Source organism: Chrysemys picta, chromosome 4 (assembly GCF_011386835.1).
Source record: "Chrysemys picta bellii isolate R12L10 chromosome 4, ASM1138683v2, whole genome shotgun sequence".
NCBI classification, from domain to species: Eukaryota; Metazoa; Chordata; order Testudines; family Emydidae; genus Chrysemys; species Chrysemys picta.
The window spans coordinates 32,445,448-32,517,536 of NC_088794.1; the positions used below are offsets into that span (position 1 = coordinate 32,445,448).

Consider the following 72,089-nt stretch of genomic DNA (forward strand, 5'->3'; position numbering starts at 1 on the left):
CCCAATTCCTATCCCTAGCACCTTTTAATCAGAGTTAGCACATTATTAATAGGGTTACATAGGGAAGAGGTTTCTTTTGTGGTACATGCTCCATAGAAACAGAACATCTGTCTCCAAGGACCATTAAATAAGCTGATGTACTTTTAAAACAAATTTAAAATACTCTTAGAGATGTGGACAAATTGGAGGGCATCTAAAGGAGAGCAACAAAAATGAAAGTTTTGAAAATGTGGCCTATGAGGAAAGGTTTAAAAAAAAACTTAACATATTTAGTCTCGAGAAAAGACTGAATGAGGACCCGATTGTCTTCAACTATATTAAGGGTGGTTATAAAAAAGAACAGCAACCAATTGTTCTCCATGGCCACTGAAAGGAGGACAAGCAGCAAATCAGCAGCAAGGGAGATTTAAGTTAGGTGGTAGGAAAAGCTAACGATAAGGATAGTTAAGTACTAGAATAGGCTTCCAGGGCAGGTTGCGGAATCCCCATCATTGGCGCTTTTGAAGAACAGATTAGACAAACACCTGGTTTAGGTATACTTCATCCTGTAACTGTAAAATGATCCTAAGCATGTTACCTAAGTACACCATATTCCAAGGGGAGTGGAGACATAACATTCAGTAACCCTTTCATGCAAAACTCAAAACCTCACACAAAGCTCAAGAGTTCAGGTGACAAAAGCACCAGTCAACACCCTAAAACTGTTTTTATGAAAATGCAGGTCACTGCAGTTACAACTGCTTCTGCACTGGCACTTTTCAGGAAGTCTCCCACTTGTACCCACATTTCTGGTGAACTCCACCAGTGCAAGCACTAAGAGTAGCTGCTAGGGTCTTTGTTTTGTTTAAGTCTGATCACATCAAGTCTAGATGAACTGTGATCAAGAATGCCAGCAGCAAGTCTGCATTAGAGTTTCCACCAATGCTAATATAATATTTCCTTGTTTATGTTGGTAATTTCTAGATCTAGGATTCTCTAAATCATTCAGTGACTTTGTTCTCCTAACTGCTGTGAACCAGAGCTGTTCAAAAAAAAAAAAAAAAAAAAAAAAAAAAAAGTGAGTTTTTCCTTTCTGGGCATGGACTTCAATGGGAACAGTAAACATCTGAAAATCCTACATGAGTACCTCCAATATAAATTCATTAGAAAGGGGTACACACCTTGTATAAGAAGAGCGAATTTCCTCTCCTAGAAGCTATTTTTTGGCAGAGAATTCTGTAGCATTCAGTGAACAACTAACATGCTGGAGTTAACTGTCCCACTCTCTGAAAAGTTAGCAATTCTTAGGTCTCACTCTGCATTTAGGTGGATGTGCGAAGCAATCCTAATAGATGCCGCTGATGTACCTGTGCAAAGCACATTTCAGGTGCAGTGTAGGTATAGCATAGCTGTATCTCTGAAGGTTAGTTGGCATCTATGAAGTGTGGCAGGGACTCTGTGTGGCAGGGACTCTGTGTAACATGCATTGCACAGCAATTAGAACAGTATTCCACTGACTGGCAAACTGCCTCAATCCCATGTTCTAATTAAGAGTCCCATGCTGCAAATGTTACTTACAAACCCAGTAGTGCTGTCAAAGTGAGCCCTTAATCTATTTCTTAATGAGTTTGATTCTTTGGACCATGTACTGTAAGTATCTGAAGTTAAAAATTACAATTGCATTCTCCCAAAAGGACCTTTGCTTTTCCCTTCAGCAAAGTTCCTAGATTTGTTACTACTTGATCATTCTGCTACATTTAGAATTTAATGCTTATGCCTCAATTTGTTTCACGTAATGTTTCTGCAGAAATGTTAGTTTTCCCCACTGTGTAACATCTCCCCCTCTCATTCCTTGCTTTTTAGCTGCCTTTATGATTAACTTTTGTGACTAGTTAAAAAGTTAAGCTAGCTAACTTGAGTGGTACCTATTTTCTACTGAGGTTTGCAGATACATATTATATTAAGTTTGGGAGCATCATGTTCAGCTTGTATATAGAAGGGATGCCACAGAATGGACTGATTCACTAGACAATTTAAGCCAGTCTGCCTTCACGGGCAGGTTGGTATCAAGGTAAGGCCTTCAAGGTGAAATGTGATCTTAGATGATTTGGGACTGGCTATCAGCACTCATTCTTCATTGCTAAGATATGAATACGATTTCTAAGGAGTAATGTCAGCTTCAAAAACCACAACCACTGGATTAAAGGTGTTATACATTCAAAATATTTGCAAACTGGCCCTCTAAAGAATCAGAAATGGCAATTTGAACAAGTCATGCTATATAGCAAACACTGCACACTCCCTCAAATGTTTTATACACCATCTTCCACACAAGCCTATAAGGGAATACTTAAAAAAAATTTATTGTAATATAATACAGTATGTCTTAGCAGAAAGCACAAAAACAAATAAAACAATGGCCAAAGTAAAACAAGTTCCCAAAAATCTAAAGAGTTCTCCAGAGAACATTTACACATATGCTGTAGATTTCACAGATATATACACGTTTCAACATCATGTTACTGTTTCCCACATCACTCAACTTTACTGGATTGCTGGAACAAGATTGAAGTCAGAGGTTTAACAAGTAAAAAAAGCAACTTAGAAGCCAATATGCCTCAGCTGGTCAAAAATGTGTCTCCCTCCCATCACGCTCTGAGGGAAAGGGGATTATCTTCTGATTTCCCCCATTCCCTCCACCCCAACACACCTTCCTTACAGACCTGTAATGTGGTAACACCCCTCTGTTCAAGGAGAAGGGCTGGCTTCAGCGGGGGGTATTGTTAATGCCAATCCAGTCATCAGGGTTGCTAGAGTAATTCAAGGCACTCATTCCAGTGCTGCCAGAGTTTTATACAGCACATTGCAATACTGCTAGATAGCCAGGCTGACCAATAAAGCATGTTCTTGGTGAAAGATGTGAAATGACTAGATTAGTCATCCCAAATCTCTTCATAATTTCCAGTTTAAGATTCATCTGTATTTCATTCTACAAAGACATGTACATGACGACAACTACATTCATCTATAATTTAGATAACACTTGACAGCAAATTGCTTTAATGTGTCCTTTAACCATTTTGCTGTATGTAGCAGCAGCTTTCTTGAAACAATGTTCAGGGGACACAATGAGGCTAATACAATTAACTCACAGTAAGGCCTTTCAGCCAGCTTCACAGTATAACAGTTGTCCTCAGACAATTGATCTTCCCATTGACCAGTAGTGTCTACAATGTATTACCAACTACAAGTGTTCTCGGCACAACGTTCACCAGTATGTCAATAAAACCCCTAAAAACAAAAAATTAAGTACCAACAGTAACACTGTTTGCTCTGGATGCATGTGGTATTCCACACTTAACTGTAAGCTTCCCCATAATATAAAATACCCTTTAGATTAAAAGGATTTCAAGATATTGCACTGCTGTATTATACTTTTGCCTCCCAATCTCATTCCAAAGATTTCTTATGAAACTGTAAACAAATAAACCAAGTGATTTTTGTACAGTCTTCACAAATTGTATATCTGCATTCCAAAAAAACTGGAATCCACTGAAACCTTCATTACAGATACAGTAGCCTAAGCACAGTGGAAGTTCTGTCCAGCTGCTTTCTTTGTACAGTAAGATTGTCCATTCTTCCAACATTCACACTTTAAGTTTCCTCTTCTGGTCAAAGTATGCATCAAATCTTGACAGCGCATAGTCCTAAATAAAATGAGGTAAATAATCAATTTCCTGAGAAACAGTGACAGTTGTGTGCTGCCATGATGTACATTCATTCTTGTCTGCAGTTTGGGAGACTATATAATATGAATATAGATAGAAATATTTCGATATTATCCTCCTCGCTTCACCTTCAAGAGTATTTGGGGACAAAGGAAGAGACTTTTTAAACAAGTTAAAGTGTCACGTTAAAGTCTAATTTCAGGTTTAGTAGCATTTCTGCATCCTATCTAACCCTTGGCTATTAGTTTCATGTCAGTTAAGTTTGTCTAGCAACAAAGCAGGGCTTATAGCCAATGCTATAGCACTATTCAAGTGTACTAAACCTTTATCAGCAGTTTCTCCCTGTAAAGTAACTAAACAGTAATATCTTTACCATTCTTAGTCCCAGAGAGGAAGCCTTACTAGAGAATTTGAGAAGAAAGCTATGGAAAGATTTGTTTTTCCTCCAAAACAAAACTAGTATTAAAACTAAAATCCACTGTTCATGTGTTAGTCAGGTACTGTGGAAGGCAGATGCTGCAACCCTTTCAACTACAGGAGAATACGTCTGGAAGTGTGAAAGAATCATCTCACTGGCGAAAAATAATTCCACTTCTGTTCACTACTGGACAGAGTATTAGCAGCAGTTATTTATATTACCACTTGTAGTATCATTTGACTTAGGCATGGTAACTGTACAGGAGGATGGACAATTATACTCAGAAGAAAACTAAATGTGGGGGGGGGGGGGGGGAGAGAAGAGAGGCAGGTAAATTTCTTTTAAGAAAGCAACACTGACTAAGATTACTAAATTACTCTTAATGTGCATTAAGGTTTACTTTTAAATTAAATGAAAGGTTAAGATTTTACTCTTTCAAAAAACATACCATGTATCCAAACTCTATGGATGAAATCTTCGCTTGTATAATGGACCACAGGCCCCAGAAGAAGTGTGATGCCAGGGCAAACCTGCAAATTACAAAACAAAATGCTTGCTGAAAGACTTCTAGTGTCCCACATTAACTGCATTATCTAGCCCACCTACAGTCAAAATCAAGAGTGCCAATTTTATTATTATAACTTGCTATCTTTTAGAGGAGCTCATATATATTATATCTGAGCATCCCAGAATAGAGTTCCTTCTTGGTCCAAGCAGTCATGATATGACATCAGTATCCCACTCACTAACCCCCCCAAGAAGCTTGGAAAAGTGTACCTTTATCTTAAGGTAGTTTTTCATAGCACAGGTTAGTTATTTGTACAATGCCATTAGCAACTTCTACAGCCTATTTGCATTGAGCCATAACAGTTTTGACATGAAACAAGGACTCATTTACAACCATTAGGGGGTTTGTTCTCATTTACCCTAGAAAAGCTATTTAAGGCAAATCCTAACTAGAAATTTCTCAGTGATGAAAGAATGTGAATCCTATAAAGACATCAAAATGCAAGTGTTAAGCAGGTGGACTGTACACAGAATGCCAACACTGCACTATCACTACAGTAAATATAAATAGTTACCTATTGACTTCCATCAACATATCTTCTTCTGTTTTGGACTTGTCTTCATTACTTAGATTTTCAAATCCATTTTGGAATGCAGTCAGGTAACTGGAGATAAAATGAAGCTAAAGACAATAGTGATCATGAGAACACATCAGACAAGTCTTAGACACAAGAATGGTTAATATCAGCATGCTAAATCTTTATAAAGACCCTAAGAAGTTTAGCTTTTTCCAAGGTTGAAAATTTGAGTATTGACCATTCTGGTTCATTTCAAAACCGGAGCACCAAAAGTATGCCACTGAGTAACAGATTAGAAATTCAGTATATAAAGACTGTATCCCATTAGTTTTACAGATACCATTTTGCTTCTGGTCTTAACCCAGTTACTGAAACCAGTGGAACATCAGGACTACCTTTGTATGTACATGCGGGACCATAGTAAGTGTTCTGAAAAGCTGAAAAAGCTATTGGCAGCAATGGAAGTTGATCAGGGCTTTTTATTTTTTAAAGCATTGTACACTAACATCACACTAAGTTTATGAAAGAATGACTACTACATCCAGTGACACAGTGAAAGGAATTTTGGTGGACAGGATGTATAGTAACAATCAAACTGGTAATTAGGAAGGACAGATCAGATTTGAATTTGCGGGCACTGACATTTGAGTGTAACTCTACTTTCATGTACCTACCTGTTGCATCTTTGTGGGATACTTCAAAAAACTGGCTTTGAAGAATGGGTATTTTTCATAAGTGTAGTCATACATCCATTCACAGAAGTGATTTGCAATGTCAAATCCTCTGAAAATTAACAGTTCAATAGTTAGGGCAGATTTCAAGTTTCCAGAAGATTTACATATTTGCTCTTGTTTAAATCAATACAGTCCTGAAATTTTAATCTTATAAAGCATGATGAGAACATTGGCATAAAGTACTTTAAGTTCTACAAATAGGAGATCAGAATTGTCAGTAAAAACAAGTTTATTGATGAAAACACAAAAAGCAAATAGCACACTATGCATCAACTAGCCTTTTGTCTTAAAGCTTGCAGTAAAACCAATGTCCTTATTGTCCATGCAGGAGAACTTGCTACTGCTGTTCGTGTGGAGTACATTAGCAATACTAGAATCTGTGACCTTAACTCAAAAACCAAGGGTCCAATAGATTGAAGAATTGAGAACTATCTGCCAACATTTTTTATGGAATGCAGGAGGTAATTTAGATCACAAGTCATTTATTAATACTGTAAAAACCCACTTCTATAGAAGTGGCTAATACTCCACTGGCATTTTGAGTTCAATTAAGTTTGTTGTGATAAGGTTTAATGGAGTAGTACACTTTTGCCAAGTTGAAAAGTATGCTCTATGGTATTACTAAGACTAAATCTGAAAGATGCTGAATGAAGAGGGCATTTTTGAATAGTCCTGTAACATACCAATAGATAATCCTTGCACATATGTCAGGAGGAAAGGAATTAGACAAAAGGATTGAGAGAAAGGAAAGCAATGTGGGGAGTTACAGTTGCATCAAGTAGCAAGAGCCCTTATGTTTACAGAAATTGCTAAATTAGTTAATTCCACAGATTTTCATGTACAGGAAGTGGAAGCTTGTGCTGCACTTGGATACATTCAGAACACCAGTAACTCAACCATTTTTCTTAAATACAGTAGGTGGCTGTAGGTGAGAAAGTTCTTTGAAGTTGCCTCAGAACAGAGTAACAAAATGGTTCATCTTCCTATGATGGAACAAGGTTGCTGCAAGAACTGATTTCAGAAGAAAGCAGCAAACTACAATGCTAGGAAAAGGTTTTGGTAAAAATAGCCAGGACAGTGGAAGTAATGATTAAGATAAAAGATGGCTTGTGTTCACAAGTCATCTCTTTCGCAGAATTTAAGGTATGCAGTAAAGATTTCAGACACATTACTTAGATGTTACACTAATGACCACATCTTTCTGATTAATAGAGAGATCTCTTGCATTTTCTAAAGAGATTTTATTCACTTTTCTGCTCCATTTATGGAAAACACACCCAATCATGTCTAGGAGGCAAGCTATCACAAGCCAAATATTATGTGAACTGAACTGCAGCAGTCTGGCTTTTCAGACTTCTGCAGATGAATTTGATTTCAGATACACTGATTTAGGCACCTGCGAGCCTGCCAATTTGGCCTGTGCTCAGAGCTTTTGGCACTTGCAGTTTTGGTGAATTAAAGGCAGGCCACAGAATGTAATGCAGAGAAATACAACTCATTGGAAGAGATTAGATTTAGAAAAGTCTTATTAGCATTTCCTTTTACTGTAGTTTATTTAAAGACGTGCCAACCATGCCACACAGGAAAATCTTGCTATGTTTGGAACAATTTACCTGTAATTATAGCTGCTGTATTCAAAGTCAATAAGCATTAGCTTTTGTTTTTCAGAATCCTCTCTGCCTTCCAATAGCAAGACGTTACCTGAAGAGTTTTGAGAAAACACAAAGATGTAGTGAGCAGAAGCACTGGATTTGTTTGGATAAAAATTCAAACAATACTTCTATTATAAAAAAAGTTTTCAAAAAGCTTTGGTCAAGGATCCTGGTGTTCCTTTTGACAAAACAGGAAAGGAACACGTGAAGGCATTGGGATACCTATATTTAATTTGTAACAAGCTTGTCAAACCCCTACCCTTCCCCCAACTCAACCCATCATCATAATCCAAGGTGTCAGAGTTCACAGGATTGAGTAGATATATAGCCCAAAACAGCATTAGTAGAAATCAAGCAAGAAATAATCAAAGGCTGCTCTTAGCACTACAGTATTAACCTAGTTGCCAAAGTAGTGCCATCCTACCTTCTTGGCAGTCATTGTGGCAAAAGACAACTGGTGATGAAGTAGCTTCAAGCATAGATCTGAAAAACCAAGAGCAAAGGGCCAATAAAGAGCTAATTATGACAAAAAAGTTTCCAGACTCAGCTAAATGTCAAACTTGTTTTTTGTTGCATGAACTCCAGGTTTCACAGCATTCCTGACAAAAAACTACATTTTAATGCTGTGTGTAGGCTGAGAATTTAAGTGCACAGAAATCAGGATACTCAGAGGTAGGGCTCTACTACAACCAATTCAGCACACTATTACTGGATGCACCACTATCTGTTTGTAAGCATTACAAACAAGGGTCAGTTGTGGAGGCTGTGGGAACCATATCAGTTTGACCTGTAAATGTCAGTGGTAATTCATAAGTTAATGTAAAATAGTGGCAAAGAAGCTAAAATCTTACCTTAGGCTTTTCATTTCCTGGGGAAGATTGTAACTGAGGATTTTGTTCAATTTTCTAATCCGGGATTCTCTGGTAAATTTAATCCTCAATACTTGGTTTAGATACCTACCCAAAAAATAAAGTTAATTGTAAAACAGTGTACCAAGTTTGAGTACAATTAATATTCCAAGGCTAGAATGCCAATTCTACTATAGTTGAGACCTTTAGGTTTTTCCTTTAGTTTATATATATATATAATATAATTTTAAGATTATATATATATATATATATATATATATATATATGGTTTCAAAATCAAGATGCACCAAATTGAAACTTCTGGAAAAAAGTTAAATCTTCTTGACACCCCCAGGTAAAGCTGTGTAGAGACAGCAAGCCTCCATCCTTACAAAATACCTGCCAGTTTACAGAAGAGACCCTCTAGAACAGCAAGACTTCTACCCATTAAGATTGTCATTGGCTGCTGTCTCCCCCCCGTTTTATAAAATTTACAATAAAAGGTGAGAAGACTTACTTTTCCATTGTCCCAAAAAGCCATTTAGGTTCTTTATTAAATGGCATTTTCATACCATGAAACCTGGCCATTTTCTCAGCTATTTCTGCAGATATATCTGGTAAGCCTAGTTCTTCAGTGTCTAACTTTCTGCTCTGTAACAAAATAAAGCACACTTGAAAGAGCTGATAAGGACAGAGAAACATGAATATCATCACTCAATAGCTTTGAAGTAACAATCAAAGTTTAAATGGTTTCATGAAGGTTCAGCACAATTATGTTTGGGAAGAAGTTTAAGTTAGCTGGACCATCTATTAAGTATTCATTCGGTAGCCTCTGATCTTCTGTCCTATAAGGTCAATGGGTCAAGTCCCACCCGAAGTCTTATAACCTTGGACAAGAGTCCCGGGGATACATTAAGGGGGTCATTGAAGAGAACAAAAACAAGTCTGTGTGCCATTCTTTTGATTCTTAACGGAATGGCTGCTCTCAAGCTCGTTTCACTCCATATTTATTATGGCCCAACATAAAACTACAGCTGGAAAAGAAATTTTTAGAGAGACATCTTCCCTCCCCACAGAGAGATTATAATTAGAGTCAGGAAGTCTAGTTATAGCAACAAATTAAGGCTAACAATTACAAGTACCAAATATTTCATTCCCACGTCTCTGCTTTTGTATACAGTCTAAAGACACACTGGTCATGTTCAATTACAACATCTTACGGCTACTAGCCTGTTGACTAATCATGAATGTGACTCACTGGAATGAATTCCTCTAATCGGCCTTGTGGAAAGATTCCATACAGCTTCGGGCCAAGATTTCTCTCTGCAAGAATGGCAAACATAACACTCTCCAGTACCATGGCTTCTGCACCCTGCATAAAATTAAGGTAACAGAAGTTTACACACGAGTTAAGTTTATTATGTTTAAGAGCAAAGCTCCCAAAGTGAAAGTTTGTTTAGGATTAGTTTTTAAATAAATTCTGAGACTAGCGGATATAGGTTTTTTTTTTTTTTTAAAGTGACTAAAGAAAAAAAGGTTGCTCAATACAAGAAGTTTTAATATGAAAGCCATGCAGCATTACAGCTTCAGGAGGAAATTTTAGTGAGTGAAATTATGAGAGGCCCATTGGTGCCTATTGGCAAAGTGTTCACTGTTCTTTACAAGCCACTCCTGTCAAACTTGAACTCACCACACCCTGAATACCACTTTCATGGGTATTTATCCATTAAGGATAGCATGAGGTCTCTACTGAAAGCTTATGACTTATCAATGGTCAATCATTGCACAATGTGTACATGGTTAATATTTAAGGAACAATGTAATTATATTGAGAATAAGACTCACTCATGTGTATTGTAATGTTTCTTCGAGATGTGGGTGCAGATGTATATTTCACTCAGGTATGAGTACACCCAGTGCACCAAAGCGAAGCCAGAGAACTTTGTCTAGCAGTACTTGTAGGGAGCAGTGAACATACCCTTGTTAAAGCCCCTCCCATGGCTATATAAGGGCAGCACTACCCCGGCCTCCCTCAGCTTCTTTGCATGAAAGTCCCAGGCTGGAGATTCCAGTACAGAGGGCAAGGAGAACAGGTCATGGAATACATATCTGCAATATCTCAAAGAACAGTTACAATACAGGTAACAGTCTTCTTTGGGTGTTTGCAGATGTGTATTCCACTCAGGTGACTCACATGCAGTACTCATAGGAGGTGGGGCTTGGAATTTATTTAAATAGAGACTGCAAAACTGCCTTCCCAAAGTTTGCATCAGGCCTTAATGCCGTGGTTATAGCATAATGTCTAACAAAGGTATGCATGGAAGACCATGTTGTAGTCCTGCAAATTTTCACTGTAGAGACACTGCTAAAAAACACAATGGATGAGCGCTCAAGTAACATCCAATGAGCCCACAATGACTGTGGGAGTGTCATATGAGCCACTCCATAGCCTGTGGTAACACAAGCAGTTATCTACTTGGAAACTCAGACTACTGAACAGAAGAAAGGCTGACCAGTCTCCAAGTGATATGAAGAGCCAAGGTGATGAACAAAATTTTGTCCTCTCAATAGAAGGCTAAGCACCACCTCCCATCTAAGATATGGAGACTTTTCTCCTCTGTCCTTGAATGTGGTTTGGTTAAGTAAATTAAGTAAACTTGAGGTGAAACATCACTAGGGGGAGAAGAAGGGGAGAACTTAGGGTGTGGCCCTAAAGCCACCATGTCCTTGCACTGATCACATGGAGGATCTGCCATCAAGACTAGCAATTCTTGCAGATGTTATAGCTACCAGGAAGGCAATCTTCTGGGAGAGAAGAGCCTATGATTGTGTTGCTATCTGCTCAAATGGCAGGCTCAGTGCTGCTAGCACCGTATTAAGGTCCCACAACAGCACCATTTCTTTCATTGGTGGAAAAAGGTGGACAATACCCTTCAGAAACCTCACTATTATAGGGCTTAAGAATATCAACTTTCCTTGGATGGGAGAATGAACATAACATAAGAAAGGCCGTACGGGGTCAGACCAAAGGTCCATCTAGCCCAGTATCCTGTCTACCGACAGTGGCCAATGCCAGGTGCCCCAGAGGGAGTGAACCTAACAGGCAATGATCAAGTGATCTCTCTCCTGCCATCCATCTCCATCCTCTGACAGACAGAGGCTAGGGACACCATTCCTTACCTGTCCTGGCTAATAGCCATTAATGGACTTAACCACCATGAATTTATCCAGTTCTCTTTTAAACTCTGTTATAGTCCTAGCCTTCACAACCTCCTCAGGTAAGGAGTTCCACAAGTTGACTGTGCGCTAATGGAAAGCTAAGATCACAGCTAAGCGAACCTTCAGGGAGCCAAGAGATTTCAAATACACTAACTCTTCACCTAATGTTGTAGTTATGTTCCTGAAAAATGCAACTTTAAGTGAAATGATACTAGGCGAATCCAATTTCCCCATAAGAATTAACGTAAATGGGGGGTGGGGAGGTGTTAGGTTCCAGGGAATTTTTTTTTTGCAAGACAAAAGACATTATATACACATTTTAAACAAGCAATTTAATACTACGCTGGGGGAAGTAGTGTGCATGTGCTGTGTGTTTACAAACATACAGTACATTACTATAGTTGGGAAGTTAGGAAGTGTCCCAGCCTTACCCTACACAGGCACAGCCCACTGGCACTGGAGATGAGGCAGGCAAGGAGGCTGAAGGTGCTGTAGACTAGGAGAAGCACATTGCGCAGCAGCGGCAGCTTCCCCTACTCTGCAAGCATCTGGGGTGGGGGGGGGGCTCAACCCTCAGCCTGCCCACTCCCCCCTTCCCCCAAGCCCTCATCCTTGACCTGCCTCTTCTCCCTCCCCCCCCACCTTCTCCCCCTTTATTTCCCATGCTGCGTCCTTGCTCCTCCCCCCTCCCTTCTAAACACCGCAAGACAGCTGATTGCTGCTGGCAGGAGAGGGAGCCTGCATGCCGAGTCCTCGCTCTCCCCCCCCCGCACCCCAAAGCGCTGCAACCCAGCTGATTGCTGCGGGCGGGGGGAGGAGGAAGGCGCTGATCCATGGGGGTCTGCCGGCAGGCGGTGCGGGGGGGGGGGGAGGGGGGAGAAAGGAGGTGTAGGGAGGCTGCCAGCTGTGGAGAAAGCAGGCAGCCAAACAACGCAAGAGTGGAGCATTGCGCAATTTTAAATGAGCATGTTCCCCAGTTGATCAGCAACGTACCAATGAAACAATGTTAAACGGGACAACTTAAAGTGAGGAGTTACTGTACAGCAAATAGTCCAAAAAGTCTTGAATCTGAGCTGAATTTGTCTTGACACTGCCCAAATAGAAAAAAACCTTTCCATGTAGGGAAATTCTGCTTAGTAGTAGAAAACCAACCCCTTGTGAGCAGTCTCTTCTCATCTAGCCTTGCAGCACCCAGTGTCAGGTGCAGACAGTCCAATACCAGATGAACAACTTGGCCATGAAGTTCAGACAGCAAGTCTTGAAGCAGAGACTCTGGAGATTGAGGATATGCCATTCCTCTCCTCAAGTCTAAGGGTGGAGATCAAGAAGTACCAGGAATAAAATCCTTTTCCAAATGAGGAATCTCCTCTATAGCCCCCAAAGCAGACAGGGATGGACCTGCTGTAGCAGCAGTGATTCATGAGAGAGGTTCCTGAAAAGGGACAGCCAAAGAACAATCTGCGCTCTCAAACTCTAACATTGTCTAAGGAGCTGGTACGATGGAGGTTCCCAGTGCTGACAGGCCTTACATAGCCGCCCCATCAGATGCTGCTTAAGTCTCAAGTCCCTTGCAACCTGCCTTCTCTTTTTGAAAGATTTGAAGATGGAGCACCTTTATTTAATGTGCCACTCTCAAGCACAGTGAACAACCTGCGTGTGGATCAGTGTTAGGAATAACCACCCCACATGATAGACAGTTTGACTCCTGGTGAAGGCATTCTACTAGTAACACCACTAATTAACCAGGATACAATCAATATGCTCAAGCTTTATAAACTATTTACAAGAAAGCCTCAGAAGACAAATAAAACCAACATCAAGAAAATGCCACATTGAACACTCCAACTCTGGCCATGGGTAATGAGAAGGAACAGAGGAGGATTGGAGCAGCACCATCTTTATATAGCCACGGTAGAGGCTATGAGGAAAGGACATGAGCATCACTGTTATAGCTACTGCTAGGCAAAGTTCTCTGGCTTTGGTGTGCTGGGCATGCACAGATCTGTCTCGTATACATGTCTGCAACCGCTTGAAGGACTGTTACTACAAGACCATAAGGCAAACTCAGTCAACAAAGAATCAGATCTGAGATCCCCATTCAAGTGAGAGGGAGGAGATGTCCTCTTTTCCCTGGTTAGTCAATAATGTAATGCAAAGTTCCATTGTTTATCCTTGCCTTATCCCCATACAGCCAATGGAAAATCAAAGACAACTGCAAACCACTGAGACCACTTGTGGTGAAAAGAAACATTTATGGCAGGCAGCAGATTCCCCTGGCTATGAATAAAGTTTCACTAGAACAGTGTAAGGAAAGGTGTCCTGTACCCATTCACTGTAGAGCCATCTTGCTGAGCGTGGGTGTTTCATTAAAGAATGGATCCTGGTTCCTGTGAAGTCTAACTCAACAGTCTAAACTTTTGGGAGAAACCTTTCCTATCTAATAAAGAAGGTTAACTAAGGACCTAGTTTGCATTTTGTTTTGTATTGTAATGACTTGTTTCCATCATACTCTAAGAAGAGATGGAGATTTCCCTAAAAACAAAATAAAACAAAAGGTTTATTTATTAAGTGCTCACAAGTGCTTTACATCATACAGGAACCCATGATACAAGATAACTAGCAAACTGGGGTATGCTTTTCCTTTGGGAACAGATCTGGGATTTTTGTGAGTAGCCAGCACCAGGGGTTGGATATCACAAGAATATGCTTGAAGGGTACTCGGGGACTGGGTGTACCTCTTGTTAACCTTCAAGGCAAAGATAGGGTTGGCATAGCCTGGAGGAGAATGCTTGAGTGGCTGATAGCTAGTTAGGTCCTCAACCACACCCGCCTACCACAGGTAAGACTCCCTTTAACTGTAGGTAGGGATAACAAGGTCACTCACATTCCTGGATACCCTGAGAACCACAAAGTATTTATGGTAAGCAAGTCATTGCCAAGGCTAGGTTACACAAAACTGATGTACATTAAATCCAATCAATTTTGGTTTTCCAACACCTCCATCTACAATTATTCTACTTGTGACAACCTTGCAGACCATGTATGAACAGGAGGATGGTAAATTGAACTGGTGCTATAAATACTAGTGAATATCAGCATTAAGGTATCCTAACACTGTAGATCAATCTCATGCAATACAAAGTCATAATACTATCTACACTTAACTACGGTGCTCAGCATTTAAAATAGAAGTGCACTAGTCCAAACAGCCATAGACAAAAAGGTGAAAATTTTACTTTGAGAAACTACATTTAGTCACCCAAAGTGGAATACTCAGTGTATCCTTAATTGGCACACTTCAGACCAGTTTTCCCTGCACCTTTGCAAATTTATTTGGTCATTCTTTATCAGCAACAGACCTAGTTATTTTTAGGAATAAGGTAATAAAAACCCTTTGCAAAACAAAGGTGGGAAGAAAAAAAAAATCAATGTCTTATAAAACCCTAATGCAAATAGATTTATATTAAGACTCTGGCTCCATCTCTAGGATACAATAAACCAAAACGCATATCTAATCTATAGATTTGATATGCAAGTACTACATTTGAAAAAACATTAAAAACTTCTACAAAAGCCACCTCTCCTTGGAAACATCCCAGCAGCAGCATGACATGAACACAGTCAACTCCAGTATTTTTATATGGATGGAAGGGAATTAGAAATCAGCCATGATCTGTCTAGATCTTTCTGTACATTGCCCAACACTCAAGGTCAACATCACAGAAGTTGAGCTGCCACCATGTGCAAGATTAGCTCTATAAAGATGTACAAACCATAAAAGTAGAAGACCACTTTGGATCTGCCTGTTATGGCAGTTATTTGTACTACATTAAATCCCAAAGGGCTGATCAGGATACTGATGAAGTTGTACAAACATAGGAAGACAGCCTCTGCTCAGAAGAGTTTACACAACATAGGGAATGAGGACAAATTTTCATACTGTGCTCTTCATAACTTTTGGCATTAGACAGGTTGAAAAAAGTGGTTTCAGAGAGTGGCGTGCAGAATGCCTTTTCCTTGCAAGTGTTTTAACAGGGGCAAATACACTCTGGAGTCTGCCTCTTCCCTTGCTCCTGCATCCAGCAGCTCTCTTTTGGATTTGTTGGGCTCCTGGCTCATGTCTTCTCCATACTTCTTTAGTTTTTCAGAGCTTTGACTTCACAATGCTTTCCCTGGCCTCACTGTATTTGTACTGTCATTTGTGCTACAGCCGTATTGACTCAGGCTCTAGCCCTCACAGCTGAAAGAAAAATCCATGAGCACATGAACCAAGTAGGGATACACTGGTGTCTGCTCAACTACACTGACAGTCAAACTAGGGGTCAGGATAACCTCCAATATGTCTAAGGCTTGTAGGCGGTGTATGGGCATCTTAAATCTCTTAAGGTTCTCTTCCCCTCCTGCAGCCTTCAGGTGGTCCAAAGGAGATGCTCCCCTGATTTCCCCTGCTGCCAAATCCTTTGCTCTCAAAGACCCTTCCCCAACATATCAAATGTTTGCAGAAACAGTGGGAACTGACTGATCTTCCTCTGCAAAATTACTCCTAACCTGAATGTTAGAATGGCCCCCCATCAGAAATATACCATCAACACTGGATTCTTAGTAAGCAACTTAAATCTAGGTTTGGGAGGTCTTTTGAGGGACTCTTACTTTGAAATGTATGTACATGGCAATCAGATACTATAGTGAGTAACCTTTAGAATGAAGGTATTCTTGTCAGGGAAGCTTTTGTACTAGTTTTAAGGTGTTCTGGTGAAAGCCTTCTTGCAAATCTCTAATATTCTACAGTGCAAGATAGGAAGGACAGAAAGACAGGTATATCCACAAGTATTTAGCATATTGAGTTAAAATACAAGGAAAGATTTCAAAATACTTCCAATGGCAAAGCTGATGAGTAGGGCATGTGCAGCACATAATGGTTGTGCCCCTTTCTTTCATGCAGTGCTTCTCCATCTTAGTTTCCTGAGGCAGAATTAATGCATTTAACAAACACACACGCTCCATAGTTTCACATGCCCTTGCTGAGGCTTTGCCAAGCACCAAAATTCAAGTTAGTATAGACATTCAACAAGGTAAGTTTTAGCAGAGGCACCAGATTTTTAACAAATAGCCTATTTATGACTATGCACCCTGGGGCATCTAAGTTTTAAAGCTTCAAGTAAACTGATGCTGTAGATCCAAAATGAATGACATCTGGATAGTCACACTTGCATATTTCTAGGTGGTGAAGCAGCACACTCCTCTGAAGGTACTTGGATAATATGGTGATGTGGCCAGGCAAGTACCCAATTAGATATTTGCTTAGACAAAGCTGAAGAGACTGCTCATCTAATTCTACATCTCTGAAGATATTTGACTGGATTTCTACTAATCCACCCCCTTTCCTTGGACTTAGGTCTGTCAAATATTCCTTGGGCATTAGATATTTTGACTGTTTCATCCTAAGGAAAGCTGGGAGGGAAATGTGCACATTGTTTTATTGCTGGACTAAAAATTACATTAAGAACAGGGACTAGCCTGCTTTAGAACAAATTATAGGACAAGTTCTGGAAGACTGCATTAGAGATAGGATAACTGTTAAGCTAGGTCAGTGTTGTTCTTCTATGGACCTTCAAAAACAGGGTGGCTGATGAACCTTTCCTGCTTCTCTACCTTTCATACACTAATCCACGTGTATTCAGAATTCGTGAATAAAAGGCACACTTGAAAATCTGGTCACATTACCATACAGATTGATATTTACAAAGCCTTACTATTTATCTATACTGAAATTTTTCCAGGTCTAATGTTGCAGTTTAAACCTAGAGGCAAGCTTATCTCAAATCTGATTAAGTGGCCCTTTAGAAACTGCCATATTACTAGGTTAATGATTTACCCAAATGCCTTTGAAAAAAAGATTCTGTATTGTATTTTAGGCAGTATAACATGACCTGTTAATTTTTAGCCTGCAGACATGAAAATGGCCCTACTGGGTCAGGCCAAAGGTCCATCTAGCCCAGTATCCAGTGGCCAGTGCCAGGTGCCCCAAGACACAAGAGGAATGTCCTGAAGCCAATTCTGTGGCCTTTATGGCAGAAGACTAAATCCACAATCATATCAAATACCCAGAATAGACATTTTGTCAGAGCACACAAATGTAGAGGGTAGAAATTCTGGAGTCCTCTATACAGTGCTGCATGGATTGCATCAGAGCTGTTGACACTTATCTTCTACCTTGGTCTTTTATGTGGAGCCACCAAAGCAGGTGCCTAAATGCAAAAAGATAACCAACCACCAGAAGATATGCCAAGTGCTGGAGGCAAAATACTTAAGAATTTAGAAGTTTCAAATGGAATGATTAGAAGGCAAGGGGATATGAAAAAAGGTGTTGGTATTTTTACATTAGAGCAGAGTTTACGAGTTTCCTTTCCTCTCCAACCACGGTCAAGAAGAAAGTGACTGAGGGTAGCAGAAGGGTATTGAACCAGGTGCTCTGCAGGCCACTGTGCATGTTCTACTGCTCTTTACTCAGGACAAAGGACTGCCTAGGGAGTTCTATCAGTCTGGTACCAAGGAGTTAAGAACTAGGAATGAGAATCCTGCACAAATGGTATTTTATATAAGAGTAAATTCCATTTTAAACATTATAGAGGATTAGCTTATATGCAAGAAATATTTTGACAACTCCAAGACAATGTGTAGGACTTAAGTGTTATTCCAGTCACAAGTCTCCTTGGCATGCAGACAGAAAATTGAGTCCAAGTTCTGGATTTTAACCAAACGCACTGGAGGGATGAAGGAAAAGATTGGGAAAGGCAGCAAATAGCTGAACTACCTCCATTTTTGTAGATCAGTGGCTCAGAAAAAGGGAGACAATTCCAAGAGCAACAGTGGTCACACATACCCATGTTGAGACAGGCTATTAGACTGTCTGGAATGATGAGCACACAGGAGACAGAAATGTGCTCCTATTTTCACCTCTATAGAATGCAAAACTAACCAGAGGTATTACTTACCTGCAAGTCATTTTCCTTCTGAGCCTGTCCTGATCCTCCTTTATTACAGGACCTCTATGAATGAGAAAAATTAAATAGTGAGAAGATGAAAGCCAACATAATTAGCAACCACCAGAATAGAGGGAGTAAATAAAACCAGCTACAGTTAACTATTTAACTCTCCACTGACTTAATCAGTAATATCTACAACACTAGTCTCCAACATCTGACCACACCGCTCTTATCTCACTACATACAGTAGTTCACGCCAAAGCTTTCAAAAGGATGTGCCATTGAGATCAAGCCACTCCCATAATATACTGGAAGCCAAGTATTTTCCAATATTTCAGACAGAATTTTGATTGGTTATTGAAAGTTTAGAAGAATCTTTTTAAATGTTAAGTTCTTATTGAAATGTTCATTTTACTTTGGAAACTTTACTTACAGGAGGGATGTTTAACAGTGAAGACATTTAGGCCAGACCTACAATACAAACGTACACTGGTATAACTATATCGCTCAGAGCTTCGAAAAATCCACACCCGAGTAACGCAGTTATACTGACCTAACCCCTGCTGTAGACAGTGCTAGGTCAACGGGAGTGCCTCTCACATCAACATAACTACTGCCTCTTGCAGAGCTGGATTAACTATAAGAAAAAGCTCTCCTGTCAGCATAGTAACATCTTCACTAAAACGATACAGCGGCACATGTATAGTTGTACTGCTGCAGCCTTTAAAATATGGTCCTACCCTTAGATACATCATAGCCAGATTAAATACAAGTCTGAAGAGAGAAGTACTGGCAGAGTGACACTAGAAAGCTTGCAGAGTACCTGTTTTGCTATATCTAGATAACCAGATTACCTTTTAGCTTTCAGGAATACTAAACTTGATAAAGTTTAATCACTAAGCTCTACTATATGTGTACGCTATTTGTTACACGTACTGTAGGTTCTTGTAAATCTAGGACTTAAATTTTCCAACAAATTGTGTGCATATATGTGGAGGGTGTCCTCCACATATATGCACAAAATTTGTTCGAAAATAAGATGCCTTGATGAAATTGAATACAAAGCAAACAATTAACCAGTTCCATGCGTAATGCATGGTGCTATGTTTGTTAATAGCCATCATAAAGCAATTTCAAAACATTAACAAGTCATGCCCTCAGCAGCTGAACCCTCAGTGGCACATGCTTTTAATAAATTTGTACATTTAAAATGCAAATGGGAATAAAAACCGTAGTCTCTTAAGGGTTTGAAGGCAAAGCAACAAGTAAGCAAATATTTGCTTAGTTCTATTCAGCATTTTGTGTGGCTGCTATTGATGTTGCAATTCTGCTGCAACGTTGCTGTTTGGGTATTTAAACCACACTAAGTGTGAAGGCCCATAAAGGAAGCCTCCATCTCATGATCGGAATAGAAACATTTGATTCATGGAACCGTGAGTATACCATTCTGTTTCAAAGCTCTAACAACATAGCCATACCAAGGGTGGAAGTGTGGACTGAACAAAATACAAGTTAAGCATCACCATCTGTCTTAAGTACCACACAGCAAACTAATGATTTACACAAACTATACAGCTACAGTATTTATTTCAAAAGTTACAGCAAGGATGTAGTTGATATAATCAAGGATCTGTCAGAAAGTACTTCCTATTCCACTAAGGTACTAAGCTCCTAGCAGACAACAATATGAAGGCTACTAAATTAGTATATATTCCTTCCAATGAAATTAATTAGTCTTAAACACCCACTGAGCCTAATGTGTAATTAAGCAATAATGTTAGGCCTTGTACAAGAGGACTCCTCTGAAAAGTGTGTCCTATGTCAATACCACTATTGCATCTTACTGAATATTCCTGGAACAGCCAAAGGGTTACTCACCATCCAGGAGTCTTTCCTGCTTCATGATGCTCCTAGAATGGTTCAGTTTATCAGAAGTTAAGTGGATTAGATGGCTTTTTCCAAGACCTGAATAAGTATCACTTTCAATTTATTTGGTTCATACTAGTATCAAGAGACTGGTCAGTACTCTTGTATGAGTATTCTTCAGATGGGTGCCTGAGAATCTTAATGGCATCTACTGTACTATATCTTTAGGAGAAAGTAATGATGGCTGTGTACTGCAGATTCATCAGAAAATGAGACTTCTGCAGCATTCTTTCTTTTTGGTTACCTCAGCACAGAATGTTAGAAGTGTCCAAGCAAGGCAGAAGATGAAATGTGGAAAAGTTATTAAATTAATGGTTTGCAATTATGAAAAGAGGGTTAGAGTTGAGTAGTACACAGATGGCTATCCATCTAGTCATGGTGCAAATTAGATAAAGCTCCTGTTATAGTCTGTCAAGGAGGCTCTTTAACTAGTGAATACTTGTGGACTGAGCTTTTTGTGAGAAGTTTCTTTAAGGCTTAGATATTGGAGGTTAAGAAAAAAAAATCTCATTTTAGTTGAGATAATCAGGAAGTCACCTGTAAAAATGTTTGAGGCACACAACTATTTTCTTGCACCACCAGTCAGAACAGACAGTGCATATAATTCTCCTACTCTTGACCAAACAGCCACCAAGAACGCAGTTTTCCCACAACAGAGCTCACTTCACAAGTGATCAGAAGCTCAAGAAGTGCAACTCTAGTTTTTAGAAGAGCCAATGCTATTGATCTTATGTTTGCTTTAAGAGCAATGAAGAGATTTTTAGAAGTGATGAACTATTTGAAGTAGAGAACCAGGATTGGCTCCCAAGATTTCTGTAGGGAAATATTTTGTTAACTGTAAAACATATAAAATGGATTTCAGAACATGTATAAGGTGGTCGTGGGCCATTTCTTAAAGTAAGACTACAGAGTAGTGTTCTTGCAGAAAGGAGTTTGCTTATAAAGCAGATTAAAAGTAAACCTAATAAATTCAAGGTTACTAGGTGCCAGTGAGGACAACTATTTAATACTAAGATGCAGGGGGGAGGGGAGGTGGGGTGGTAGAAAAGTTGCTGCAAGTCTTTAGAGCTAGTAGCCAAAGGTGATTTCTCCCCACCCGCCCAAAACCGACCCTTGATCTTGAGTAACTAATCTTTAAATTTTTCCCACTCCAACCCTATACAGAATCTATTAACCTGTGTTGAAGGTTTCTGTTAGATGGCAAAGATGGTTGAAGGCTTCTTTGTTAGATGGCAAAGACTGGGTCACTGTCTAAATTTAAGTGTTAAGAACATGACTGATTTATATCTATACTGATCACATATGCCAGTTTGACAAGCAGAATTTAAATTTTGCATTTTCATCCTGATATCCCAGGATTTACTGGACAAGTTGGCTTCTATTGGAAGATGAATTAACACAACCCTGAGTCTTTGGAGGAAGTGAGTTTGTCAGCTAGGGTGACCAAATGTCCTGATTTTAATAGGGACAGTCCCGATATTTGGGGCTTTTTTTAAAATATAGGCTCCACTAACCCCCACCCCCATCCAGATTTTTCACACTTGCTGTCTGGTCAGCCTATTGTCAGCACAAGCCTATAAGGGTGGTGAAGCTTGTTATGCTTTAGCAATAGTCCCCAGCTCCTTGTTTGCAAGCTCATTTCTAGCACTGGAACATGCAACTTCGTGGATTTATTCCCTTGCTGGTGACTCTTGGTTTCAAGTGGCCAAAAGAGTTAAATGCATACTGAGTCACAGAATGGAAACATTTTCAAACCCTGAAATCTGGTCAGTACAACTCATGACCAAGAAAGATATTGTGTATAGTACCAGCAGAAACCTGAAGTCCTCCTTGGACTCAAGTCTGATGGTGAAAATGGTATGCAAGCTACCTGATAAGAGGGATGCCCAGAGTTCTCTATTAAGCAGAATGGAATAAATATATTGATTCAGACATTGAGTTCCACCTGAAAAGAATTATAGCTTGTGTTGTGTTGTCCTTGTACCTAGGCAAATCTGAATGAAATGAAACCAGAGTAACTTCATCTAAATCTTAGCAACTGGGAAGTGGTGGGTTGTTTTTGTTTTTTTAGGACCTCCAGTAGGAACTCTGCCTTATATCAAGACATCTCTAATCCTCTTGACTTCAGACAAAGTTACCATTCTCTAATGAGGGAGCAGAGGAAAGGAATGGGGACTATTTTGTGCAATATTTTGGTATTTGAAGTTACTCTTTACATATTTAGACAGCATAAATAGCAGCTGTACTACTTAAGTTTTACTATTTTCTAAACATATCAAAACCTGGAACTAAAAAAAATGAAAGCTGTAGAGAATGCTCCAACTTCAGAGATCTCATACTATACCGTGAATCGTGTCTGTCACCTGGAAACCAGAGTGCTCTAGGCACGATCGCATGGGCAAGCCTGCAGCAGAGAACACATGCATATACAACTAAAGTGGTACATTACCCTCAGAACACCCTTAACTCCACCCAACACAAATATATCCCCTGTAAGAGGTGCTTGGCTTCATTCAAGCTATCTGCCAGTGCCAGGGATTTCTAGTTATTCCATGCTACAAACAGACATTAAAAACAGCAACAATCACAGAAAACATTGATAATTACAGTTACACAGCAGTCTGCATTTTATTTAGTTACAAAAAATAAAAGGCAGCAAGGCAGGTATGGAACAATTTTTGACAGAAATGTGGCAACCATTTCAACTTGTTCAGTTGTTTGCTTGAATGAAAGGTTAGAGACCAGATAGAACATTAGAGTTCCCAGGTCTTCCTTTTCTTCATTTATATGTAGGAATTTGTTTTGGCTGTTAAACAAAGCCTCAGTAATGCTGAGTTTATACTTCTTTTGACAGAAAAATGGGAATGTGAATCATAATCCCCCAAGTCATCTTTTGGTAGGTGAACTTACATAAATAAAAAAATTAAGTTGAAGTTATAGTACCAACTGTTGTAGTAACGTGGGAGCTTTTATGAGGGAGATTTAATTCTGAATATAAATAGGAAAACAGCACACAATATTAGAATGTTCTGCATATAAAATCTAGTCTCAAAGTCCAAAACATTAAGTGCACTTTAGCAAATCTTTCAGTTCAGTAGTTTATACACCAAGATAGACAACAATTCAATAGTCACTTGGTTGCATTGAGAAGTTTTAAAGTTAAATGCTCCCATAATAATTTAGCTCTGTGGGCAGGAATGAGAAAAAAAAGCAGCAAAAGACATTAGTTTACTTTGAATGTATGTGACATATCTGCATTGTGCCTCAAACACTTCAATTTTAACGTGGTTAGTATTTTTACCTTTCACAAGCACAAATACTTGTCCTCTTTTAAAAAAAAATAAAGATCTGCTCAAGGATATACTCAAGAGAAGTCCTTGATGTGTATAAACATCCATGCCAGTGAGACCATTCATAATGGCCAAGCCAGTTCAGCTCCACCCTCCACCCCACATTCATGCACACAGAAAATTTCTTAAACATATAAACTATTATGACAAAGGAAGGACAAAGCTATCCTTGTGTGGCAGCTTTAACCAACTGGCATGGTTTATATTTGATGAGTTATATGTACTGACATTTGTGTCTTCCAAAATTCATAATAGCAAACTGGGATCATTTTTTATTAGCAATAAATGGTTCTCCCAAAGGTGGCTCGTATTGGAAGTAGTGGTGCCAGTATCCTTCATTTAAAAAGTCAGTGTCACCTACTTTTCTCTGTTTCACTCCTTTATTATTTATTATGAATACAGTCTTCACTGAATGAGGGGACCTAGCATAGCTTGCTTTGTGCACCAATTTCAACAGAAATTGGAACTGACAAGTGTTCAAAACCGCTACAGCAAAGGCGGCAAAACGAGTTAGAACTTACAAGTGGTGACTTATTTTTCTGAAACTATCACTGGATCTTAAGAAATAATTTTAGGGTTAGGCCCCAGAACTGACAAACTTCTCAACTAATGTCCCTATTTCTAGATAGATAGATAATATATATATATATAAAATCTATATTTTTTTTTTAACTGAGCAAGTGCTACTTTTTAATTATCACTAAAAAGGGAAGAATTTTGTTCACGCGTTCTTTATAACCATGCTTAAACATTTTAGTTTATGCCACCAGAAATTCACTACAATCCTAAGTGAGGCTTTCAAAATACCCCAATTAAAAAAAAAATGCAGTTTGCTTGTTTTAATTTGAGTTTAAGATGTAGGTGCTGGAAGAGACAAATGTTTGTCGACAGAAATTGTGAACCTCAATGCAATCTGAAAGTTTTACCTTAGGACTTTCACTGCTTACTTAACCCTTAGTGAACTGCACCAACAAGAGCAGTCATTTCACTGCCACTACGGAAATAAAGGAAGTTAGACATCTCAAAAGATCCTTCAACACCAAGACGAAAAAGGTTAGAAAAGTTCTGATTGTACAGTTTTAAATGATTTAACAAATTTAGACAAATTAGTCCTTAGATTTTAAAGCCCAAAATCTTGTTTTGATTCCTTTATGAACAGGGCAGAAAAGAGGTAAGTCAAGAAAAAACCCAGAGGGAAAAGAGGCAGGTGACTAAGCGCTAGTATTTGTAGTTTGTTTTTCCAAACTTTTTCAATACACAATTACATTCGAAGCCTCTTGTTACTAAAAGAGATAGAAGTTCTGCTCTTCCATTACTCAAATACAGAAGTTTTGCAGTCCATTTTCCTACTCAAAACTACTGACTTTTAAGATAGACTAAAATTAAAGCTATAAAATTAAGTTATTCTACTGTGAAAATCATTTACTGAATTATAAGAATATCAATCTCTATAACCGATTTTGTAAATGGACTATGGATTAAGTTTATTTTAAAAATAAAAAGTTATCTTTCAGAAGGTTTAACTAAAACAGAAAGTTATTAAAGCTTGGCTTAACTGAATACTATGTATTTATCAAATACAGACTGAATTCTTAATTTAGGTCCAGCTGTGCCTGGGTGGTCTCAGACCAGTGGATAATCTATGGCTGTTGCCGCAATACTTGGCTACAGTGGGCCAAGCTAAGAATAAACCCTTTAAAATGAATGATGGTCCAGGCTTTCAGCAATCAAAGTCAGGACCTGAATCTCATTTTTATGTTATGTGTATATAAATAAGATGCATTTTGAGATTAGTTAAGTGCCACCTTCAGGTTTAATTGAATGCTATTATCACTTCCTGGTCAAGTCACAGTAGGAGGAAGCATGGATTACATTTTCAATAATAATTAACTGATGTAATACCTTCAGAAGATTATTCCAAGGAAATGACTGGGAATCGAAGGAAATTGCCACCAACTAATGGTCAGCAAAAGACAAATTTCAATCACATGGGAAAAACTGAACATTGTGTGAAGTGTCAAGAAAGGTAGATAAGATTAAAATTTGTTCCATAGTTATGCACAGTTTTAGCTGTTAATAATTTTATAATAGGTCACCTTTACAGAGTGTTTTGTATACACCATTTGGAAGTTCACCTGTTAATTCTCTTTTAGAGATTGACAATTACGTGGCAATATTTACAAAGGGGTTTTAATCTTGGTACTGACCAATTGGCAGTGAGAGCAATATTGAAAGAATGTTTGATAAAGAGCTCCATGTTAGTAAGCTGCTATGGCAGTTGTAAGATCTAGCATACATTCTGAAATACAGGTTTTGGAATGAGACAGCTGCAGGGTACTGGATGTTTGGGTCCAAAGTTTTAATGCTATTAAATACTGTACATCAATAGGTTTTACAGTAACCATAATAGACATCTACTCACCATAGGTCTCTACAAAATGCTCAAAGACTATTCAGAGTAAGTATGACAAAGCTTCAACTTAAACCTCAGAAGGGTTTGTGAAAGTGAGGCTAAGATTTAAAGGATTTACAAACTGTTTAGTCCTTTGAAATCTTATTAATGATACCAAAGAAATTCCTATAGATTACACAGTAACAGATTTTATACCTTGTTTTGGAATATCACACTCCAAACTCTTAATACCAGAAATAAACATTATGGACCAAACCAACAGCAAATGAGCCTTCAGCTGATACACGCGAGCCAGGATTTCTGTATAGAAAGGAGTACAAGTTCTAGGCAATGACAAATAATAACAGAAACTGACAAACTAGAGATCTATTCCCACCACCACCAAAAAACATTCCCCAACAGTAAGAGTAGAACACACTTGCCTTTTGACACTGATATTTCAAAAGACTTAAACTAATTCTCCAGATATAAACTATAGAAACCCCCCCACTCCCAAAACGTTCTATGTACTCACCATCTGTAGGATTGCACCATATAAGCGGAGGAGAACTTTTCGTGGCTCATCTGCAACCGTCTCCATGGTGTCAGGTAACGAGCACTGGAACAGCATGTTGCTGAGGCCACCTCTATGAAAAGAAAGGTGATGTTCATAAAGCCTACTGAACATCAGAAAAGTGTACATTCCTCCCAGATCAGTGAAGAATAGATTCTGCTTTAGTACATATTCCAAGGCTTTGGACTGTCAGATCTGGAATGAGTGACCAGATCTAAACACCGACCAAATTCAAACTCTTCAGCACATCACTAAACCACAAATCAGTAAGAAATTTTTTAAAGACGGCTCATAACATAGCTTGCCATTAGAGACAGAAATCTAAATTTTTATTTGGGGGAAGAAAAAAAAATAGGTGTTTTACTTATTACTGTGGGACAGTGTGTCTGCTAAAGAGTTACATTGGAATCTAGCCTGAGGAATGAAGACTTTTCCACATTTTCAAATGCCAATTTATTATTTAAGTGAACAGCAACAGGATCTATTTGGGGAAAGGCTCATGAACAGAATAGTAGATATGAAGGTCAGGACTGACATGTTTTAATGAGCTTCTCCCCCAGTAGCTAAAATGATGCTGTTCTAAGCTGTACTTGTCTCTTCATAAGCACTAAACCCCCAGAAAGATTAGATTTAACAGTCACCGAAAAAAGTTCAGTTATTTTATCTTGAGACATGCAGTTATGAACACAGAAGTTTGGCAGAAGTTTTCATTCACTTCTGCAAACTTGATTGTGTACTATGCGCTCTCCCTTTATTTACTTGTAATGTCAGGTATTGAAGGATACCATCAATTAATGGTTTAATTAGAACCCCAAAGAAATTGCATGATTTCAGCCCTGCTTACCCATAGTAAAAATAAAATAAAAGTTTCACATGGTAGTTTCATATGCAGAAACCTGTAGATCTAAAATGTATTGAAATTTGATTTGCACTAGCTCTCAGTTTAACTAGCTGAATATTCATTTGGGGAGCCCTACTATAGTGGGACTAGCACCTGTTACAATGGGTTGTGAAATAAACATCTCTACTATATGCTCTGCATGATAGGATTAAAAACCACACAAAAAGGAAGCTCTAAGCTTAATGAAATAGGTTTTCAGCTTGTACCCCTTTTACTAGAATAGTTTAAAATTTTACTTGAACAAAAACTTCCAGTGCAGCTTGATCAGTCAAAAGAAGGCCTATTTAACTATCTATGGACAACAAATTAGTGTGATGGCATGTCAGCTCATTCTGCAAACAGACTAGATTTACACAGTCTGTAGCTATGGTTGCAGTGGTGTTCGGTCTTATGAAGTCCAGTAGTAAAATATTTTCATAGAGCATTTTTAAATGTAAATTTTTGTATTTAAAGAGTAACCAATAGTGTCAGAGGAGAAAAACCGCCTACAACTGTGACAAGAGTTTTATTGAGGGGAAATGAAATGGAATACATCTGGAGTGATTTTCCTCTGCTGGTGGTCCAACAGCAAGCAGAATATTTGTCTGATACCCCTTTTATAGACAAAGAAAAAATGGAATTACAAGGTTGATAAAGCTAGGCAAGTAGAATAGGATGAAAACTGAAAATATTAGAATTGGTTCTCAACTTCATAAATGGGACAGCTAAAAATGATAGATGGCATCTAGGGTTATTTTTGTTCCTTGTGGTTGGGACAGAGTGATGAGTTTGTCAATTGTTCTAGTTCCAAAAGGAAGATAATAGTTGGCATCTGTCAGATGCTGAGAGGGCTGCAGTTTGGCACTTGTACAGTCAAATGGATTCATCTCGATAAGCAAGCCTGGCATTTTTAAATGTTTATATTACCATAGACACTCACATCCCATCTAGGATTGGGATCCTACTGTGCTAGGTAGTATACCAATATATGATCGAAGACATCAGGGAAACATGCAAAACCTGAGAAATGAAGATGGTGGTCAGCTTGCAGTGGTAATCACAAGAGCCTCAAAGAACTGTGAGATTTTGGATGAGCAAATAAAAGTTCAGAGTTAGGCATCTTCAGGAAGTTACCATACTTTCAAATATCTAGTCAAATTAAAATATGGTACCTCAACTAGCTATAGCTGGACAGGCATCTGTCAAGGGAGAGATTCAGTATACTTCTGGTTCTCTCTCCCATATCAGCAAGATCACATTGCTTTGTTACCCTGGAGCTAATACTGCTTTGTGTACCCCAATTACAAGTTCATCTTTTGAAAGCCTTCAAGCATTTAATTATCTTGGAAACAGCCTGGTTATCCAGTATCTGGACCAAGTTTATTATAGCAAATTGAACCTCCTCCTTTAAATCATTTCAAGATAAAAAAATTAGATTGAACACTTATGCTCATATCATACCCCATTTATGCTCACTTATTTCAAGCTAAACAAAGTGCTACAGAAGACTTTACCACTACATTTACATATTAGAAACAAGTAGGCAATCAGTGATCTGATTACCTTGAAGACAACCATACCTTTTTTTCCCACCCAGTAAATTATTCATAAGGCAGCAGCAAAAGATTGAGAGGGAAAGAAAAGAACACTAACTGATGCCACTCACAACTGCAGGATTTTCCTAAGTTTCAGTTATTTATGATTACAGATGTGCATCAACTCTTACCTAGAATGCATAAAGCTATGTTCATTACAAAATTTCATAATGTCTGAAGTACTGCATTTCAAAGAAAGGTCTTTATGACAGTGTTTTACAAAAATGGCAGCTATTGCTACATACTCCACTTGCTATTAGTCTTATCTTTTAATATTTCCAATGTACTGAAATAGCTTAGAAGGGCCCAGGAGAACCTTGTTTTTAAAACTGAAATAAATTGGTTCAACCATTTAAGTTCCAGTATGCAACATAAAAGTTTGTTATTGTCTCAACTGAGCTTTGATTAATGAGTCTTATTTAAAATGCAGTTGTACCCTGAAACACGACTATCTAAATCTAGTTCATTCTTACTCAACAGGTATGCTCCCTGCATACAATATTCAGAGTCATAACAGGCTGATTAATGAATTGTTACTTTTGACTTCTGTGAGCACTGCAGAGCTAGCAGTCTAGTGAGGTGATTTCAATTCATTCTTGAGCATGACTAACAGAATTGAATACCAAGTTACAGCTGCAGGACCAGTTAGATTTTGCCCACATACCTGTGCAACCCAGTTATCTTCAGTGGGTTTGCACAGGTATGAGGGCAAAATCTGGCCTGTGGAACCTTTTTCTACTGGTAAGAAGAGAAAGAAAGAGCTTAAGTTTGATTTTAGGATCCCAGGTTGAATTTGCTGGGACAGCAATTAGAAAATCTTTTAAAACTGAGCACACCTGATAGGAAATAATTGAGAAACTGGGTTGCTCATGCTGCCAATATTCAGTATTTGTTTTCAGACCACAACTGAGCTTTAAACAAATATAATGGCTGAGGCACTCTTTAGGAAGAGGAGCTTATACAGGCATTTGGTAAAACTGCTAAATTATGGTTGATATTTTAGCTGGGTAAGATGTTCAGGAAATCCTGCAGTCCTTTAAGTGATTGTGCCAGTATCCTGGAACAACTACTTAGTGAAGTGCACCAATATCAAAGTATGACTAAAGGTGACAGATAATGGTTTTAGAAAAGGTTAGCGTGCAATACACATTACTGTAGCCTTTATTTTGCCTCCCACAGATTTCAGAACATTACTTAGCAATACTTAAAAGGTTCCTAGTTCCACTTTGCTTTCCGGGGGGGGGGGGGGGGGGGGGGGTGGGGGCTTATATTCACTCACCCCACACTGTCTCTATTATATTGCTTTTCTGCAGCATGTCTTCATTACTGCCTCTCCTATCAGCATTATCTGGAATTTCCCTTCACAGCAAAGAAAAAAAAATAGTGTAATACAGATGCGAGTATAACTGTTAAGAGTGGATAGGGACAGTGGTAATATGGGCTTATCTTTCCAAAAGTGACCAGGATAAAGTAGTAGACTAAAACTACATTTTATACTTCATTATGTCCCTTAAAATTTGCACTGTATTACACCAATTAAGTTAAATCAATACTTTGTATGTCATGCCATGATCTCACCACTTTACAAAAAGCTGCAGCTCTTTCAGATGGCCAAAAGTTCAGAGGTCTGGGAAAAGCACAGCATGATAGACTCTGTCATATTCTATTGCTCAGGTTTACCTTCAATGGGATCCTAGGAGTTTGAATGTCAGGCCTACAAAAAAGAGCTGTGTAGATCAGCACTTCCTGAACTTATCTGCAGAGATCTGGCTACTCACATGGCACTAGCTACTCATTTTCAGCTGCTTCAACAGATATCTATGCCCTTTGTGATGAAGTAAGAATGCCTTTAAAAAAAAGCCACCACTGAGAAGCAGCCAGCCTGTATGCTTCTACTGGGGCTGTTGACTACACAGAGAAAACAGCAACAATCCTTTGGAACCAGAACCATCTGTGGGAAACGAATATCCAGGGAAACATAGTACAAAGCAACCAGCTTGTATGTTTAAGGAAGAAGAGGACCAGGTGGTCTGGCAACTATCCAGGGAAGTATGTGGCAGGAGAAAGACTAGGCAACTTATAACCATGCAGGTAAGCAGGGGGAAGAAAGTAATAGAAAGATAAGGGAGATCAAATGAAGAGCAAAAACAGACCATGTAGAGTCATGATTACAACACTAGGGCTACCTACATCTCCAAATAGCATTTAACATAGAACAAACGGTTAATGTTTATTTCCCTTGTAAAGCCCTTGAGAACAGGATAATCTGTTTATTGATCTTAGGAAAAACAGTCCTTTCAAATTAATTCAACAATACAAAACCAGGGTGATGGACAATTCCTATGTGAAGGACTGACTTTGAAGTGTACTAGTCTGGTGCTCTACTGATGACACTGTATCAAGGCTCAGGAATCCTTGTGCTACTCCATTTAGCTTGAACTTGACTTAACTATGCTTGGCAAGGGCAACAGTTTCATGCACTTCATCTGTGAAAGATTTAATCAAGGCACATCATACAGGAGACCAATAAAGGCTTTCCTCATGACAAGTCACTTGAAGCTGTAAATACAGCTTCTGAATACAATACCAATGTAACTATGAAAAAAAAGTATGTGAAAAGGCAACAAGATTCAATGAATCTGCTTCTGTGGCACCATATGATTTGGCACTTCAAACAGGGATTCCTTTGTCAGCATGTAGAGAGATGTCTGATAGCACTATGGTCTGCTACTCTACTCACTAAAGGTTGGCATACACCATCCCTGCTGCTGATTAATGGCCACAGATGGGAAAAGAAAGCAACACCTTCTTTGAAAGAGACAGTACTACCACTAGTTGAAGGCCAATACCAAAGATGAAAGGGTTATTCACAAGTGTGATGTTGCACCCCATAAGGCTTTATGAAAAATATGCTTATGAATGTATATATGACATAACTGGAATATGTTTTATGCTACATATGCCATGCAACATCTCTGTAAAGGTTGTGATCTACTGAAGCTATTCATCCTATGTATATGCACGTGTCATTATTGTATTTGAAGTTATGAATATTGGCAGTATACTGCTTTGATTTTAAATAGCTTTAGTAAGGCATTTGGTCAGCTTCTTTAGAAAGAAATATGCAAGTTAAGCACCCAATCAAGAAGCACTTAATGGACAATGGATCTTGGAAGGCTCCAATCCACATAAGAAGTCTACATGAGGACATTCAAGGTAGCATGTGAACCATGGTTGCTACCTGTAAATTCTGAGTCATGCATGGACATGCGACTTGCCCATGTGACTCCAAAACTCCATCTTGTAGCTGGAATTCTATACAGGGGGAGGGAGGGGTATCCACCCACAAGAGAAAGTCTATTTAAACCTCTGGGAGATCCCTCCATTTTGTCTTCAGCTGGCTCAAGAGATAGCCTCTCCACCCCCAAAGGATACCTGAAGGAAACTGGAACAAAGGACTGTAACTACAGGGGGTGTGAGTGATTGCTGGAGACTAGTCTGTAAAAGGAAGCTTATTGAAACACCTCTGAGGGTGAGGTTTTATCTGTATTCAGTGTCTTACTGCATTAGACACAGAGTTGCGTGCTTTATTTTATTTTGCTTGGTAATTCACTTTGTTCTGTCTGTTACTATTTGGAACCACTTAAATCTTACTTTCTGTATTTAATAAAACCAATTTTTACTTATTTAACCTAGAGTATGCATTAATACCTGGGGGTGGGGGAGGCAAACAGCTGTGCATCTCTCTCTATCAGTGTTATAGAGGGTGAACAATTTAGGAGTTTATCCTGCATAAGCTTTATACAGGGTATAACGGATTTATTTGGGGTTTGGACCCCATTGGGAGTTGGGCATCTGAGTGTTAAAGACAGGAACACTTCTTAAGCTGCTTTCAGTTAAGCCTGCAAGTTTGTGGGATGTGGTTCAGACCTGGGTCTGTGTTTGTGGCCAGCAAGTGTGTCTGGCACAACTTGGCAGGGCTCTGGAGTCCCAAGCCGGGAGGGAAAGCAGGGGCAGAAGTAGTCTTGGCACATCAGTTGGCAGACCTAAGGGGGTTCTGTGATCCAACCCGTCACAATAAAGTTTAGAGGCAACATCTCCAATGTCTCTGCTCAGTTTTCCAAAGCAGAGCAAAAAATGGTATGATTGTCATTTTCACATATAACTTTGTTCTGAATAGCTGTGCAATTGGCCAGAGTAATGTCATTCACTCTGCTATCAATTCACAATATTTTGACCCTCCCGGACATCAGGAGGTACGTATAAAACTGGTAGCAGTTTTCCCATCATCATGTTCTGGCATTTAGGGGCATCAAAGCTCCTCCACTCCTGTCTGTTTCTGGCAAGTCTTTCAATGGTTCCCCAGGCTGTGCCCCAGGTTTTTCAGTTCGGCTTCCACAGCTCTTTGCATGTTGTTTTCGGGCAGCCTCATTTTCGCTTGCCTTTAGGTGTCCATCTTATTGCTACTCTGGTGATGGAATCAGTTTCCATCTGAAGCACATGACCGATCCATCTCCAATGCCTCCTGGCAATGACGGTGCTCAGAGCCTCTTGGATGCACTGTGTCAATAGAGCAGTTTTCCATAAACAGCCATTAACAGGAATACCCAATTTTGTTAATCCAAGACTCACTGAATCAGAGCTATGTTCTCCGTAAGAGGGAAATGGAGTCCAAGAAGTTCTATGGCAGTAGAGTGCAACTGCTGGCCAGCAAAATGCAACAATTTAAGGTATTTTTTATTTAAGGTATTTTTTAATCACAGCCCCCTTCCCGAGGAGAGCTGCCAGCGCAAAATGGCCTGGATAACTTGTCTCAAAGGCAAGAGGGAAACCTTCCAAGAAATGCAGGAGAGCGCACCACAGTCTGAGGCAAAATGGAAACATTTAGCCTCACTTGGTGAAGCAGGTTGACAAAGAGGAGAATAACATGAGTGGGTAGATGAGAGTAAAACAATACGTATCCAACACAGTAGGAAGAAGATTATTCGATTAACTGGCAATGAAAGGACTTTTGGATAATGTCACTCTGGTGACTATTTGCAGCCATTTGGACAGGTAAAGTCAGAATATCAGGAAACCACAATGACTGATCCTTTAATGTTTAAATAACTAATTATAGAAAACATCCAATTTAGAGACCATATCTGTATAAAGAGTAAAAAAATAAAAAAATCAGACACCGTCTTAGTTTAGTGTAACTCAGAAATTCAAGTAGAGTCTTCATTTTACTTTGTATACTCTATCAACTCTGTCTAGTCATTTCCACCATTTAACCTGAATAATCAGTGCTCTGTATAGGGAGAAACATTTAAAATGGAACATGTTCTAGGGCCACAAAAAGTGCCAGGGGATCAAGTACAAGTGTAGCTTCTGAAGGTCAGTTAGAGAATTAAACAGTACTAGATTTCAAGTTAATTAAGATCCTAAAATATTTTAAACTTGTTGGGCAAATAATTTTGAAGTCACAAATCCCTTTCACGTAGTGGCTTTTGAAAATGCAAACCCTTAAACCACAGTAATGGTCAGAGGTACTTGGGCATTTGGAAGTATTTAAGACTCATGTAAAACAGATACTACTCTCTTCCACTGTTAGAGAGCCGTTCCAAAATACATACCGTTGCTGACCAAAGAATCCACAATAACTCCCCCCATTTTCATATCCAGGCCATACAAACCTGGTTACTCCATAGTAACCAACTGACATGCTGAATCACAGCACTACAGAAACCTAAAGATGACTCACAATGCAGGGATTTGCACCACCATTTTCAATTTACAGGATGAAAAGAAAATGAAATTTTGGACACTGAAAAAAAGTCAAGAAGACCAAAAAACCAAGAGAACAATTTGAGTGTTTCAAACTTGTTCTAAATAGAGTGCAAGCGTTTTTAGGCAATTGTATAAGCAGTGCAGGAGCTCCCACAAACTCTGGTGAGCCAGGAATGAAGCATATTTTGGTAACCACCCAGAGCACCTCCTCTTGGCTCAGAGGAGAGCCATAGATGTAATGGTGCCAACCCCCCTTTACTTTGTTTCTGGATTCGATACCATGAATTAACTACTGAATTTCAACTGATTTCTGCTGCCCGGCCCCCTATACCGCCTGGGCTTTGGAGGATGCAGAGGAAAGTAGGTCCTCCCTGCCCCGCTCCCTCGGGACTCTAGGTGCGTTGGCCGCACTGACCTTGCAGCTGGTCATCTTGGCGAGGGGGAGAAGAGGAAGAATCCAGCTGAGGAGCTCAACCAGCCTGTCTGCTCCCCCCCCCCCCCATACCTACCACCAACAAGCGGCAAGGGGTGCTTCCCTCACCTAGGGTGACCAGATGTCCCGATTTTATAGGGACAGTCCCAATTTTTGGATCTTTTCCTTATATAGGCTCCTATTACTCCCCACCCCGTCCCGATTTTTCACATTTGCTGTCTGGTCACCCTACCCTCACTGCCCTCCCTACGGTGCCCAGGCCAGGAGGAGAATGCAGGTGGGAGAAGGTCCCCGCGCCCTCAGCCCCATAGTGCCCATCACCCGGCCCGAGGGGGAGGGAGGGGAACCACTAGCTCCCCACCCCCTCAGGCCCAGAGCGCCCGCCACCCACCCCCTCTCCATAGTACCCGCCCTCCCCTGGCCCTTACGCGCTGCGCCCCCATAGCGCCCTTGATGTGGCCCTAGGGCTCCCTGCCCCGCCCCCCAGGAAGCACTGACCTGATGGGGCTGATGCGCAGCTGCTCCTCCCGCAGCCCCCGCCAGGCCCCGGGCAGGAACTCCTTGCACCACAGATACGCCTTGCGGCGGGTGCGGGAGTCGGGCTCCTCCTCAGGTGGCGGCAACGTGGCCGGTGGCTGCTGCTGCTGCGGCGCCCGCACCCCCGCCAGCTCCTTGCCCTCGGCCTCAGGGTGAGTGGGCGGCGACGGCGGCTGCCCCGCGGCGGGCAGGACCACCCCGGGGCCGGCGCTACAGCCGAGCAGCAGCCCCAGCGGGGAGGGCTCGGTTTCGCCGTTACAGAACTTGGTCTTCATAGCGCGGGCGGACGGGCGAAGCAAATCGGTGGGGGGAGCTGCGCGCGCTCGACTCAATACCCGCAGACGGAATGCAAGAGGCGCGCGCCTGCTTCCCGTTCTTATACCCGCTGGCACGCGGACCCGCTCACCTCACTCACACCCCCTTCGCCTCCCTCCCCCTCACCCCCCGCCGCCCTTTCTGATTGGCTCTCGACCCGCACCAGTCGTGCGGGCTCAGGCAACCGACGCCTCCTGATTGGCACAGAAAGGAAGCAGCGGCGCCAGCTGCCGCAACGCAGGCTTTTGTGAGGGGCACACAAGCAGCCGATTGGCTGCTCCCGGTTGCCCCGGCGATCGGTGCGGCTCGCGCGCGCCTCACAATGATGTGGCGAGAGAGCGGAGACAGAGCAAGGTGATTCACCCCCGAAGGTCAGCCCCACCTCCCCCCGCCCCGCGCTCAGCCTCCATCCCCCTCCCCTCTGAGCTCCGCCCCTCAGGCCCTCCTCTGGGCTTAGCTCGCCCTCACTGTGTGATCAGGCTCCACCACCCCCTTCCTCGTGAGCTCAGCCCCCAGTGCCTCCATCTCCCAGCTGTGCCCACCACCCCTCCCCTCGGTACTCAGGCTCCATCCTCCCGCTCCAGCTGTGCCCGCCATCTCTCTCTCACCCTCCTAGCACAAGGATGCTCTCCTGCTGTGCTCAGCATCCACCTCCCAAACAACAGGATTCTCCGTGGGTGTGTGGGAGGGGGAGGACATTAAGCCTTAGCAGAGCTAGGCAGTCACTGGAGAGGAAGGCAAAAGGTGGGGCATAGCTAGAGGTGTACTGCTAATAAGCTCTGAGTACAGCTGGACAAGCAGAAGAGGGGAACTGGGGCCAAGCTGAGGTCACCTTGTTTTAGGTTTGTTTTAACACCTGGGAATTTAATATAACATTACATCATTCAGTAGCTAGTGTTTAATTGACTTAGTATGTCCTGGGGTGTTAGGCTTGGGGTGGCAGTGCCATCTGTCCAATGCAGTGAGCATTGTTGGAGCTGCTGCTGCGCAGGACAGATTGGCTCATGGTAACCAGGAGTTCCTTTAGCTCAAGCTCTTCTGGAAAGATGCAGGCTAATTAACACTCTTATTCAGTTGGAGTTGAGTCACAGAGGGATGACAAACTGCACACCTTTGCCCTGTACCAGAAGGTGAACTCCTGAGAAAAATTTGTTTTTGTGTACATCGCTTTAAAGTTTAGGTTTTTTTTTTATATCCATTTGTTTTTTACATTGGAAATATAAGAAATATCATGCTCTGACTTCGTTTTCTTGAAAGACTGGCAGTATTTGCCGTATTGGGATGGTGACATCCTAATCAGCTGAAATCAGTGGCAGCTTTCCTAACCCTCAAGTGGACTGGGAGGGAATGTTAAAATTGCCTAAGACTTAATATCTTCTCTTGTCATAAAAGAGCAATAAAGGAACAAGCCACCTTTGCCCCGCCATGATCCTGAGCTACCTCTCCCTCAGCCAGATCCCCCAGCATACATAAGAACATAAGAGTGGCCCTACTGGGTCAGACCAATGGTCTATCTAGCCCAGTATCCTGTCTTCCAGCAGTGGCCAATGCCAGGTGCCCCAGAGGGAATGAACAGAACAGGTAATCATCAAGTGATCCATCCCCTGTTGCCCATTCCCAGCTTCTGGTAATCAGAGGGTAGGGACACCCAGAGCGTGGGGTTGCATCCCTGACCATCTTGACTAATAGCCATTGATGGACCTATCCTCCATGAACTTATCTAGTTCTTTTTGGAACCTTGTTATAATTTTGGCCTTCACAACATCCCCTGGCAACAAGTTCCACAGGTTGACTGCGTACATCAGAGCAGCTGGATGGCTCTTCTAATACCAGATGCCAGCGGCTTCAAGGGACCAGTATAGTAGACAGGGCCATCCCTAGGCATATGCAGCTGTGTAAGGCACCATGAAATTTGGGGCACCAAATTGCCCCAAATTTCACGGTACCCTAGAACTGCGTGCTGCATATGCAGCAGCACCAGATCCAGCGGCCAGCCCTATCCCCCAGTCGCCCCCCCCCCCCCCCGTGGGCTGTGCCTACTGCAAGGGGCAGGGCAGTCCAGGGCTCTGGAGGTGATTTAAAGGGCCTGGGGCTCCCCGCGGTGGCAGGAGCACCAGGCCCTTTAAATCTCTGCCTGAGCCCGGCTGCCGGAGCCCCAGGAGCCAGGATCCGGTGGGGATTTAAAGGGCCCGGGGCTCCCCGCATCGGCCGGAGATACTTCTCTCTGTCACTCTCTACCTGGACTGCTCTGGGGATTAAGTGTCTACCCCAACTCCTGCCCCCAAATTTCAGTGCAAAACCTAAAGGAACAATTATCCAATCTGTTAATGAACCCTCCACACTTTCTTAGACTCATTTGTGCATTTCCCACTCCAGCAGGTTTCAACCTGCCCCCATCAATCTTTATGCTATTCTCCTGTTGGTAGAAAACCAAGTTGGCTTGTCCAAGGAGCAAGCAAAGGGGGAAATACCTTTTTTGTGGCAATGTCTCAGCCTATCCTCTGCTACAAAATGGTCTCCCTGGTTCTGGCCTGTTCATGATGGCATCAGGAGATCATGCTCTGGTCTGTTAAATTGAAGACTGGGTCTAGGAAAAAAACACAACCTGAAAGTAATCTAGTTATTAACAATCCAATTGGGGGACTTACTCCAAAGGAACTTCTTGCGTTAAAACATTGGGGGAGTGGGAGAACGAGGAAAGGTAGCTACCCTTTGTTAATAATATGGCTCTCTATACAGGGTGCTGGAACAATGTTTATAGTGGGAGTGCTGAGAGCCATTGAACCAAACTGTACACCCTGTATATCAGAGGTTCCCAAACTTATTTGGCCTACCGCCCCCTTTTCAGAAAAAAAATTACTCCGTGCCCCCCTTTTCAGAAAAAAAATTACTCAGCACCCCCCTGGAAATCTACCTTCTTTAAGCGAACAAACAGAAAGATGCAGTGACAAATTTGTGTTCTTTTATGTATCTATATTTCTACCTTCGTCCTACAATATAGTAAAGAAAGATGTGTTATTAGAATATCGCCCACGACATCAGGTATACAGTGGTTTTTGCATAAGATGGCAAAAGACAACCAAACTAAAATACTAATGAAACTAATAAACTGGGTTTTGTTCTTTGCTCAGCATTAGATATATGTATTTGATATTAAATTGTCAAATATCAAACTAAATTTATCAAGAAATAATTAATTAAAAAATAATCAATATGCAATTAAAAATCAGTTAATAGTTTTAATTTAGTTTGCCCTTATTTAAATAATTGTTCCTTATTAACACACGCCTTATTTACCAATTAACACAGATGATTCGATAGATATAAATAAATGTTAATAGTTAAGTTTTTTTTTTTATTTCATTCCCGTTTTCGTTAATATTGTAATAAAAAATATGACAAATATATTGACTGTACACTTCAAATAGTACTGTACTGACACAAGCCTGCTACGATTTTATTATTAGTAAGCACTAGAGACACAGAAACGTACGGTAGATATGTAAGAAAATGTATAAAAATACTCACGTGTAAATTGCTGTTTTATTGAAACAACAATAATACAATTTGCTTTGTATGTGATCCGTAATCCGTAAAGATCGAAGGTATTGAATATGAATAAAAAATTTTAAATACTTATTGCACGATTGTTAACTGCTTTTTACACAATTAAGAAACAATCTAAATTAGATTTCATACATGTCGCCTATTTATAGTATCGTATTGTAAACAAGTCATTACACGCACATATTCCTGCCGATGCATGCTGGACTTCCCGACAATGCGCGACACGCTCGCCTGCCAACACTTGCTTGTTAAGAGTTGTTGGCGGACTTGACACCTGATCGGTTATAATTTGTGAATTTATTTGGAAAATAAAGTAATCACTACAACTTTAACTCTATGTTACACAACAGATGAAACATGTACGAACGGTTTTTCAAAATTTTCTTATATTCTTTCTTTATGCTTCCACCGCCCCCTTATTTTTATTCAACGCCCCCCAATTGCACCCGAGGCTACTACTGCCCCCCTGGATCGTTCCAGCACCCCCCAGGGGCGGTATCGCCCACTTTGGGAACCTCTGCTGTATATAATGGAAACTACTTCAAGCAGGGGGTACGGCAGAACCTCCAGCACCTATGTCTCTATACCACCATCTGAGGAGCTCGGAGTGTGTTGTGAGGGTTCATTAGCTGGTGTTTGTAAGTATTACAGGAAACTGAGGTCAATGATTTTCCTAACATCACAAGACAAGTCAGTGGCAGAGGTGCAAGTAGAACTTAGGGATGCTTACTCAGGCAGAATTCACATTCACTTCAACAGTTGTCTGAGTAAAGACTTAAGAATTTGGTCCAAAATACATACAGGAATTACTTTATCACTGGAATGCAGCTGTGGGTGAGGTGGAAGGCAATAACCTCTGGACAACTGACACACACTCAACCAGTTGTGGGAGGGGAGTATTTTTTAGCTAAGGACATGCATCAAATACTAGTTTTCTAGTTTATTGATACCCATTCTTTATGATGAAAAGGTGACCAGAAAACAATCAGTGATAAGTGCTCATGGGAGCCTAAACTGTGCCTTGAACAGGAAGAACATTATTTCATTTTGTTTGTATTGATTCCTTCTTTGCTTTTTCTACTGTAGCCATACACTGGGCTAATGGCTGCCAGGGGTATATGTATGCTGTGGTGAATCATAGAATATCAGGGTTGGAAGGGACCTCAGGAGGTCATGTAGTCCAACCCCCTGCTCAAAGCAGGACCAATCCCCAGACAGATTTTTGCCCCAGATCCCTACATGGCCCCCTAAGGATTAGAGCTCACAACCCTGGGTTTAGCAGGCCAATGCTCAAACCACTGAGCTCTCCCTCCCCCCACCAAAGCTTCTGCTAACAATCTCACAAACCCACAGTAAGAATGAGCGTCCAAAACCAGCCCAGGTTTCATTCAGTAGCACCTTGCATGCAATCTATGTGCGTGGTAAGGAGCATGCTCCCATTGGCAACGTGTGTGCTGGGGGGAGGAAGTATGCTTACAGTGGTGGTGGTGGTGGGAAGGGCCCAGATGACACATCTGTCACTTGTTAGAGTTGTATGTTGCACCCCTCCCAAGACTTATTCACGTCTGTCAGTAATAGGGTGACCAGACAGCAACTGTGAAAAATCGGGACGGGGGTGGGGGGTAATAGGAGTGTATATAAGAAAAAGACCCCAAAATCGGGACTGTCCCTATAAAATCGGGACATCTGGTCACCCTAGTCAGTAATGTTTCAGAGGCAGCTGATGCTGATTGCCTAAGGACTTGCCTAAGTAACATTAAGATACTTCCATGTGCAGATGCTTCGAAAATAAAACAGCCAAACCAGTTAAAACTCGCCTTCTCATGTTCAGGTTTTTCTTGTTAACAGGTAGTAAATCCTGTTGGATTTCATTTTAATATTTACTAAACAAACAGACTGCTGGGGGAGGGAGAAAGCTCTGTACTTGGACAAACTAGTACATACCTAACTAATTCAGTTGGCAACTAAAAGAAAAACATTAATAGTTCCCCTTCCCTCTCCAATTTCTGGTAGCCATGTCTATTAGATAAAAAGACCTCACTGCCCCCCCAAAATTGCCAGACCTATTTCTGTAACACTTGCTTCAAAGTCTGTTGTCCTGTGCGCATTCAAACTATATGATGAAGTAGCTCATAGGCTAATCCTAGAATGATTTGGTTTACCATATAATCAATTTTCTTCTCCCCATAAGAACATAAGAACCGCCATACTGGGTCAGACCAAAGGTCCATCTAGCCCAGTATCCTGTCTTCTGACAGTGGCCAATATCAGGTGTTTCAGATGGAATGAACAGAACATGTAATCATCAAGTGATCCATCCCCTGTTGCCCATTCTCAACTTCTGGCAAACAGAGGCTAGGGACATCCAGTGATGAGCTGCCAAAATCTTAGGAACCGGTTCCCTACTGGGTCTTCGGCGGCACGGCTCCGGCAGGTGAAGGACCCGCCGCCGAAGACCCAGTAGGGAACCACCCGTTGAGTACATCCCCCCCTCCCATCCGACCCCCCCATGTCCTGCCCCCAACTGCCCACCTCAGAAACCGCAACCCATCAACCCCCCCACTCCTTGTCCCCTGACTACTCCTTCCCAAGACCTCCCACCTTAACTGCCCCCAAGGATCCCACCCCCTACCCAACTCGCCCTGCTCCCTGTCCCCTGACTGCCCTGACCCCATCCACCACGACCCCAACAGACCTCCAGTATTCCCACGCGGCGCCTACCCAACCCCTCCCTTCCCCATCCCCTGACCGCCCCCCCAGAACCTCTGCCCAATCCAACCCCCCCACCTGCTCCCTGTCCCTGAGACTCCCTGCCTTATCCAACCCCCCCCCCCGGCCCTGGCCTCTTACCATGCCACTTACCCCTGCCAGAGCCGCGCCGGGACCGGGGCCCGGGCCGGAGCCGCGCCGCCAGAGTCGGGGCTGGGACCGGAGCCGTGCCACCCGGCCACAGTTGGGGCCGGAGCAGCGGGGCCAGAGCCGCGGGGCCGGAGCCGCTCGGCTGGGACTGGGTCAGGGTGCTTGGCGGGGGCCGGGCCGGCACCACAGCCGCGGGGCTGGGCCAGAGGGAGCCGCTCGGCTGGAGCCGGGGCCACAGGGAGCCGCTCGACTGGAGCCGGACTGAGCCGCACCGCGCCTCCCTGGAGCCCTCCTCACGCCCCCCGCGCCCCAGCTTACCTGCCGCTGCTTGTTTCCAGGCTTCCTGCGCGAACATCTGATTCGCGGGAAGCAGGGGAGGGGGAGGAGAAGGGGGGAGGAGCGTTCAGGGGAGGAGTGGGAGGTGAGCTGGGGCTGGGGGCGAGGTGGACAGCTGCCGGAGCTTTACCAATTGTTAAATTTAAAAGCCCTTTTAGAACCGGTTGTCCGGGCTTCTAAATTTAACAACCGGTTCCTGCGAACCGGTGGGAACCGGCTCCAGTTCACCACTGGGGACATCCCTGCCCATCCTGTCTAATAGCCATTGATGGACCTATCCTCCATTAATGTATCTAGTTCTTTTTTGAACCCTGTTATAGTCTTGGCCTTCACAATATCTTCTGGCAAAGAGTTCCACAGGTGGACTGTGCGTTGTGTGAATACTTCCTTTTGTTTGTTTTAAACCTGCTGTCTATTAATTGCATTTGGTGACCCCTAGTTCTTGTGTTTTGAGAAGTAGTAAGTAATGCTTCCTTATTTACAGTAACTCCTCACTTAACGTTGTAGTTATGTTCCTGAAAAATGCGACTTTAAGCGAAACAATGTTAAGTGAATCCAATTTCCCCATAAGAATTAATATAAATGAGGGGATTAGGTTCCAGGGAATTTTTTTTCACCAGACAAAAGACTGTATTATATATATATATAAACACACACACACACACACACACACAGTATAAGTTTTAAACAAACAATTTAATACTGGTACACAGTGATGATGATTGTGAAGCTTGGTTGAGGTGGAGGAGTCAGAGGGTGGGATATTTCCCAGGGAATGCCTCACTGCTAAATGATGAACTAGCAATTGGCTGAGCCCTCAAGGGTTAACGCTCACACTCTACAAGGCAGCTGGAATGGAGGGAGGGGAGACAGCTCGCAGACAGAGACAGAGACACACACCGCGTGTGTGAGAGAGATGCGCATTTCCCCTTTAAGTACACTGCCTTGTTAATTAGATCAGCTTGCTGAGACGCAGCTGTTGCCAGCAAGCTCCCTCCATCCTGAGCACTGTTGTGTGTCCCCCCTGCTGTATGGAAGATGGGGTAAGCGGGGTGCAGGAGCAGGGGGAGGGGGACACCCTGACATTAGCCCCCCTCTTCCTCCACTCCCCCCCGCACAGCAAGCAGGAGTCTCGGGGAGCAGCTCCAAGGCAGAGGGCAGGAGCAGTACATGGCAGTGGGGAGAGGGACAGCTGCAATTGGTAGCCTGCTGGGCAGCTGCTGCACAGGGAACTTAGGGGAGCGGGGAGCTGATAGGGAGGCTGATGGTCCACCCTCGTTCCAAGCCCCCACCAGCTAGCTGCAACGGGCTGCTCTTCCTGCAAGCAGTAGACAAAGCAGGCAGCTGCCAAACAACGTTAGAAGGGAGCATTGCACAACTTTAAACAAGCATGTTCCCTAATTGATCAGCAACGTAACAACGAAACAACGTTAACTGGGACGACTTTAAGTGAGGAGTTACTGTACTTTCTCCATACCAGTCATGATTTATAGGTCTCTACCATATCCTCCCTTAGTCATCTCTTTTCCAAGCTGAAAAGTCCCACTCTTATTAATCTTTCCTCATATATCAAAGGGGTAACCGTGTTAGTCTGGATCTGTAAAAGCAGCAAAGAGTCTTGTGGCACCTTATAGACTAACAGACGTATAGGAGCATGAGCTTTCGTGGGTGAATACCCACTTCTTCAGATGCATGTAGTGGAAATTTCCAGGGGCAGGTATAAATATGCAAACAAGAGTGAGTAAGGCTAGAGATAACGAAGTTAGTTCAATCAGGGAGGATGAGGCCCTCTTCTAGCAGTTGAGGTGTGAACACAAAGGGAGGAGAAACTGCTTTTGTAGTTGGCTAGCCATTCACAGTCTTTGTTTAATCCTGAGCTGATGGTGTCAAATTTGCAGATGAACTGAAGCTCAGCAGTTTCTCTTTGAAGTCTGGTCCTGACGTTTTTTTGCTGCAGGATGGTTACCTTTAAATCTGCTATTGTGTGTCCAGGGAAGTTGAAGTGTTCTCCTACAGGTTTTTGTATATTGCCATTCCTAATATCTGATGTGTGTCCATTTATCCTTTTACATAGGGACTGTCCAGTTTGGCCGATGTACATAGCAGAGGGGCATTGCTGGCATACGATGGCTTATATTACATTGGTGGACGTGCAGGTGAATGAATCGGTGATGGTGTGGCTGATCTGGTTAGGTCCTGTGATGGTGTTGCTGGTGTAGATATGTGGGCAGAGTTGGCTGACATACAACAAACCTTGGTTATCTCTAGCCTTACTCACTCTTGCTTGCATATTTATACCGGCCCCTGGAAATTTCCACTACATGCATCCGAAGAAGTGGGTATTCACCCACGAAAGTGCATGCTCCTATACGTCTGTTATCTATAAGGTGCCACAGGACTCTTTGCTGCTTTTCCTCATATAGAAACTGTTCCATACCCCAAATAATTTTTGTTGCCCTTTTCTGAACTTTTTCCAATTCCAGTATATCTTTTCTGAGATAAGGCATTGCTCATTGTGCAATAATTTACTATGCTAGCTATGTATGTTAGGATAATAGGTTTTAATAATTGAGGCTGAAATAACATTTGTAATAGCACTTGTGACTCGAGAGCATGGTTAGTCACAAGTGATGCAACTCTTTCCTCTGTTTAGAATGTGTTTAGAGAGCGGAGTCTGGCTGCTAGAGCTTTAGCTCAGCTGTTGCTATTTGTGTAACTTTCTTGAGGTTCAGCCTAGCTAAAGCCATAAAAGCTGTTACAAATAGGTTTTAATAACCCAAAAGGAGATAACCTCACATATATAATTAGCATAGTCATTCAATTCATGGTGCACAAATTTGTTGTGGGGGTGGGGTTCTAAGTCTATTGCATGCCTGAGACTGTAGTAATGGTTGCGGTCGGACTGTGTGGTCTGGAGGGGAATTACTCCGTCACCTCTGAAGCTCTCATCACAAAACTATGCCTGCTTTGAAAGTGTCCTTGCTGACAGATGTCATAGTTGCCACAAGCTTTTGTGGAGGGGCTATGGTTGGAGAGCAACTTAAATGGCAGCCTTGTAGATAGTCTGAGTGCCACAGCTCATCCATCCACTCTAAAGGAGTGCAACATTATCTCAAGTTAGCCAAACTTTTTCATGCCTGAGTGCGACAGAACGCATCTCTGTATTCATACCCTAATGTAATAATCTTTGTACAAAATGTGCCTTGTGAGGCATCTTTTGAAAACTAATAACTTGCTGGTCAATACTACCATGTTGAAATGTATGTAGCAACATTATATGTAAAGTTATGAACATAAACTGAAATCATGACAGAAGTGTGTTTACTAGACAAATCTGGTAAGTGCATGAATCTGTTTCTCAAAGACAAAGGACAAGTTGACACACTTAGCCAGGGTGTCATCAAAGCTAGCAGGCCATTATCTATCAAGTGGTCATTCTTTGGCATGGAAGGGAGCAGGAAGGCAAGAGATAAGGCAAATCTGCTTTTGAGCATACACAGGTGAAAAGAAACAGCATGGAACTTCCTCCACCAGACTCCATGTCTCCTTGCTCTTGGCTGGAAAGAATTTTATTTAGATGTTGCTCTCAGGAAAATGCATTTTAAAGGGTGATTGAACTACAAAAGTGAGGGGCAAAAATACCCCAAGTTATCTCTTCCTGTCCATTTCTCTATTTTCAACTAATATGACAAAAGAAACAGCTGTTGGACCTTGGGAGAAGATCCGTACCTGAAACTTGTTCAGCAATGCTAGTGAAAACCTGTAGTAAGAATTTCACTTTGAACCTAGTCTAGTTTGTTAAGTTTAATACTAGGAAGCATTTTATCTTCATTTTTCTTGTAATCACTTCTGACTTTAATGCCTTAATATGTGTACTCACTTAAAACCTATCTTGTTGGAGTTAAATAAACTTGTTTTATTCTTTAATCAAAACTAATCTAGTGTTGTGAACTGTCTGGGTAACTCCATTGAGGGTTGCAAATTGTTGTATCTTGAATCCCTTAGAGGGGCAATAGACATAATATATCCGGACTGTCTGAGAGGGCTGGACAGTGCAGAACATATGTTTTTTTTGGGGGGGGGGATTCAGGATTGGGAGTATGTTTGGGTCACCCTGCATGTAATAACCAGGGCTGCTGGAAGCCAGAGTGCGGCTGGTGTTTGCTAACAGGTTGCTAGGGTCAGAATTGCTGGGCCAGGGCTGTGGCTATACACAGACTCTCAGGGTGCGACCTGCATGCTGTTTGTGAGGAGCCCAGGTTGGGAGCCACAGCAGCAAAGCATTGCAAGGCACTTCAGGTTGCAGGGCAGATGGTAACATACCCCCTCACTGGTCTGGATTGCACCCCAGAATGTCATTCTGAGTGAAGGGTGAGGTGGATTCAGCTTTCATTCTGGACAAAAGCTTTGACAGTTCATATGTTACCCAGATGAGGTTTATCATCTTTAATGATAAACTAACAACCAACAACCTGTAGCTAGAGGGCCCGTTAAAGTTACACATTTAGAAACCCTTTCTAACAGTGAGATCATTTAGAGAACAACTTGTCAAGGAGGAAGTCACTGGGTTAAAATATCACTTAGAAGTGTTCTAGAGCAGACTAGATAAAGGCCAGAGGATCACCAAATCCAAGAGATTGTCACAGGCTGCTTTTCATCCTTCTGAGACACACGTTAAGTTCCAATTGGTCTTGGCTCAGACCTTAAAAACTAGGGTCTAGTCAGGTCTGCATAGGCACTAATGCTGAGGTTTTTAACTCTTCCTAGAGAATCTGGACACACAACTCCCCGACTGATATCAAAGAGTTGTCTCTAAATCCCTTAAACAGCTTTTAAAATATCATCCTAAGTATCCCAAGGCATTTGTAAGAGTTGCTTGCTCTAGTATCCTTAGCCAACATTTCCCCCTTTTTCCCCACTTCAGAAGTTGCTGAATATTATGATTGTACATATCTAAGGCTTGACTTTCCATGAACTTCTGTGGTGTTACGCTGACATAAAACATGAGTAAAGGAGTGGAGACTTGGGCCCATACCTTGTGAAGTACTCAGGGATCCTTCAGGACAAAAGGCATTAATCAGTGTCAAATATCACTGGCAATGTCCATCTGTGATGATATTTCAAAAGCCCCGCAAGTTATTTTGGGACACATCCAGTTTGTAGGCTGTGGGACTGATGGATTAACTCTCTTTTTATCTGGCTTTTGTTTGTTGTACTTTGCAATGTAATGGTTTAATTCTGTTTTCTTTGCATTTTACCTTGAATGCAGGAGTAATACAATTATTACTAGAAGACACATCACTAAAAAATAAATCTGACGTAGCTTTACTCCGACAAAAAGCCTGCTCTCAAAATAAAAGTGTGCTCCCACTAAGCACCAGCCTTTTTCCTTTAAAGATATTTAATATATACCTATGGACTATTGACATTAAATAAAGTATCAAGGAGTTCTCAGTTCTTCTTTGTTTTGAAACAAATGAATTTACAAATCTGGCTTGTTATATATTAACCAGACGTGGGGAATCCAACTGAGTAACGTGGGAGTTGTTGCAACATCAAGACTCCATATAAAAATCATTATTTAGACTTAAATAAATATAGGTTCAAACAAGAGATAGATATGACTGCAGATTAAGAGGCTATGGTCCCAGAGTGAGTTACCTTAGCACTCATCTCTCCCTCTGTTCTCAACTGAGATCTACTATGTCAATCTGAACTCTTGGGGACTCGGCATTCCCAGCAGCCGGCCTTCATTTGTGGAATTGGCTTCTTCTCCATCACAGTCTAAGTTTGATGCTTGTCATGGCCTCACACCACATACAACTTACTAGGGCATAACTTGCCTGGTTATTGATTCTGTAGTCAGGCAGATTTTCTGGCAGCAGAGGGAAGGGATAGTATAGAATAAATTGTTCTACACTGGGCACTGAGGGTAGTGCATAGCATAGTTTGTTATACAATCCCCAGATGCTGTAGTAACGGACTCCAAATAAGTCAGGTGCATGCATATGGAATTTGACCATAAGCTATAACGATACCTCCCCCAATTTTGGTAAACTGGATGGGTCTGTCATTGATTTCAAGGAGCACAGAGAAGGAAGTGCCCCTATTCAGTTTGTCTATAGAATGATGCAAGGAATTGTCTGCTACATCCACACTAGTAATCTGCTATTTGTTGCAATACAGATATCTCCTTTGCTTAGCCTTGAATTCCAATTGCTCTGCTAAGTGAGAGTAATACAATCCTTCTGGATACATTTTATATTTGCTGCTCATAAGCAAGGACTAGCTTCCCAATATAGCTGGGGTGCTTAATCTCTTTTAAAAATGTGCCTTTAGTGCTAATGAAAGATATTGCACTCACCTGCAGACTGAGGTTCTGTATTTATTTATCCACAGAAGAGGTTCAACAAGAGCAGAGGCACTACAGGCTTCTCCAAACTGCTTTTCAAAGACACCTTAACACTGACCAGGAGGCACCATTGAAGGGGTGAAAATAGTCTGGTTTCCAGCTGCATGCAACTGCTTTTGGCCTCTCCTCTGAGACTACCAGCTAACATGGCCAATTAGTGGGATATAATTGTGGTGGGATTTTTACTCTTCTGGGAGCAGCTGGATTGGAATTATCATCACATTTCACATAGGCCTCCAAAGAACCAACTGAGTTAACAACTACTGGTCACTTCTGAACTGGGAAAGATCTAAACCCGTGACCTAATGGAAAGAGGCAGCAAATCCCCTTGCCAACCAGTCCTATCTGTGACATTTATTAATCACAAGTATCTACCCTAAATTTCCATCTCTTGTTAAAACTCACTTTTGGTAGTGACTCTACAATTGCTATTTTTGCTAAACATGAAGAAACAAACTATTTCCACAGACTAGTTTTCAAATAATGAAGTTAGACTAGCAAAACAATCAGTCCACAATGTATGATTTTACAATTCCAGTGAGATACACATATCTTTATCTCCCAGAACAGATTGGCCTCCCTTCCTGTTTTTAATATGATACAGAAAGCTAACCCAAGCACTGTCTTGGGTCTCAAAACAAAGTCCTTTCCTTAGCAATATTCTTAGCCGAAGGAATAGTTGGAACCAAAATTGGTGGCATTCTGAAATGCAAATGCCAGATATATCATAAGAACTTGGAAATAAGTAACCACCACCAAAGTGCACGGTGTTTCCTCTGGCTAATTAGACATCTTGGCAGTGCTGATGGCCCACAACTAGCCATTAATTCCATGTTGTCATTAATTCCCAGGAAATGCCCTTAAGTGAGGCTGTTACTATTGTATGTTTTTCATTTTATAATAGTGTGTGTGTGTGTATAAGCTCAGTTTCCCCCTTTGTATCAAATTTCAGAATGGTGACTTGTGCATGACTGGCAGTGGCACAAGGACTGAAAAACATCCCTTGGAGATGTGGAAAATTCTGTGGGGGTGGAGGAGGGAAAGAGACCTGCATTACCTCCCCATGAATAGCTGGTTGGTAGGGATGAGATGTGTGCTGGAAATCAAATGGCTACTGTGATATTAGAGGTGCCTTTTTAGCAAGGACAAGAGGGTAGGGGCAGCTCACTACTAGCAATAGGGGAGAAGGGTAAGAGCTGCTTATCTGCAATGGGAGGGCAGCAGAATCCTCCTGCTTGGAAGAAGGGGAGGGCAAGAAGCCCAGGGCTTGATGGTTGCCAGTCTTAAAATGTCCCAGCTATGTTCTGAAGCAAAAAAAATTGACCTTTGTTACTTTTCAATACCTGAGGCTTAGGGATGTCTCAGCTTCAGCATTGTGACCCCAGCACACACGCTTCAGCAGAACGCAGCAGCAACAAGGTTAATGTTGTCTACTTTGGTTCAGTTGTTGCTGGTGGCTGATAACTAGTACAATAAAACTTTACTGCACTTGGGAGATTAGTGTGGAGGACAATCCTGACGTCATGCAGGGAGAGAATAAAGCACTAGCCAGATTCCAAAACTATTGGTTCACCTACCATCTTGCAAAAAATGGTTGTGAAGGGAAACGATGGAACATCAAACTCACGTACCACCAGTGGTACATGTATCAGGTTTTGGGAACCCCAGACTAGAAAACCCAGGAGTTCCCTTCTAACTTTATCTTCTAGGTAATAGGAGAGAGCATATTAACACCCATCTTACTTAGATTTTGAGGGATGGCTGTAACAAAACCAAAGCCATCTAGTAGGTCATGGTACAGCTATATGAACAAGTCCTGGCTGTGGACTGGTATAAATGGACACAGAGGCTTTTGTGTCTAAGTCACAAATTAGAATGTGGTGCGGGTCAATAGGGACCAAAATGTTGTACATGTATATTTGATCCATGCAAAATGAGTATGGTGGCCTGTGTTCTGCAGAAGGCCAGACCAGATGATCACAGTGGTACCTTCTGGCCTTGAAATCTATGAATTTTTTGACAAAAGGGTTCATCTAGGGTTACCATATTTCAGCAAGCAAAAAAGAGGACGGGAGGAGCCCCGCCCTAGCCCCGCCCCTGCCCCTCCCACTTCCCGCCCCCCCAGAACCCCTAACCCTCCCCCCGTTCCTTGTCCCCTGACTGCCCCCTCCTGGGATCCCTGCCCCTAACTGCCCCCCAGGACTCCACCCCCTATCTAAGCCTCCCTGCCTCTTGTCCCCTGACTGCCCCAACCCTTAGCCACCCCCCCACCCCCAGACAGACCCCTGGGACTCCCACGCCCCGTCCAACCACTCCCCACCCCCTGACAGCCCCCCCCCCGAACTCCCAACCCATCTAAACCCCTCTGCTCCCTGTCCCCTGACTGCTCCGATCCCTCTCCCCACTCCTGCCCCCTGACAGCTCCCCCCCAGAACTCCCAACCCCACCACCCCCCCGCTCCTTGTCCCCTGACTGCCCCCTCCTGGGACCCCTGCTCCTAACTGCCCTCCAGAACCCCACCCCTACCTAAGACTCCCTGTTCCTTGTCCCCTGACTGCCCCCTCCTGGGACCCCTACTCCTAACTGCCCTCCAGAACCCCACCCCCTACCTAAGACTCCCTGTTCCTTGTCCCCTAACTGCCCCCTCCTAAGACCCCCCCCAACTACCCCCCAGGACCCTACCCCCTACCTGTACCCTGACTGCCCAAAACTTTCTCCACTCTCCCCAAAAAGCCCCCCCCCGTTTCTTGACTGCCCCCTCCAGAACCTCCCTGCCCCTTCTCCTGCCCCCTGGCCCCCTTACCCTGCTGCTCAGAACAGGGTGTTGGGCTCTGTGCGAGCCGGACACGTGGCTGCGCTCCCCAGCACAACAAAACCCGGTCCCTGGCCCTGCACAGTGCTGCCGGAGCCAGGCTGCAGGGGAGAGCTGCCGGCTCAGAATGCAGGGCGGAGCTCCTCTACAGCTGCTCCGGAGTCCAGCCCGGGACTTTCCTGCAGCCCTCCCAGCCGCTCGCTCTGCTCTGCCGGGGGAGGGGGGAAATCCCGGACATTTTGAGTTATTTACAAATTCCCCCCGACGCTATTTTTAGCACAAAAAGGAGGACATGTCCGGGTAAATCCGGACGAATGGTAACCCTAGTTCATCACTGAGAACATACTGGATTTCACAAAAATGTAGTTGATCAGTGACTTGAACCCAGTTCTCCCACATCCCAGTTGACCACCAGCCTAGTAGTTATTCTACAGCTTGGGGGTTTCTCCCAATCTCTCCTGTTGGAACTGTTCCACTTTGTGAATCCTATATAGTCACTGGAGCATGGACTCCAACCTGACTCATGCCTGGGGCACTGGAACTGGGGGGGGAGGGTGTCCAGAGGGGTCCTGCCCCCCCCCACTTTTAAAAGTAGGAGGGCCATGCCCCCCCACTTTTTAACATGGGCATAGTTTGGAAGGTAAGGGGGTGGCATTGCCCCCCACCAACTGCAAGCCTCGAGCTGGCATGGAGTGGTGTCGGCAGAGGCTGAGCTTCGCAGCAGGATGAGCCTCTTCCCTCCCGAGGTCCTGCCAGAAGCTGGAGTTGAACCGTGGTAAGAGTCACCCAGGAAGCCCAGGCCACTGTGGAGAGCCCTGGAACCTCCAGCTGCTCTGGGCAGCACAGGCCAGGGACCGCTCTCAGGCACCCCGCCCCCCCCACCCAGGGCAGGTGGAGGGTCCAACAGCGGTCTGGGCTCTCTGGGTGACTCTTACCACTGCCTAGCTCCAGCTTCCAGCCTGGCCTGGGGGCACAGCCCACGTGGGCCACAGAGCAGCAGCTGGGCAGTGGTAAGAGAGCAGAGGTCGGAGAGCAGCAGCAGCTATGTGGGGAGTGCTAAGGAAAATTTTGGGATGGCGATAGGCCCTGCAAGTGCCCCCCAGCACCACACCTGCCTGAGGCTTGCAGTTTGGGGGGGCAATGCTGGCCCCAGCTCCCCAAACTATGCCCATGTTAAAAAGTGGGGGGCATGGCCCCTTGGTCCCCTCAGTTCTGGTGCTGGTGGCCCCCCACTTTTACAGAGGTTCCGGTGCCCGACTCACACACAACACAAGTGAGTGCCTTAGCCCAGGGGTTAAGGAGTCAGTCTCTTCCTCACCTCTTCTGGCCCCGTGATTATTTACATTTATACAAAGTAGAATGAGAGAGAGTGAGAGAAATCCCCCCCCCCCACACACACACACACACTAGCCAGGATATTCACCTGGACTGTAGGAGATAACGGTTCAAATCCCTACTCTGGATCAGGCAGAGTGGGATTACAAACCCGTGTGAGTATCCAAACTAGCAGGCTGTTGGCTACCCTGGGGCATGTGTGCCCACTATCCTTTATTGATGAAAATCGTTGAAAGGTCTCGTTTTTGTTCCAGTGCAGAATGGGAAATTTCAGAACTCCTGAAAATATTCACATGATAGAAAAAGCCCCCCCTCCCCCCCCCAGCTCTAGTTTGGACCACTAATGCACACGGTCTTCCTGCTGTGCCTACAGAACTCCTGCTAACTCTATGGCATTGCAGCAGGCACAGCAAGCCACCTACATCCCTAGGTATAGAAGAGGGCTCCCAAATCTAGCACGGACTACACTCTACTTGTGTATATTTCTCTCTCCTACCTCCTCCAAAGTAATTCATGAAAATATCTCAATTAATGTTCTGGCCCGTGTGTTTTTGTGCGCGCCGTGGCCTTTTTATTTACTTAGTTTCACTTTGCGTAAGGTGTGATCCACACCCGCTCCCTGACCTTGTGAAGGCCAGTCCCCTAACACACCACTTCACACATGCTTTGTTTTAGTAATTCTTACGCAAGGTCTTGGATTTCTGTTTGTGCAGCTTTGGACAGAATCGGATGTTGGGCTGGGGAAATCCCGCAATGCCTAGTATTTACTATATGGCCTTAAGCACTAGGGTATAGGCAATGATTTACAAGCTTGTGGCACTGAGGCTGTTTCTCTGTGTGAATCTCTTCTCCTCTGAGGGTAGGTGGCTCAGGTTTTAATTATAGCACTCAGAGGATACAAAAGCTTCTGGGAACTGCCCAGCAGGATTTCTGGTTCTAGCACTGTGCATTGAACTCCTGGGAGCCCTGGCTCTGGTACTTGGGGGAGAATGATGGTGGCACAACCCACTCTGAATCCCTCCACCAACCCTACAAAGATTTTTACAGGGCTGCGCCCTACCGTAAACTAGAACCATCTTCTGCTGTCATCACAGTTACAACATCAGGCACAGCATGGATATTGACCTCATGAGCCTGAAGTGTCACATCATTGGCCCTGTTATAGCCTTGTCCTGGTTCCTGCAGAGAGCAGTGTGAAATCTCAGCCCCAACCAAGCCTTTTGCATGCTTCTTGATATGTGCTTTCAGTACAGTGGCAGACATTGTGACATCAGGAGCATTGCCAGCACTGGTTTTTGTTTTGGTTTGGTTTATTTCCAGAGGTTTCTAAGCATTTGTTTGCCTCAATGGAAATATCTTAACCCCTCAGAATTTGGCTAGTTCCACTGTAGATAAATTCTTAAAGAACCATTGGGCCAGATCGACAGATTGACTCTGGAGCTCAGTGATTAGGGAACCTACCTGGGAGGTGGGAGACTCTGGGTCCAGCGCCCCTGCTCCAATCAGTCTTTCATTATTTATCCACAGTGGAACAACTTCAACAAGAGAGACTGAGAATAGAATATCCTATAGCTCAGTGGTTAAAACACCCTCCTGAGAGGTGGGAGACCCCTCGTCAAATCCTTTCTTCCCCTCTGGCAGAGGGGGGAGGAATTGAACTCCCACGTCCCAGGTAAGTGTCTTCACCACTGGGTTAAGTTATAAAGCAGGCACCTCCTCCTGGATTTTGAATGGAACCCAATCCAGTAGGTAGGCTCAGAGGCCACCTACTAGATTGGGCCCTGCACATGACTTAGGCAGCTGAACACACTTTCCTCCAGTGCATGAATTAGTCTGGGGCTTAGGTGGAAGATAGGTGGCCAGATGTCTAGAAGGAGGCAACAGTATGCATACCCCAAGATTTAAAACATGGGCACGTAGGAAATGTTCACAGCAGAAAGGTATCAAGTGAGTTTAGGCACCTGTATGATTAGGCAGTAGCCCAGTGGGAGTTTCACAAATTGCACTGGTGCTGCACATGGGGACTTAAGCACCTAACGCTAGAATTTAGGCACCTAAATTGCTTCGGGGATTGCAGCACCCAAGTCCTCAGCTCTCAGTGGATTAATACAGGTAGGGCTATCCAGAGAGCTAAAGATGTGGAAAACGAGAGCTAGGGGTGGAGGAGTAGCAACCTGCATGGAACTTGGAGGGAGAAGCGCAAGTTGGCGGAGGAAAGAGGTGGAAGGAGCATCAGGAAGTCTGACAGGGTGCACACGACTTGACAAGTAGCTGGAGTTGCAGCATATGTGTAAGACAATTTAGTTTTAGAAACATGAAGTCCTCATATTATTACCTAGCTTGCAGTACATGGTGGCAGCAGACAAGCTAGTGCCACCCACAGCAGCTCCTTGAAATAGAACAAATAGACAGCATAGAGTGACTCAGACTACTGGATTTCCAGACAAAAAGTCTTGCACAAGTATGGAAGCAAGAATTGAGTCTAAACAGAGTTGACCATGGGGGATAAAGATAAGAACATGTAGGTAAAGCTTTTTTATGGTCTCACTGGGAGATGGGGGGAGTGGGTGACAAGAAGTGAGTGAGACACAGTTGCCAGTAATGATGCCCAAGATATAAACAGCAAAAGCATTCGAGCACTTGATCCCAGACAGAATGAGTCTGTAGAGCGCTGATTTTTTAAAACCCAAAACCAAGAAGCAGGAGGAGGAATAAATACTTATATTACTGAGCTGAGAACTCTGGCATCCACATGTAACTTCAGAGACATAAAAGACTGTCTAATTAAAGAAAGACAGGGTTGTTTGTAGGACACATGATTTCATTTTACAAGAGAGAGCGTTGAGAGAAATGGCTCTAATCTGAGAGTCAAAGTGGGTCAGATAATCTCTTTTATTAGACCAACTTCTGTTGGTGGAAGAGAGAAGCTTTCAAGCTTCACAGAGCTCTTCAGCTCTGGAGAAGGAAACTAGAATGTCCAAATTAAATAAAAGGTAGGACAGACTTAAGTTTAACTCCTTGACCATCTTTAGACAGACAGTTGAAGATGCTCCTGATCTGCCTACACGATATAGGTGGAGTAGATGGAACAGCATTACACTGGCTCTATTCTTCTCAAACAGGATGCCAGAGAGATGGGCAACTGAATCTCTTTCTCCAAGGGCCTTTGCCTGTGGTGTCTCCTATTCTGTTCCCACCCCTCCACCTTTTCAACATCTACATGAGACATGATGATACAGTTATGAGACAAATCTCTTCTGACAATCTATACCTGTAGTTCTTTTCTTTAGATGCAGTCGATGTTGCCAAATGTGTCAAATTCTGCAAGACATCAGCATCTGCATGAAGAACAGCTGGCTCATATTTAACTCAGGCAAGACCAAGGTGATGATTCCTTCTTCCCACCAACATTGTGAATTAACTGAGATACCTATCACTTCCACTGAGGCTGTCTGATCTCTCTTTCAAAGTGGTGCAAAGTCTTGGACTCCTGTTGGAATAGTCATTAAACCTGGACAGACGGGGGTGACAATGTCAAGAAATGCATTCTGTCAAATATAATTGGCTAGACACTTAACCTTGTCTTCTGGGAAGAGGGCCTGGCCACAGTGATCCATTGATGGATGATTGTAAATCATTGTACTTGGAGCTGAAGGTGGAACCAATATTGATGCCCCCAGCTCATGAAAAACATAGCTGGGTGCCTCTTCAGTGATGCAGGCCACCAGGAACACACTAGGTCAGTACTCCTTATCTTTGTCCCCTAGTTCACTCCTGTCAATTCAAGGCTTTGGTCCTAATTTCCAAAGCCACCAAATTATCAAGAACTAGCTATAGCAGATACCACCTCTTCATGCATGACCCACGCCGATAGCTGTCCCATTCTGGGACAATGCAGCTAATCAAACCTAGGACAGTGGTTACAAGAGTTGGAGAGAAAGCATTCTGTCAAGGGGGTTTGTATTTGGTCTAATTTTCCCTTGTAGGTTAGTCGAAGCTAAAGCCTGAGTCCAGCAGAGGGTTTTGAACTTTCAAAGAGTGGGGAGCTCATGGGACTTGCAACTCCAGCAAACAGTTCTTGATGCATCTCTAAGACAAGGTAGGAAAGTGTACAACTTCTACACAAAAAGGAAAAGCAACTGTGAGTTGAAGTTCGTGTCTGATTAGAACTCTTGAAAATTTTTTTTTTAAATAAACCATAGATCTCCTGCACTCACTTGCTTTACCATATCCTCCTGATCATCAATTGCTAGTTCAGGCATGTTCTGCTGTATTATTGGTGTCATGTCTTCCCATACTCCTCCACAAACACCCACTTCTTGCTTCCCACTAGGAACCCATTGTCTAGCGCTGAACGTTAATATCACTGTGGTTTAAAAGGAAACAGTCTTTCCCTTAAGAATTCAATGTCTTCTTTGGAGGGTGTCTGGTTCCTTACAAGTTCTTAGCCCAGCCCTCTTCAAAATTTTGTACTGGGCAGTGACAACTGTTTCAACAGATATCCCAGGGGTCGTCAAAGGCAGTGCGAGAGATCTGAAATCATGACTCCATTCCTCCAGCACAACACACTAGACCAACAGGAGGAGTACCCAGAGGAAGTTTTAAACCAGAGTCCCCTTATTGTGGGCAACACACCTATCTAACCTAAATTAGTTGGCACTCTAAATATTGCATGCAGCCTCCACGATGGAATAATAAAGGCCTCTTCAAGACACTTCCAGGTATCTTTATTATAGTTGAATAAGATTATTAGTTTACAGATAAAGCAAAACCCCAACACCCTAGCATGCATGACATGCTCAGAGGCTTGAAACATCCATATCAAAGCTCCCAGGAGACTAACGTGATCAGTAACAGGTGCTGACTTTTGGGCAGTGAGTCTTCTGCCTTGCTGACATGAGAGCTTCCTCCATCGCTGGTTCTCTCATAGAATTCTCTGTCCTCTTCAGGTGCAGTGGATCCTTTGAACAGTAACTGCCTGAGCCAGAGCCTATGGGAGTCTTTCCGTTTACTTCAGTGGGCTTTGGCTCAGGTCTTACATAACCCAAAAGCTCTGTAAAGAGGCCACTTGAAAGGAACTAGAAAGCTCAAGAACAGCTCTGCAGGAAGGAAGTCAGAAATTAAAGGTGTGGAAAACCTACTGAAGCATCTTTCATCCATTCTCCCCACCCATTGCAGGATTGTTCCCTGCAGTGTTTTAGTTCAGTCTAAGTTAAAATTGCTCCAGCGATAGTAATGGGGATTCCATCATGACCCTAGGAGAGATCTGTCCACTGTCTAATAAGAGTAGCTTCTGTGTATAGATACCAGGGAGCTGATTCTTGTACAACTACACTACTACAGAGAAACATGATTTACAAACTGCAATAGATAGGAATTGGTATGCATTAAGAAGTGTAAATGGGAGAAGATGTGAAAATGGAGGAGGATAAAATAACTCTATAGCTAGAAGTCATCATTCTTTTCTAACCTGAACATGTCCCTAATATTATCAAAAGCAGCTTGGTGTTTTGGGAAACCATCTGGCTTTAAAATAAGTGATGCTAATTCTGAAATACTGGCTTGAAGTTTGCCAGACTTGGAAATCATCCTTCTAGTGAACTTCAGGATATGAAAAGACAAGACATTCTGTACGGCAGTTCAGAATTCAAATCACCTTCAAGAGCGGAGTCTGATGTCAAACCGCTACTTCAGCAAATCAGAAAAGTCTGGCACGCTGGGGGAAATGGGCAACAAGTTGGTTGGGGAGGACAATCACTGCCAAAAACAAACAACTTGGCTTAAATATGCCTTGTTTCAAAATCTTCCTATAATGGCTGTAGCTAGAACTCTAACTGAGATACAGAGCATAGTGTTAGAATTGATACAGAATATGAAGAGTTGCGAGCAGAAGCATCTATTTAAGACATTAGGTCAGCTGAACTATCTGTTCCAAATATTAGATGGTATTATCAAGCCACATCTTAAAGTGAGAGTGGACTAGAATTGCTCTCATCCAACCAAACACAGGGACCTATATTCTGAGCTGCACCCAGCAGAAGGTAGCTGAAATAGTTGCAGCTCCCTGATCCTGGGTCAGTTCTGTGCCAGCCCTGGTGTAGATTAGAACGACCTGGGGACAGCTCTGATTTACACTCCCTGGAAATGTCCCCCAGGGCCTATCACCAGCCAGGGATAGTCAAAGCTCAACATGTTCTGACCACACCTCCAGAGTGCCCCAACACATGTGTTATGCTGGGTGCTGAAGAGAGAGTAAAATAAGAGCTGAAGATGCCCCCACCCGAGAACAATTTCCAGCATGAGATCCTGCTGATTTCAGTTCCCTTTGTGCTTCTAATGGCAAGAGAATCTTGCCCTAGCTCTCCATTGAACAAAATTATGATAATGAAAGATTAATAATAAATATAAGAACCAGACTCATCTGCAGTAGAAATACACAAAGTGATCTTAAGGAGAAAATAAGGCATAGGTGGCTGCCTGGCTTTTTTACATGCTCCTTGCACAGCTTGAGGCAGGACTAATTCAGCTGCTTGTGCAAATTAGAGCAGCCTCAAGGTTATTCTAACTTGATGGTACAGTAAAGCCCTACTCCTGCCCTTGCAGGCTGCAGCCTTTGGAGGCCTAGAACTCCCCCTCTGTGGGGGAAGAAGTGGTGGTATAGAGCCCAAGCAGCTCAAATGGGACAGAAGGGGGGGCGGGGGGGGGCAGCAAGATTTTAGTTTAAGAAATTCCTCATACAATGGGCCTAACCAGCTCCTTTTGTAGCCATTTATACTAGTGCAAAGTGGGTGTCATATGCCACCTAATCAGAATGCATTTTACACCAGTGCGAATATCTATGCAAGATGGAGGGAATGGTGAATAGGACCAGTATATCCTGCCTTGTGTAGAGAAGCGTTTCCTGTAGCTTGGGATTGCTCTGCCAGCTGGGAAAACTCAAAGTGTCTATTGTTGCCCTCTGTCTCCCCATACAAAATGTGGTAAGTTGCTGTTTAATTATCAATACTGCAACCCTGGTGATTATTTAGGAAGAATGAGCAATCACACTGAACAGCTATAAGAAGAAACACTGGAGACTCTAGCAAAAGTGCAAACGTTTCACAAATCAGGGAAGGCAAAAAAAATCCATAATATATTGCTTTTTATTCATCAAAGTGTGTATTTATCCCCTTCCAGTGAGAGACAATGCCTGCACAGCTGTCTGGCTCTTCCAGAGGGGCAGGGGGCAGGGTTCCTCATCCTCAGTTCTGTTTAGTCTTTGTTATTCTTTCCAAGGTCTCCCCTCTCTGCTGCCAGGGCTTCATTTCACTCCCTTCCTTGGCCTCCAGTGCCCATCAGCCTCTCACATCAAGGTCACCCTTGTCTTTGTTGCCATCCCACTCTTTGTCCTCCCCCATCTCTCTGCTGCAGGTGCCACTTAGCTCTCCTGGGTCCCTGGTATCGTTTTCCTGTTTTTTTCCCTTCTCAGACTTGGTTCTGGCACAAATGAGCATTCAGAAGCTGTATACCACAGGGAGAAAAAGCAAAAACTTAGGTTATGTCTACACTACAGCCTAGGTCAGCATAACTTCTATTGATCAGGGGTGTGAATAAACCACCCCTCGGAGCGACATAAGTTACACTGACATAAGCGCTCGTGTGCACAGCCCTGTGTTGGCAGGAGAGCTTCTCCCGTCGACATAGAACGTCATCACCAAATGCACTGCAGCGTTGCAGCTCCGCCACTACAGTGCTATACATGTAGATGTGCCCTAAATCTCTTGTAAAGGATCAAAGCCACCAATGTTCATTGCCCCAGGGACTTAAACCCATTGTCCATACACTGCAGGAGAGGCGAGTCCAACTGTGGCACAGGGCCAGGGAGAAACTCACAGCAAAAAGATTGATGCATCCTGAAGACAATAGGCTAACACTGGAATCTTGCACTGAGTGAAAAGGGTGCAGTGGGAGGTGGTGGCAGAGGACAGAAGCATGGCAACTGGTGCTAAGTTACCAAGAATAAAAGTAGGCAGTCCAGAGGGCTCCAGGGCTTTTACCTTGCTAAGGAGGCCAGAAAACATCCATTCTTCCCAGCCAGGGTTGCCAATTTTGGTTGGGCGTGTTCCTGGAGACACTCTTTAATTAAAGATTAAGCTTTAATTCCTGGAGACTCCAGGACAATCCTGGAGGATTGGCAACCCTATTCCCAGCCCTCAATCTCATGCAACAGGGTTAGCATGCATTTTGCAGTCCCCTTTTCTGCAGGTGGGGTAAAGGCAGCCATGGTGAGGAGGGGAGCCATTTTGGTAAGATTGAGCTGAATGTGAGACTCTCTCACTCATTTATGGTGCTCTTGCTTTTAATGCCATTCTCCCTGCATATTTAGCTCCACTTCTTGCTGAATTTTGCAAGTTAGGTCACCTACCATGGTTATGTTCACTGCATACACACCACAAAGTTAGTTAACGTATAAATTATCTTGCTGGAAGATTGCAACATAATACTACATCAATTCACAGAATTCAGAGCGATAACACACAAGAACCCCAAAACCACAGAGAGAGAAAGCATGCTGCTCCCTATGCGGAGAAGCACAGCTCACCTCACCTTACTCTAGAGAGCCAACTGCAGATTGACTGCTGCTAGGCCCAGATCACACACTTCCCTACAGAGCCTTCTGTCTGCAAGCAGGATCAGGAAAACCCCCTGACATTTAAAATGAAACTTACAAATTTAAACACAGTTTTCAATACACCATAGTCACAAGCCAAGGTGATCATTTAGTTGGTTCCTAACATTTTGAATGCACAGCTGGGTTCCTTTGCTTGGATGGGATGTGTTCTGGAAGTGAAGCACCTTCAGCAGTTATTCTGTGGAAGGACCTGCAGTGGGACCAGCCAGCAAAGTAGAGGCACTCACAGACATGTAAATTTCTTTCTGCAGACACTCAGATTTGCTAGTTATGGGGTGAAACCCCAGGCATCTTCCACAGGGGAGTAGAGCATGGGGCCCTGATGGAACAATAAGCACAACATCTTAGTTTCCTCTTTTCTCTGAGTAGGGGGGCATGGAACCATCGGTTTTAGCAACAAACCCAAACTCCTCAGCCAAAAGATTGAACTGATCCTGATCTCTTGCAGAGAATTAAACCTGCTTGGCAGTGGTTTTTATTTATTTGTGTCTCCTTGGTCTCTTCCTGATTTAATCAAAACAGAAGTGTTGAAATGCTGGGAGAAATACCAAGCTTGAGGTACATGAATGCCACATCCAAACAAAATACTGGAACCCTTGTCTTTGAGCAAGAGCCTCATTCAGGCGGCAGGGCTGGGAAGATGATCTGAAAGGAACCTGAAACACTTTCACTGATAAGGAAACTGAGGTACAGAGTTGCAGCCCAGCTTTTCAGAAATCACCACTCATGTGGGTGCCCTAAAAATTAGAGGCTTTTTGAAAACAGAGGCCTAAGTGACCTGCCTAGATTCACACAGGAAGTCTGGCAGAGCGGGGATTGTCAAAGGTGCCTAAGGGAGTTGAATTCAATGGGAGTTGGGTGCTTAATTCCTTAGGCACTTTGATAACCCCAGCCCTTAAATAATAACCCATATCCCCAAGGCCATGCTCCCTCCAATCCTTTCTGCTAAGGGCCATTCATCACTAATGGGAGAAACTTGACAAATGTCCAATGTGACAGGTCCCCCACCCTCTCTAACAGATTGTGGGTGGTTCCCATATTAGGTTCTGGTGAGCAGAAAGCATTAAAGGTAGATGACTAAGCTCAAGCACTGGGGCTCCTGGCGGCAGCTGCCAGCAGGTTCCCTGTGAGAAAATAGGCCACATTCTACTGAGCTGAAGTAGCAAGTAGTTCGTGTGCTGCGGACCTGCGGGATCGGTTGACGCTATGCACGTCTCATGCGGCGCCTCATGGTTTCAGACGCCATCCGATGGTCCAGGGACATCTACATCGATCACATCACCAGCCACCGACAGTACCAGGAGGCGTGAGCCAGAGTGACATCGTTTTCCCACTACGAGAAAGGGACCAAGTGACCTTCTCCGTTGGATCATATGAACTGGAACCATAAACTCCCTGAACATTAAATCTCACCAAATGAGGGTCAATCCATCCTCATCATCATATCCACTCATTATTATCCACACCCGAACATAGCCACTTTATGAACTTCATACCCTCATATCTCAATGTCTCTACTTTGACCCATCAACCTTTTACCCCCAATCGGGGATATTGCAGATTATGTATTCCTCATGCCACCTTATCTTAAACCAAACTTTGCACCCTCGATAATCTGTATGTTATTCCCTGATAACCAAAAACTTCTATGCTCAAACTCTGTTCACTATTTTTTTAACCCAGATCCCTAAGTGGCCCCCTCAAGGATTGAGGGGGCCACTTAGGGATCTGGGGCAAAAATCACTACTTGGTCCTGCTAGTGAAGGCAGGGGGCTGGACTCTATGACCTTTCAAGGTCCCTTCCAGTTCTAGGAGATGGGATATCTCCATTAATTTTTTTTTAACATCATCTTAATAAAATTTTTAAATCTCAAGGTAGTTACAAAGCTGCAGCGGAGGCTGTTTGAACAGGGATTTCTGTGTCATAGTGAGAACTCATCGCAAAGTTCAAGTTGCACTTGTTTCAAAGGACACATAGTTCAGCAGCCCCCGGGTGATTTCTACAACATTCCTGTGGTGCGTCAGAGTCTAAGGTCCGCCTCTTATAAAAAGGGAATTTACAGATACTCAGCTGACTCTGCGTTGCCCTTTGGACAGACACATCAACAGCATGGGCTCAGCTCCCTTTCCCATTTCCCCTTTGGTTTTTTGGTCAGTGCAAACTGGAAACAGAGACGACAACTCAGAGCTGCTACCATGACCTTTGGCTGCAACGTGAAATGTTTGCTCTGGCCAATCAGGAAGTATTATCTAATCTCTAAAATAAACAACTTGCCTGCTTAAACTGAATGACCCGATAGCTAAGATAAAAGTCACTCTGCAGATACCTACCCCATACTGGTGGTGTCTGATGTTTCCTAGGGGTGATACATTTCCTCACCCAAGGAAAATACTTGAGCAGTTGAGCTACTGAAATGCCCTTTTGCTCGCAGACAGAAAAAGGGTTGAGGCCCTGATTCAGCAAAGCACTTAAACATGTGCCTAAATCGCACTGACTTCAGTAGGACTTAAAATGCTTTATTGATTTGGGGCCATATAATCAGCCCCTTGGAAAACACAAGGAGTTCCAAAGCCCAGTTATGTTACTGAACCTAAAAGCAAACAACCCATAGAAGGCCTTTCTCTCAGGGTACGTCTTCACTGCAGTTAACTTGCGTTATGTATACTCAAGTTACTCCTCTCAGGTTAACCTAGCTTGCCTGAGAGCAGCCACACTGAGAAATAATACTTGAGCTGTTGTCTTTCAGGGCTGGTCTACACTGAAAAGTTACATTGGCATAGCTACATCACTCCACACCCGTGAGAGACTTAGTTAAGTCGACCTAACCCCTGGTGTAGACAGGTCAATGGAATTCTTCTGCAGCCCAGCTACCGCCTCTCAGGGAGGTGGGCGAGCCCTTCCTGTCGCTATAGTAAGTGTCTACATTGAAGCGCTGCAACATTGTAGCTGTGCCACTGTAGTGCTTTTAAGTGTAAACAGAGCCTTACACTGAGGTGCTATACTCTCTTATGTGGTGCTAAGGCTTCTAGGGGTGTCCCCCGTGGTTCTTAGGCCTGGTCTACACCTAAAACTTAGGAGGACATAGCTCTGTCATTCAGGGCTGTGAACAGCATCAGGTCCTGTGTGACATAGTTAGGGTGACCTAACCCCCACTCTAGACACAGCTAGATCGACCAATTTTTTTTCATTGACCTCGCTGCTGCCTCTCGAAGGAGTTGATTTACTACAGCAACAGAAAAAAAACCCTTTGTCACTGTAGCAAGTGTCTACACTGCAGTGCAGTTGCAGCAGTGTCATGGTCATGCTTGTAATGTAGAAATACCATCAGCACTGCAGTAAGCTGAGTTGCTCTGTGAATTCTTTCCCAGTGAATTGGGAGAGAGCTTATCTGTTCTTTCTGGGCACACGACTGGAGGGAGACTGTGGTAAGGCACTGGAGGACTAGCAGCACTCAAGTGGAGCTAGCCTGCCTCCACCCAGCAGAGTGGTTGTGTTAGTAGTTGACAAATTGTGCTAACTTAAGCTTTAGCCCATTCCCCCCTGTTGGGCCAGCCAATTCAAGTGAAAAGCACTACTGCACTTGAGTTAAGGGTTCTCTGTGTGGATGGGACTCAAGTTTGGGTTTGATATTCCTAAGGTAAATAACATGTAGAAAAACAAAATAATTCTCCCCAGGGAGTGGGAGGGGAAGCTTTTTTGAGGCCACTGAAAAATAGCATAAAAGGCACTTAAAAAATCCTTAGCAGTTCACCTTAAAAAAAAACAAAGCCACACTGTATACATGGAGTCCAGCCTTTCTCACCACGCCCACTTCCACAGTACTGGGGCCACAGCCAGGCTTAGGATTCAGGGGAAAGCCAGCTAAATTATTCTTTGGTCCCTTATTTAACAAAGCTAGGACACCTCTTGCCCAGTGTGAGGCTGTGAATAGTCCGTGAGTGTTAGTTTATCAGGGAGATTTTTTCCTCTCAGCCTCTAGCAATCTATTTACATTTTTGAAGGAGAAAAGTTTGTGCCAACTCCCACTGAAATCAATGGGAAGGTTCTATTTCAAAGAGATTTGAACCGATCCCTAAATGTGCAGTGGAAAGGACTAGAAAAATCCATCTTTTCCACAGAAAAGAACTAAGATTAGCCTCGATGGTAGAAGGGACCAAGAACATCAGGAATCTGGGCCTGAAATCTTTGCAGGACCCAAAGGTTTGCCATGTGCTGGGCTGAGGAAGATGGTTGTTTCTAATGCTACATGTGCAAAGTAACTGAAAGCCTTAGGGAAACTACTGTATATAACCAGCTGTGCATCTAACCTACAGCCAGGCTCATTCCCGGAGCACCAGCTTACCAGACCTCAGTGCACTATTTTCCTTGCATGATACACCAGTAAAACAGCAATGTAAACTCCTCCCCTTTGCCACATCATGCACAGCACTTTATAAATGCAGTGGTTCCAGAGCTCCAGAGTTTTGCAGCCTAGACCTCCATTTGGGCCCCACCCCAAGCCTCGTAGGATACGGTGGGGTCATCCACAAACTCCCTGTACCTGGTAGAAAGACTGTATGCAGAAAGCCCTTTGAAATTAAGAATGACTTAGCCCACAAGGGCTCTCCAAATCCACAAGGCCCCTCCACAGTAACACTGAGCTCTGATCTAGCACGTCTCATGTTCCAAGAGCTTTTCAGACATGAACTGAACAAGATGCAGGGCACCCCGCAAAGCATCTGCTTTCAATGATTGTGCATTATGCTTTTCCCTCTTAAAAAAAAAAAAATCAAGTAACTCCAGGACTGTCATTTCTGGAGAGGAGGCAGTGTGGCCCAGTGGCTAGGATGTGGGGCTAACTCAGGAGAGACCTAGATTCTGTTCCCATCTCTGCCACTGACCTGCTGTGTCCTTGGGCAAGTCACTTCCCCTCTGTGTGCCTCAGTTCCTCCTCCCGCCCTGTATCTATCTTGTCTATTTGGTGTGTAAACTCTTTGAGGCAGGGACTGTCCATTACTATGGGTCTGTACAGCAGGGCCTAGATCTCAGGTCAGACTTCAAGGAACTACCCAGTTAAAAGTAATCAATATTTTAGTCACATGACATCATGAAACTGAAGGATCACATCTTTGGCCCTGTTATATTCCTGTCCTGGTTATTTCATAGAGCAGCGTGACTCCTCAGTCCCAGGGCTTTGCCATGCAGGAAGCCAGGCTGCTGTTTCCTATGTGCTCCTTTCAATCCAATAGCAAACACTGTGAAGGCAGGAGCTTTGGCAGCAGGGATTTTGGTTTGATAACCTCCAAAACTAAGCATTGGTGTTTGCATTATTGGAAATACATTATCTCCTAGGAAACTGGCTGGTTCCCAGGTGGATAAGACCACTTGTGGACTGGGGAGGCTTTGTGGGAGGCCAAGGAAGGTTTCAACAGTGGCCTAATGGAGTAGGTCAAAACTCTTGCTTTGATTGAATCCCCTGTGACCATGCCTCAGTGGGTCCCAACTGAGGATGCCAAATTCAGGACCAACTGCTGAGAAATACGGTAGATACACCCCAAGACTGGTGGCTAATCCCCCATAGGATATACCAAACCAGTAACAAAAGTAAACTTCTTTTTCACCACACTGTCTAACAAGAAATCGTAAAAGCAGTTTCCTTAGGTATCCCAGTCCTTGTATTACCACTGAAAACACTAGATTTAAAGGCGAATGGTTCTTTACAACCAGTCTCATTAAATAAAAGGTTCTTCTGATCTCAAAGGACCAGCCACACACCCAGGTCAATATATAACTTAGACCTTACCCAAAAATCACGCTGATGCTAAAGAAAAAGGGGGGGAAAAAAAAGGAAGGTGAGAGTTAAAATTGGTTAAATCAAATACATACAGTAATTGCAAAGTCCTTTGTTCAGGCTTGTAGCAGTGATGGAATAAACTGCTGGCTTAAGTCAAGTCTCTGATTGCTTCCAAATCATTGGAAGGACCTCAGTCCTTTGGTTAGAATGCTCCCATTAGTACAAGTTCATAGTCCAGAGGCTGGAGCAGGATAGAGGCAAAATGGAGGTGTTTCCAGGGCCTTTTATAGCATCTGCCATGTGGAGGGAATCCCATTGTCCTTACTGTGGAAAATTACAGCAACAAGATGGAGTTTGGAGTCACATGGGCAAGTCACATGTCCATGCATTTCGCCTAGTCATAACAGGAAATTCCATTAAGTGTAGATAGGTGTCTCCCATGGTCCATTGTCAGTCAATTTGAATAGTCCCTCCAAGATGTTCTGGCTAGCTACCTTGTGGGCATAACCCCCAGGAGCAAACATTTGAAATCCAGGTATAGAGCCAATATTCACAACTTCAATGATACATGCATACAGATAGCATAATCATAACCAGCAAATCATAGCCTTCTCATAGACATCTTACATGCCATATTCTGTACAAGATTTGTTGCAAATATATAACAGTGGTTGCAACCATGATCTATATAGTCATATTTTAATCAGATGTCACCCACCCACCCCCAGAAACACTCACGGATTTTCATCATATACCATCTGCCGCTGCATTACAGCTGTCTCACTAGTCACAGTAGAAACCAGCGGGGGCAGCGAATCTGCCAGGAACACAGGGCTGAAGGGGCTGGGAAGGAAGTGGGTTGGATGCAGAACAGCAGCAGAACTGAAGTGGGCAGCAGCTGCAGGAAACAGAAGTAAAGTGGCCTTGGGGAGGTTGGACGGGAGAGAAGCTAAGTTTTGGATTGTGGGGCAGCAGGAGAGGAGTCTCAGCTCAGCTCTCACAGAGTTAACACAGACATGAATGGCTTAGAGAGCTACTGAAGAGCGACAAATGAGAGGAAGGAGGGGCGGATGTAGTTTGCTGGGTTTACACCAAGCTCATTCACTTGCCAGTTCACGTACATTCATTAAACTTCTAACTGCTCCCTCTGGTGGGGAACGTTAGTAAAACCACAACCACAGTGGGTTTTTTGTTTTGGTTTTGGGTTTTTTTGTTCTGTTTTTGTTTTAAGCAAACCAGGCTGCTGGTGAAAGTTGCTGCACTGACACAGCGCTGTAGAGTGACAGCCTCTCCTTCGTCACTCTCAGGTCAGGCAGCAGCGGTGCAAGGTCTCCGTGCACTGTCCCACCTGCGTGTCTCAGGAGCATAGCCAGGGCTCAGGCAGTAGTGTCATTTATGACAGTGGCTTCTGGGATGTGGATTGTTGTCCACCAGGAATGGGGGAGAGGCCTCTACCTCATCTGACACATGCCACCGAACGTCCAGATTTTTGGTCACAGCCACCTGCCCGGATTCCAATCAGTCATCCAGAGGTATGAAATAGGATCTTCTCAAGGCTGAGAAGACTCACATTTCACCTACAATTTCTCCCTCGTGGTTGCTAACTCTATTAAAAAAAAAAATCTATGATGAATTTACTTAAAAAGACATCTACTAAATGAAACGAGTATCAGCTGCCCAGGTCTGCTGCGAAATGCAATAAACAACAAGGGAGCACAAACAATGGCAAGGGGACAATTCACTGCGGGTGTTTTTAGTGATTATTTGTATTACAGCAGCACTCAGAAATAGCACCCATTTGATATCAAGGCCCCATTGTGCTCGACCCTGTACACACGCAGTGAGACTGTCCCTGGAAATAGACAAGCTAGACACAGGGTAAGAGAAAGGAATCCTCTCCATTTTACAAAGGGGGAAAATTGAGAGACACAGAATTGCGCAAGGTCACACAGAAAGCTGGTGACAGAGCCAGGAACTGACCTTGGATATTAAGAAGTGCCAGGCCAGTGCTTTAACCACAAGACAGTCCTTCCGCTCTGATTGCGCAAGTGTCACAAGGGCCTAACTAATCTTGCAGAACCTTAAATGCTGGTGGCAATGTGCATGATGGAAAAGAACCCAACTTTACTCTCAGAGCCCCGGGTGGCAATTAGAATACACACTTTGTAAATTGAGCAAATGGAAATCACTGAGACTCAATAGACATGGAAGCCAATGCTGCCTATTTTACAGTCACTTTTCAAAGCTGCAACTCCTTCCTTGACTTGCCCTCTTGCATCTCAGAGTGGTGGTGAACAAACTCGCCAATGGCTGGCAGAGCCCTGCTGCAATAGCTAGGCACTGTGAAATGCACTCAGTGACGTGAACTCAACCCCCATCCATTACCTGAGCCCATTTCTGCACTTTGAATCTCTTCTTCCCTGCAAGCCCTCATGTCTCCTCTCTAGATTTTATAAAGCGGTGCTGGAGCGCAGTCACATACGCTCATCTAGAGACACAATAGATTTCCAGAGCCGAGATTAGCTAAGGGGCATTTCATTGACTTCTACTCTGTAGAAAAATGGAAAAAGTTTAAGTTTTAACACGCTCCGCAAAGCTAGTTTATATAGTGACTAACCACCGAGGAGAATTATAAGCAATTTAAAGAAGAGATTCCAAAAGATGATAAACAATGGGAGAAAATCACTACTGTCCAGTGGCTAAGAAGAGAAAGGGGTTTTCTTCAAGCTAGCTTATTATAAACCAGGGGTCAGCAACCTTTCAGAAGTGGGTGCCGAGTCTTCACTAACTCACTTTAACTTAAGGTTTGGCGTGCCGGTAATACATTTTAACGTTTTTAGAAGGTCTCTCTCTATAAGTCTATATTATATAACTAAACTATTGTTGTATGTAAAGTAAACAAGGTTTAAACAAAATGTCTAAGAAGCTTAATTTAAAATTAAATTAAAATGCTGATCTTATGCCGCCGGCCCACTCAGCCCGCTGCCGGCCTGGGGTTCCGTTCACCTAGTTCGGCAGTGGGCTGAGCGGGGCCTGCGGGACCCCGGCTGGCAAGGGGCCGGCAGCCGGGACCCCAGACCAAGGGTGCAGGTGGGAATGTGGGGTGTGTGTGCAGGAACTCCCGTTTGGTGCTCAGGGTGGGGATGTGGGGGGGGGGGGTGCAGGAGTCAGAACGGGGGCTGAAGGTGTGTGAGGGGTTGCAGGGGTCAGGGCAGAGGGCTGGGTGTGTGTGTGGGGGGGTGCAGGGGTCAGGGCAGAAGGCTGGGTGTGTGTGGGGGTTCAGGGGTCAGGGCAAAGGGCTGGGTTGCTCGCCTCATGGGGGTGCTCACGGCAGGGGCTGGAGGGGATATGTCCCATTCCTACCCCTTTCCCCAGGGCCCCGTCCCCACCTCTTCTCTGCCTCCTCCTCGGAGCAGCGAGCACGCTGCGGCTCAGCTCCGCTCCCCCTCCCCCTCACAAGGGCGATCAGATGATCGGCGGCAGGGAGAGGGGCAGGAAAGCACCATGCTGGGGGAAGAAGCGGGGGAGGTGGGAGCTTGGCTGCCGGCATGACCAAGCTTCTGCCTCCTGCCCCTGCAGGAGAACTCGGTGGGCGGGAGGGCTGAGTGGGGCCAGGACCCCGGCAGGCAGCAGCGTGCCATCAAAAATCGGCTCGCATGCCGTCTTTGGCACGCGTGCTGCAGGTTGCCGACCCCTGTTATAAACATTCAAGTAGAGTTGACTGGGCCCAGCCATGACCTAGGCCTCATTCTAAGAGCATATAGCACATAGCACAAGGAGAGGGCACCCTTCCCAGTGCTTACAAACTAAACAGACAAGAGACAAATCGCGAGAGACAGGAAGCGTTGTCCCCAGTTTACAGATGAAACACAGAAAATAAGGGCCAGATTTTCAAGTGCTCAA

The 72,089-nt window shown here is 43.2% G+C and overlaps 1 protein-coding gene and 1 long non-coding RNA gene across 3 annotated transcripts; both read right to left on the minus strand.

Moving 5' to 3' along the window:
• Positions 1 to 2,318: 2,318 nt before the first annotated feature.
• On the minus strand, positions 2,319 to 39,002 carry LOC101951023 (choline kinase alpha). Of its 2 annotated transcripts, none has more exons than XM_065591985.1 (12): positions 38,892 to 39,002; positions 26,853 to 26,964; positions 18,659 to 18,712; positions 9,703 to 9,816; positions 8,962 to 9,095; positions 8,448 to 8,552; positions 8,021 to 8,079; positions 7,558 to 7,645; positions 5,885 to 5,993; positions 5,208 to 5,314; positions 4,574 to 4,655; positions 2,319 to 3,686 (listed from the first exon to the last, which is right to left on the minus strand). In XM_065591985.1, the coding sequence occupies exons 2-12, from the start codon at positions 26,946 to 26,948 to the stop codon at positions 3,627 to 3,629; spliced, it is 1,008 nt and encodes a 335-aa protein (XP_065448057.1). In that variant the 5' UTR covers positions 26,949 to 26,964; positions 38,892 to 39,002; the 3' UTR covers positions 2,319 to 3,626. The 2 variants fall into 2 exon arrangements, with proteins under 2 accessions (XP_065448057.1, XP_005307357.2); XM_005307300.5 differs by lacking the exon at positions 38,892 to 39,002 and adding an exon at positions 36,067 to 36,520.
• Positions 39,003 to 60,876: 21,874 nt separating this feature from the next.
• Positions 60,877 to 69,411, minus strand: LOC122174858 (uncharacterized). Its single transcript, XR_006177229.2, has 2 exons — positions 68,279 to 69,411; positions 60,877 to 61,241 (listed from the first exon to the last, which is right to left on the minus strand). It is a non-coding gene; the product is annotated as an uncharacterized LOC122174858 (long non-coding RNA).
• Between the last annotated feature and the right edge of the window lie 2,678 nt (positions 69,412 to 72,089).

Excerpts from the sequence above, each read along its gene's own strand:
- LOC101951023 (XM_005307300.5), bottom strand. The coding sequence starts at position 36,380 with ATGAAGACCAAGTTCTGTAACGGCGAAACCGAGCCCTCCCCGCTGGGG. Across the intron at positions 26,965-36,066 it reads CTGCGCATCAGCCCCATCAG|AGGTGGCCTCAGCAACATGC; the intron begins GTCAGTGCTTCC and ends TTCTTTTCATAG. Across the intron at positions 4,656-5,207 it reads ATGTTGATGGAAGTCAATAG|GTTTGCCCTGGCATCACACT; the intron begins GTAACTATTTAT and ends TGTAATTTGCAG.